This window comes from Lethenteron reissneri, chromosome 45 (genome assembly GCF_015708825.2).
Source record: "Lethenteron reissneri isolate LAM-NWPU_2019-01 chromosome 45, ASM1570882v1, whole genome shotgun sequence".
Lineage (NCBI taxonomy): Eukaryota > Metazoa > Chordata > Hyperoartia > Petromyzontiformes > Petromyzontidae > Lethenteron > Lethenteron reissneri.
Genome location: NC_083823.1, coordinates 1,430,050 through 1,492,874, shown reverse-complemented (window position 1 = coordinate 1,492,874; position 62,825 = coordinate 1,430,050). Strand labels below are relative to the sequence as shown.

The window sequence follows — 62,825 nt, the reverse complement described above, 5'->3', positions numbered from 1 at the left end:
CCCCTATTATTTTATTTATTGCTCCCCCCACGCCCACCCCACGCCCCCCCACGCCCCCCCCCCACACCCCCCATGCCCCCCACATATGCCACCCTCCCACGCCCCCCCACGCCCCCACGCCACCTTCCCGAAGAACATTTTCATTCGCTGTCTACGGACACACGGAGCTGTGGGCAGCAGCAGAAGATTTATGAGCACCGGGTAACTTTGGAATCTTTACCCAGTTTTTTTGTTCTATTTTACAGATTTGTTACATAGTGTGAATATAATGACGAACACATACCCTTGAACCACACAATGGATAACAAATGACAATGGGTGACTGGGTGACTGGGTTATTACCCGATAATTATTTTCAGGGGACGCCAAGTTCTTTGCTCACCCAGGGCATCCTTTCAATTGAAGCCATGACTGCTCCCTTAAAAACTTAAAAATTCAACTGGAAGCTGAATTATCGGTCAATGGGCTTTCTCCAAGAATGGGGAGTCAAAAATATATATTTTAATACTGACCTTTCTCTTGTGCTGATGAAGGTCCATTGCCTGGGACGTCGGCTTGCTATCACGCAGCAATTGTTAGCGCTGATGTACTCCGTGCTGCTGTCTGCTTCACGGTGGGTCAGTTAAAGATCCCACGACGTCATACTCATGAGTAGGCCATTTGTGTACCGGCGTCAGGGTCCAAAGTTTCCAAATTCGAAAAAATTACACCGCAATTTGCTCAATCGGGATTGCCCGCAGCAGCAGCAGCAGCGGCGGCATCATCACCCCCTTACTGGCATACTAATGCCCCCAGGTCACTCGTGCAAATGAGACTCTGTCCTGGTGTATTGAGTTCTCACCTCGTTAAGCAAAATAAACTTGATGACAAAGGTGCTCTCTCTCTCTCTCTCAAAAGCAGGAATTTTGCAACACCGCATTGGCAGTGGTGCACCGTCACTGGTCGGGCGACGTTTCAGGCAGTAGCCCTTCCTCATGGCAGAGACAGCTGGGATGGTGAAGATGGACAATGACCTGAAACGTCACCTGTTTTGGACAGTTGTCCTCTTCAAGGCACCGTCATTGACGGATGTGTGGATTTTATTTTGTAACGCAGTAACAATAGAGGGGTTGAAACAATGCAATAGAGACTTCTCAATCTGCGTGCCTTCATTTCCGCCACTCATTCTAACCAACGGAAATCAGCTGAGGTTTCAAACCCCCCACAAAAAAACCCAGCCTGTTCCGCGATTTCAAAGATGCAATCGGAACATCCCGGAAAAAAACAGAAGTCCTCGCGCTGATAACAAATGAGTGTGGCCACCGCTTTCAGCGTTGTGCGTTCATTAACTTTCATGGCAAACTTGAAGACATTCTCAATAGCTCCATTAGTCTGTGAAGTCGTTTGTTAAGAGTTACGAAATACCACGAGGTCCGATTGTGGACCCCATTAGGCGCGAACACAATTAGTCATTTTCACGGCCACACTTTTAAAGACGACGACGACCTCCAAAGGTCTCGATGATTTTCACAATTCACGCAATAGCCATTGCGGTGCTGAGAGCGACTTTGGGTTTTTGCAGAAAAAAATGTTCTAGTTTCGCATTTAAGTTAATTCTAAATTGTTTTGAAGTCCTACACATCATTGAACTGTACTAGCATAGTGTGAGGTCATGTTTTTGTTTATGTAGAGCTTATTACATTGTGATGTATTCGTTTATGTACGTGTTGTGTGTATAAATATCACTTCTAAGTAATGAGTCAAAGCTTCCGCCGAAAGGGCTTGCCAGAACAGATTTATAATTAGCCTATGTTTAGCTGCCAAAGTTGCGATAACTTATTTAGATATGACGTATTAAATATGAACACATACTCCATTATCTAAAGGAATACTGCAGAGTCCCTTTGAGTGACTTGCCACATGGAGCATACAGATGATTCTAGATTTGAAGCTTTCGTGACTGCAAGGATTCATACTCTTAGTTCTTTCGGTAAAGTCACGTAGGTAAAAAAATTAAATTAAAATTAATACAAATTTTGGCTGTTTTAATTTTTTTTATTAATTTTAATTTCATTTTTTTACATACAGATGATGCCAGATGAGCCTCATCTCAGCGTCACAATTCAGTGGCAGCCAACAATAAGGCGGCAGCCAAAAGAAGGGAACAACTCTGCGTGGAGATGGAGCGATGAAATGAACTCGTGTGTCGGTGGATTGTTAAATCCCAAGGAGTGTGATAGATGACAATGGTTAAGCGAGGCCTTCATCCAGCGGTGGACTGAGCATGACTCATTGTGATTATGGTATTCGCCATTGCTTTGCCTTTGATAACAAATGTGAACGGTTCATATGCGATCGTTGGGCCGGATCGCCGTGTAAATAAAACGTCTCCACCTGACGCAGCCAATTAAATAATAAAGTTGTCGCGTCAACAGACGTGGCCAATGCAGTATTATTGCGTCTGCAGCGCCACCGTGCTGCAGAGGCAATGCGCACGCGTGACTATGGGCTGCGTTGTTTCTGGACGAGGGTTGTGCAACGCACATTGCATTGTCCGCGATCTCACCAAAACATCGATTATGAACCGTAATATTGGTCGCGAGTGGCCCACCTACACGCGTTAAATGCGAACGGATTGGCTGAAGGCACAGCGAATGTAGATTGTGGCTTACGGGTTAGCACGGGTGAGTCTACAAATGAGGTCCGTGTTATGTTACCTGGTGCAGCGCGAATTGAATTAGGTTTGAACAATAAAAAAAACCAGGGGCCGCTACCAAAGAGCTGCATTGACGTTTAACAAATTCACGCGGTTCCAGTGGCAGGTCGGCGGTGGTGGCGAGTGGACAATGGGGCAGCTGTCGCCGTGATTGTGACCGTTTGTCCCGGGGATTCATCGCGTGTTTAAATATTTAAAAAAAAATTGCCAACTTAATACGATTGTAATGATCATTCAAATGCGCAATTCATGAGAAGGAGGAAACAAAAAACGAACCAGGGGCAACCAACCAACCAAACTAACGAGGGAAGGTCACTTTAAAGAGATGGGTTTTCAAATTCCACACCTGTTAAATTAAACACACACTTCAAAGCTAGGGACATTGAAAAGAGACGCGATTTTATATTGGTGTGGATTTTCTTTACCTTCTACTCATATTTAGGTCTCTTTATTACATTTCTTTTCTACATGACCTCATTTGCAATTAATGTTGTTACAGCTCAGACAAGCAATTGCCAAGATAATCACGAAACAATTAAAAGTGTCAATCCGCGGATCACTCCACGTAATTGCGCTAAGAAAAATATCACGTGCACTTGAACGGGATCGTTAAAGAATGATGTGGCCTTCGTGATCTCTTCCATCAAGTGCTAATCCGAAGCAGTACATGTTAAATCGTTTTAAATTAAGCCTATTCTCCAATAATTGTGTGTAATAAATGAAAGAGGACATTATATTCCTTGCAGACATTCGGGCTGATGGAAAGTGGGTTTTCATATTTATATTCTAATGCGGGTGAGGAGTCTCGCGGGACGAGGGGAGCGCACGAGATGCATTGATAGGTGTCCCGGGCAACATAGCCGGTGTCATCTGGTTGAGAAAGAGCTGGGGAGAGATGGGGAGAAAGGGGGGGGGAGAGCTGAATAAAAGAGAGGGCGAGCTGAAGAGAGAGAGAGAGAGAAAGGGAGCGATAATTGGCTTGTGAATTGCACGCATGTTCACGAGACGGATGAAGCCCTGACTATTAAAACCGGCTGTGAGACTCTGCCCTTCCAGCTCAGAGCTAAACGCAGGCGAATGCTGCATGGCCCTAGGCCACATATGAGGCTATGCAATGCAAATGGTGGAGGCCACCAACAGATAATGTAAGCCATGTGTGTGTGTGGCGGTGGGGAGCGAGGGGGGGGCTGTAGTCCCCGTCCCCCCACCTCTGCCGCTATTGTTGGGGGGGAGGGGAGGGTTTGCTCCGTTGCTGGGCAGAGCAGGAGGTGGTGGTGGGGGGAGGGGATGGTGTTTGGGGGGGGTGCAGGGGGATGATGATGATGGGGGAGGAGGTGGAGGGGGAGCACGGATGGAGCGTGAGGAAGTCGAGGAAATTCGCCACGGGGGGGCGAGGGGGGGGCGGGGGGGTGCAAGAGCGAAGGAGGAGGATGGGGGGGGGGATTGAGCGAGCGGCGCGCAGTGGAGAGGGCAGTTCTAGAATGCGTGCTTGTCCGCGCCATCGCGTGCTCACATTCCGCACGTCTCGACTTCAGCGCACGCGTCACGCTTTGTCTGTCTCCGTGTCTCTGTGAGTCGACTCAGCCTGGTGCGCTGTGTCAACATCGCCCCTGGGGAGAGAAAGGCGGCCGGGCGTGGTGCTCGCTAGCCACCCCCTCGTGCGGCGTGCCGCCCTTCAATAGGTGCTCGCTAACAGTACTTGCCCCGGCAGTCTGTGAAGGCCTACGCGGGGGATCTTTGTCTGTGGCTGTGTCATGGGGCGCGATGGCGTGGTGGGTTGGCGCACCGCGCTGCGAGCTCAATAACCCCTCAAGACCAACATCGTTGAATATCTCAACCGAATGTCTGGGCCTCCCCTGGGTCGACTCGGCCTCAAACGAGTCGATGGCTCGGTGTGTAAAACATCGGCGTGGGGGGGGTGGAAACAGAGGCAGCCAAGCGCGGTGCTGGCCACCTCCTCCTCCTCGTGTGCCGTCGCGACTTCAACGGAGCCCCGCCGACCGCACTCACCCCAGCAGCAGTCCGCGCACGGCCATGTGCGGGCATCTTCGTCTCGTGACTGGGCGCGTGCTTCTCTTGGTGCGCCGCGCTCTGTGCGCCAGACGATGGCAGAGAATCATCTCCCCCCCACCCCCGACTAAGCCCCGTCCGTCCGTCTGCGCCTGAGTCAGGGGTGGCCGTGGGCATCGGCCGTCTGGGACAGCCGCTCCTGAACCCCCCCACCCACCCCCCACCACCACCACACTCCCCTCCGCTCCTGAACCCCCCCCCCCACCCACCCCCCACCACCACACTCCCATCCGCTCCTGAACCCCCCCACCCACCCACCCCCCACCACCACACTCCAACCCGCTCCTGAACCCCCCCGCACCCACCCACCCACCACCACCACCACACTCCCCTCCGCTCTCTAAACGACTTAAGGCGACCCTTGTTGAAGTCCCACCGCAGAACGGCAGCGGGCCTGCGATTAGCACGGTTGGCTAGGGTACGGCGCAAAAGAAGTTCTACGCACACACACACGGGGGCTTCGCTGATGTGTGCCACACCGCTCGTTTGCATGCGTGTACGTTGAACTTCTTTCGCACCGTACGTAGCCAGCCGCCCAAATCGCAGGCGCGGGTGAGGGACAACGAACTCAACACGAAAAGCAGTTTCACATAAATGAGTTTCTTTTTTTCAATCGAGATGACGATGATTTAAAAGTGCAGAGCTCCAGCGCCCTCCTTATATCGGAAGGAAGGGCGTTCCAGACGGCCGCAGAAGCGCGCGATGCAGTGCCCGTCTTTGTTCGACGGCTCGCCAACAGCCGTCGAACAAAGACGGGCACCCGCCACGCGAACTCGGAGTCCGCGTGGTGTGTCTCCGTATTTCATTGACCATCGGTGGCCAATTTGATTGCCCCCCACTCCCTAGCCACCATCTGTGCGGTGGACTTCCCTGTCCCTTCTCGAGCTGAGACTCAACACCTTAGTCACTGCCCCTGCCTATGCCTTGACTTGCCTCTTTGTGTCCGGAACAAAAATGAAACAGCGTGCCCAACGGGTTGTGTGTCAGCGTCTGGGAGATGCGGTCGCATTTAGAGAAACTGTGCACCACTGAAGAGCTATTTCCTACGACCCTCTTCTTCTCAGCAGGTGATTGAATATTGTGATTAAATATTGTGATCGAATATTGTGATCGAATATTGTGATCGAATATTGCGATCGAATATTGGCAAAGTGTATCAGCAGAGCGTTCAAAAGAGTGAACACATGTATTGCGATTGATAGGAAACGTGTCGAGAATTTAAAATAAAATGTTTTCTCTTTCCAGTAATTTACCCTTATTATGTTAGTGGGGTATTTATAAATGTCTCGCCCTGCATATATATATATACATGCACATGGCATTGTATCGTACCGGGCGGCAGCGTGGCGCAGTGGTTTCACTCGTGCCTCACAGCAGAAGGCTCCTGGGTTCAACTCCCGACTCGGGTGCCTCTCTGTGTGTCCTCTCTGTGTGTTCTCTCTGTGTGTCCTCTCTGCGTGTCCTCTCTGTGTGTCCTCTCTGTGTGTCCTCTCTGTGTGTCCTCTCTGTGTGTCCTCTCTGTGTGTCCTCTCTGCGTGTCCTCTCTGCGTGTCCTCTCTGCGTGTCCTCTTTGCGTGTCCTCTCTGCGTGTCCTCTCTGCGTGTCCTCTCTGCGTGTCCTCTCTGTGTGTCCTCTCTGTGTGTCCTCTCTGTGTGTCCTCTCTGTGTGTCCTCTCTGTGTGTCCTCTCTGTGTGTCTCTGTCCCCCTGTACTGCACGGGTTCCCTCCGGGTTCTCCAGATTCCTGCCACAGTTAGACATAAACACCCACACAACGTGACCGGTATTGAGCCAAAGATCCCGATGCTCCTGCAGTAATGACTCAATTGGGATTACACACGCGGCACCATCCACCCCTACTCTGAAACACTTGGCAGGACCCTCCTGTAGCAGAGTCTTGAAACTCAGTGAGGCTTTCCTGCGTTAAACAAGCGGAATAATAATTCAACGTTGGAGAATAGTCACAAAGAGCACGACTGGCGCAGCTGAGTGTGCCAGCCCACACAGAGGAGATTGCCAAAACCCACTTCACCTGCACCGTTCGGCGAACCAGCAGCAATGCATCTGCCAGGGATAAGTATCCATAAGCTGGAGTGTGTTTTGCGAACGTTCCCTATAGCAACAAGGATAAACAGCCACAGTGCAACGGAGCGACATGCGTGCATACGGAGGGCTCCACCAGGATGGGTGGCGCTGAGTGGCATTTCTGTGTTGCCATGCAAGGGAAATACAATGAATTGAATGCACGCTTTGTATATGCAGCCGCTGCCTCCATTTGGCATTTTTGGACGGTGGCCACCGTCAATACTGCCAGCGAGATTTATTTTGCTTCTTTTGCAAAACTGATCCCAAACGCTTCAGCCGTTCACATGTGGATATATGCATATTTTGATATATATAATCACGTGTCTTTGCAGGAGACAGGCGGATTGTACAACTGGCCCAATCAATTGCAGCTCGGATAAATGACTGGAGATGGGGTCTCGCGAGGGGGTAGCCGATACATTGTGAGCGCCTTTCTCTAGCGCGATCTCCACTCGAGCTCAGTTGGATGGTCGGTGCACAGAGCCACACGAAAAGCCTGATGTTACCAAATTTACAAAAAGTATATATAAGAGCAAGTTGGCCATTTAATGAGATAAACTGCCTTGCTATAATCACAATAAAAATATAAATCATATTTCGATTTAAAGCTTTCGTGACTGCAGGGATTCGTCTTCTTGGTTCTTTCGTTAAAGTCACGTAGAATGGAAATAATAAAATAATACAAATAAAACATAATAAAATAATTCTCACGACGTTTTCGGCCACAACGCATTCAGACTTTGTCTTCTCGACAGACCTGCTCTCCACCTGAGGACGGCTGCTTGCGTTGTGGCCGAAACGTCGTGAGAATTATTTTATTGTTTTATTTTATTATTTTATTATTTCCATTCTACGTGACTTTACCGAAAGAACCAAGAAGATATAAATCATACTTTACATTCTTTTCTCAATAGATTTGGTCTTGAGGGGTTGATTATCCTACTTCACTGTGAAGATTGGTGTGGGGGAGGAGGGCAACCATCGGTTCAGATACCACTCAAAGGTGATGTTGACCATGATTGGGAATCTAACTCGGGTGTATGGGTGTATAATACAGTTTGCTAACCACTGCGCCACCACTCCACCCCATTACTTTTCTACAAAAACAGATATGAATCAGGTCTTCAGATTCAATTAGCATTCAGAGGATGAAGTTTACACACATAAAGTGTGAGGCCAGTTACAATGTTACTGTTATCAGTTGAGAAATATAGGGATAGATTCAGGGTCATAATTCCATGAAAGAATAGATGTATTTAATTGTTGCCATGGTAAATTGCAGCGCATCCAGTGGCTGGCGGGGTCATGCCTACGGCATACACCAAACGTATAAGAACGACGAAACGGAGATTCGTCGGCACACACGCTATCCATGGCATGGCTTAGAATCGATATGAAATGCCGTACCTTTTCACACGCAGAGGTCACCAATGGCTAGTCACATGGATTGCGACATTTTTCTTTTATAAAATTCTTCAAAGTATATTTCTGTGCACATGTTAACCTTGATTTATTTTTTTACACCAGATATAAACATACTTGAAAAGACACAAAAAAATATGAAATTAATTTACGTTGATGCATGATGTAGCTTATATCAACATGGGGGGGGGGTGACGTTTTTTTTTTGTCCGTTGTAAATTCAGATTTAAAAAATGCAATTGTGCAAAAAAAAATTAAGTTGTATGATTTCCACTTGATTTATCTCGGTGGGAAGTTGCCAAAATCTGTCTTTTGTAGTCTCTCAGTTCGTTTTTCCTTTCCACTAAACCTGTCCGCTCTATTTACCTCTGATAAAGCCATCGATCTCGCAGATCGCGAGCTCAAAACTAATGTTGTTGAAGGGCCAGGAGCGTCGGGGAAATCGGATCTGTTTTGATCTCACAACTTGGCTCCCCTGCTCGATGTGTCTCGCCTCACTCGGACACCACTCTCTCTTTTGACGAACTCAAATTCAGGACATGTTACACAAATTCAAGTATAAGTTCATTGATTAGGTATAGCCAGCTCTTGAATCGGGTGCAACCGCAACAAACAAAAAACAAACACATGAACAAAAACATCTTAAAGTGAATATGTGACTAAGTGCAAACAGAAAATCCAAGAAAAGACAGCAAAAATATTGCAGAAAAAACACCGTACACCAACGCTGTGTGCAAAAATCCCAGTGGGATGCAAGTCAAACAACAACAACAACAACCACAAGACAGCTAGATTAAGGCCATCAGTCTAACTCTGTACTACAACAAACAAACATGGCTACACAAAGAAGATTATCTCAAAAGACTAGAAGAGATGATAACTGTGTCTAAATGTATAGTTCTTGTTGGGGTGCTATACATATTTTGTTTTATTATGCAGCTGACAACAAACCAGAACTTTCAATTTCCTCAAAGATTTCCCAGGACAGCTCGCTCAAAAAGAGGACATCGGGGTAAAATCAGAACCCTCGGCGTGAAGTCTGGCTAACGCATCGATCAATGTCTGTTGGTGGTCTCAGGTTGAGGAAGCTACAAAATCTACAGCCATCTCTTAGACACACTTCAGCGGTTGTGCTTTCGCCACGTTGTCCCCACCTGAAGAAGGACGCTTGCGTTGCGCCCGAAACGTCGTGATTTAATCTAGTTGTTTTCATTCATTGTATTAGATTTTTTTACCTACGTGACTTTAGCGAAAAAAACAAAGAGTACAAAATCCACCTCGGAGGCTGTCGTCTCCGGCGATAACGCTGCGTGCAGATGGATTCACTGAGAAGTTGGAACGTGCGGGCAATGACTTCATCATCGGCGCCCTTTCCTCACCAGACCAGTTCTCTACTCCCCCCGGAGAACAGCACTGGTGGGGAAGCCAGCTGAGTGCGACAAGTCAACTGTGTTGCTCTAACCAGGTGAGAGAAAAGTCGCAGAAACGCATGTTTTCAAACGAAACAAGCATTCAACACGAATCGTTAGTGCTTTGCAGCGAGGATGAGATGCCGCGTAGCCTGTGGCTAGTGACGAGGTGAGTGTTATCGAGTGATTTTTATTGTTGTTGTTGAACGACGGTGGCTGCTCCAGGCTGCGGTGAAGTTGGGCTGGAGACGCGATGACGGCCGAAATCCAGTCACCGAACATCGCGTTCGTTTTAAGGAAACACGGGGGGAGGATCGAGCGCGCAGCGAGCCTCAGGCTACTTGAGGCTACGTATGGACTCATCTGCGAGCCTGACCTCTGCAAGAGTGACAACGCCAACCGCGTTCTGGTCACAGGCCTAGGTGTGCGTGCGCTTGTGCACGTGGTTAAGGAAATGCGGCAGTATCTGAAAGTAAAAGTCTGTTCATTTCTCCGGAAGAGTGTGAAGTTTCAACTTTGGGTTTCCAGATGAGTAATCTGGCCGAATTTATTTCGTGTGTTTTGTATGAAAGGAAACGGGATTGTTCATAGAAAAAAAGAGCCATAACGAGAGGGTACAACGCCGTGTCTCTCGATACATATGTGACGTTTGAACCCAACGAGCTGGGTTCAATTCCTGGCCACGGCTATCACCTGGGCGAGACCCCCACTCCACCAAGCCACGGTGACCAGCGTCATCGATACATTGTCGAACAACCACCATGACCAACAACACAGTGCAGGGTGGGCAGTCATTCGGCAGTGAATCGACGAAGGTGTCTAAATTATATATATGCTGTATGCATTATATTTATATTAATTAAATTAACAATGGAACAGATTAATGGGTTAATAACTCACATGACGTGTGTGTGTCTGTATTTTTAAGGTCACAATTCCAACATCCGACCGCACTCTTGTGAGCAAATGTCACGTGGCAAGGGCAGATCGGACTGCACCTGAATAATGTGGCTTCTGCTGCCGTGGATAAATCATCGCTCAGGGATGATGGCTGCGCTGCGCAGGTACCTCCATCCCCGGCCGTGGCAGTTGCAGTGGAAAATCCCCTGGGAATTTTTGGTGCGCAGAGGCTGCAAACCTACGCTCACGGAGAGCCCTACACCCCCACTGCTAATAGCAGCGTGACACCTAATCGAGCACCGCGTTTGTCTCGCTGCGCCTGAACATCAGCGAGGAGCCATTGCCGAGGCCAGACTTGAAAAGCATTGCTTGAAAATTCCGCTGATAAATGTTACGCCGCTGAGCAAACGTTTTTTTTTTTTTGCCTGGACCGCACCGCTTTTTGAAATTTTGCTGGAATTTTAATTTTCGGCATTGGGTGGGAACAATTTAAATTTCACACCAAAACGTCTCGGTGCGTGTGAAAAGCGCATTTGACCGCGGTGTTTATAAGCAGGCATTGCATGCTCGCTTTAAGCCAACGGTATCGCACCTTGCGAAATTAGCATTCCATTTTTTGACGGGCGAAAAAAATGTAGTCGCGTTATAGTATTTTTTTTTCTTGACGCCCGCATCTGGAACAGCGCTTGCTGAGACAAAACAGCGCGCAATTACATTCTGTTCCTTCACACGTTCCCCAGAAACGCGCATGTGCCCCATCACATTAAACATGAGCTCCTATATCTGTGGTTATAATTTTTTTACTATAAATATAGAAATGCCTGGGGCACACTGGGCCAATCTGCATTGAGAGCATTTGGCTGCTATACATTTCCACGTGATAAGCCACTTCGTTGAGCTATCATTTGTGGCCAGGTCGCTTCTGAAAAAGAGCTACATAGCTCAGTGGGCCTTACCTGGTCAAATAAAAATAAATTTCGATTAAAAGCTTTCCTGACCTCAGGGATTCATATTCTTGGTTCTTTCGGTAATGTCACGTAGAAGGGAAATAATAAAATAATATGTATTACATTTTTTATTTTATAATAGTAAAATAAAAGATATAGTTTTATTATTTTATTATTTCCCTTCTACGTGACTTTACCGAAAGAACCAATAATACAAATAAAAATAGTTTAACCTTAGAATCTAATGAAGAAACTCGACAAGACCATGCTGCAATGAAAATAGCACGAGGCTTTTGCAAACTGGTGAAAATTTTAAACGAGCATTGTTAGTTTTTTTTCTTTGATTCTTAATAGTGCGCCTGTTGTGAGCTCTTGCAGTTACCATTCTTGGACTCGAGCAGTGATGTGCCCGGCCTTCGGCAATAATTACAATGTCGCGTAATGCAAATTTTCCAGATTTTGTACTTAAAAAAGAAATCCATTTGTAGATCAAATGAATCATTTAAACTAAATAGCCCCATTTAAACCTTTAAATTAACTGTAATCATCATAATGAAGCATAAAAAGAATGAGACGTTATGGGTTTGAATAACAAAGAACCCGTTATTCATCCATTAGGAGTGGAGCTGTGACTTTATAATCTCGAGTTAAATTCCTAACGACGCCTCACATCAGTGGCAAGTGATATTTGAACCGATCCTGGGACCCCTTCACCAACCCGCATTGACCAGCGTGTTGAAATATGGCCAAACATTCCCCCATCACTGACATTGGTTCACAGAAGAGGACATTTAGCCATTAAAGCTTCACCAGAAGTTTCTAAATGTATTTAATCAAATATGTACCAAGCCATTCGTTACCATAAATCACACGTCGAATAAGGGTTAAAGATAAACAAACACAGATAGATTTTGATTTAAAGCTTTCGTGACTGCAAGGATTCATAGTCTTGGTTCTTTTGGTAAAGTCACGTAGAAGGGAAATCATTTTGTTATTTTATTATTTCCCTTCTACGTGACTTTACCGAAAGAACCAGCAATATGAAACACAGATATGGTCAATGTCCTACTTTCTGAACTTATTTTTAGAGGCCACTTCTTTCCCAGCGCGACCCACCAACACCTTCTTCAGAGCACTGCATCTGCAAGCATCCGCCACGGCAATACAACTTGCATCTTATCACCATCAGCAGCGGCAGCGGCGGCAGCAGCAACGATAGATCCACTGCCGGATGACGGCCGCCACCAAGTCATCGCGATCCCTCATGGTCTTGTGAGATGCAACAATCCATCTAGCTGCTGCACACAAGCCGATTTCATTGCTCCATCTCCGCAGAGGACGTGCCCTTGTGTGTGTCCACTCGCTTGGCTTCCACTGCGTCGTGAGGCTTGACTCACGGCCATCGCCTCTCTTAGAATTTGATGTGAAGAGTGTATAAGTGAGAGTGTCTGAGTGGATGTGTAGATTGTCTAAGTGGATTTGTGGAATATCTAAATGATCGTCTAAATGCAACCGCATCTCGGGATCCCTGCACACAATCATGGGACGTGTACATCGCAAGGAACACGGGAGTGATATGTATATTTTGTTCATGTGAAGAGGCTCTCAGTCGTAGGTAAAGGAGAAGACAGCTTTCCTTAGAGCCTAGTCTCCATTGGTGTTGGACCAGATGACGCAAAAAGACGTAAGCCTTTTGGCGTCATCTGGTCCAACACCAATGGAGACTAGGCTCTAAGAAAAGCTGTCTCAGGTGTGGACCAATCAACTTCAAGGACAGTGCATATCATTATCAGAGTTGTTTCTTTTTGTTTGCATTTTGACTGCTTGTGTTGTGGTTATTGCAAACATGATGCCTTGTATAAGGGTGTCAGTTTTTGTACCAGTTGAAAGGGTAAAAACCTATTACTATATTTTGCCACTGGTAAAGGAGAGGTCTCATAGTGAGAAGAGGAATGTCTTTAGCTCGGACGACGGGTACAGGGCCAGGATTTGGACCACGTCCACCTCTGAATGATTGAGCAGCGTGTGGCTGCGCCGTCGCTGCTGCTCGCGGCTCGTGGTCGTCACGCGCCCGGTGGGCTGCAGCTGCCGCTTGGGTTCGCCCCGTTTGAGTTACAAAACATGAAAAGACAGAGATTATCTCACACCATCAAAGAAATGGGAGAAATGCATCCAAATGCAATGCCTTCAGTGGTGTATCGTCGTCGTTTTCCCGGCACCCCCAATTAGCACGGCTGTCTACTACGTACGGTCACGAAAGTAAGTTCAATTTGGGTACATTTTTTATATTACGCAACTGACAAAGACCAGTACTTTGATGAATGTCACTTCACAGATTTCCCACGCAAAGCTGCCTCCCCAAACAGAGGATGATCATTGAAACAAAATCATCTCATGACCACACAGGATGAAGTGGAGAACGGGGGGGGGGGCGGATGACCCCCTGGTTTTCCTTATTCCTGCGCCTCGCGGACCGAGTGGTGGGTGACCTCACATAGGGACCCCCCCCCCCCCCACTTCTCGAAGCGATCGTGGGAAAGCATAGCGCCCCCCGCCAAGCTCGCAACTCAAATCGCTTTAAGCGAAGCCGGGTCCGCCTCAGTGAGCGTCCCGGATTGTGGGCCATCCTGCTCCCTGAGTGCGCCACGATGCGCTGGGCAAATGCGATTACAGAGAAATATCGTTATATATTTATTGCCAACACCCCGGTTATTAGTCACGGGGCTTTGGCCGTTGGCGTTGTGTGCGTGGCGCCCCCTTGCCCCGCGAAGCCCTCACTGCCGGTGGGTGGCACTGGCTTGATCAGCGCGACACCCGCAACGCAGCGGGGGGAGACGGAGTTAGAAATCCTGGGAAGTGCTCAACTTGAAGCGTGTGCGCTTTTTGAAAATTTTGTCGGCTGCCCCGCCCCCCCGCCCCCCTGCCAGCTTTTTTTTCTTAAGCGAGTCTCGCAAAATAAGCTGCGCCAAAAATTTTTTTTATTGAATTTTCTTCCGCCGTGTTGCGTGAAACTGCAGCTGAATCTAAGCACGTCGCTCGGAAGCAATGCCAGCGGCCCTCTTATCCGAACGTGTGCGTATGTCGTTTAAGTTTATTATATCGAAGTTGGACGTACGTTGAAGGTCTTTTGCACCGCATGTCGCCAACCCTGCTGATCGGAATGCAGAGTGACACTTTGCATTGCCCCCTGCCAGTGTAACGTTTAAAGTTTAAAATTAAATTTATTTAACCAGTTGAGACCGAGATAGAGTTTCATTCGCAACAGCGACCTGGGGAATCAGTCTTCTAGTAAAGGGGCGGTGATTTCAATACATAATCCCGATTGATTAAATTGCGGTGTCATTTTCGATGTTGGGTAAACTGGACCCCGACGCCGGCACACAAACGGCCTCCTCTTGCGAATGACGCCAGGCGATCTTTAAGCGTCCCCTGTGAAGCAGACGCCATCACGTAGCATTGTTACGGTTTTACACCAGCTACATTAACCAGGGCAGCCGCTGGATTCGAACCGCGAACCTCTGCAACGAGCGGCGAACTGCGCTAGGGCTGGGTCTCGTAACAACCACCACCACCACCACGACCCTTGCGTAAGAATTGTGTTGCTTTTACGAGAACTGTGCGTATATCCAGCTGCCACTGCACAGTGGCATTTATAAACGGTACCAGAGACCAGGAGTCGACTTCACTCGCTTTCTCTATCAGCTTGGGCATCACACTTTGCTACTTGCGCGGGGGGGGCTACATTACTTGATTCACCGCTCTCAGAGATTGCATCTTTTCGCGTTCAGCACGAGGACTTATAGCAATTTACAACTTTCGGCGTGCCGTGCGCCATGAGCAGAACGCAACTCCCGTGTAAGCTTCGGTATTTGATACATTCGTTTTAAGTAGCAGGAGAATATCCCTTAACCGTCACGTGTGTTCTATTTCTCATTCAATCATTGCTGTGAACGTTATTGTTGTTTGGCTCGGTGTGTCCAGCAAAGGCTCGTCGAGTCTCACGACTTTTTTTCAGGAGGGTCCTGCCAAGATTTGACAGTGGGGGGGGAGGAGTGGTTTGTCTCTGTGCAATCCCAGTTGAGTCATTTACCGAGCCATTTTTTTTAACTGCGCAATTTGGACGTGACGTGGATGTCGCTGTCGTTTGTGGTGCCGGGGCTTGCTTGGTGCAACAGGCAAGCCCTGCACGTGGGCGGCCGAGGGCTTGCAGGATCACCAGAGAGATCTGCACGCGAAGAGCTTCGTCGGCCCTGCCCGTGTGGAGCCGTTTCGTGCGTAGAGACGGGAGGGCAGAGCGAACGAAAATCGACTCACAGCTTCCGCCGATTTTCTTTGGTAGTCCACTGTTTTTTGGGTCTGCGCAGTGGACAGGGAGATTAAAGCCCATACGATTGCAAGAAGCGGCTTAGGACAGGGCACATAATGAAGTGTGTTGAGCCCACGGGGGCCGATTGTGCAATGTTATTCTGGAGCACAATCTGTTAGGTAGCTCCATCTATTACCGCGAAGGGAAGCCAGCCAAATGCACACGAGACGTTTTAAAGTTTGATAACAGAAGCTGCGGTGGGCCTTTTTTGTTGTTGTTGTTGTTTGGAACAAGCTGTTTTAATTGCGTGCTTTCCAACTACTGCATTGCTAAGCGCGTGCTCAGTATGGTAGTTTGTATGCACGTCTGTATGTGTCTACACGCAGCCAGCATTACGAAGACTTATAACGTGGGGAGTGGTGGTGTAGTGTTCAGCGCGCTGCGTTATGAACCCAGCGGCCCGTGTTCGATTCCTGGCCACGGCCAAACACCGGTAAAGATTATTTGAAGAGGTCCTGGGCCTCGTCTAGGTCGGCTCAGCCTCAAATGAGTATCTGGTTCGGTGTGTTAACATCATCACCAGGGAGACAAAAGCGGCCGAGCGTGGTGCTGTTGTGCCATGCCGGCCTTAATAGGTGCTCGCTAACAGCACTGACCCCAACAATCTGTTAAATACAACATTGAGGATATTTGTATTTGCATCGAAACGTTGGACATCGTGTCGAACGACGCGCGGTACGACCCGAAACCCCATGGGAGAAGAGGCACAACCACAAACACCTGTGAAAGGCTATTAATAATAATGATGATGATGATGTAATTTGTAAGGTACCCTTCCACGTAGATTTGAGAGCGCAATGCCTGTCGGCGCTGCTACACTAGACATGTAAAGTAGGAAGAAGGGATGAGGAGGGAATCAGCGGGGAGAGAAAGGCTAAAGAGAGAGATGGGAATTCTCGAGAGAGAGGGGAGGCCCTTTTAAATGTGTGGTGGGGTCTTCAGACAGAGACTGAAAGTCCCCGTTGTCTCTAAAGTCCTCGCCTCTAAGGGCAGGGGATTAGAAATTAAATTGTTGATTTGTTTTGGGTTCCACTCTGGCAAATGGTGAACTTTTGAGTCATCTTCTTGGTTCTTTCGGTAAAGTCACGTAGAAGGGAAGTAATAAAATAATAAAATTAAAACATAATAAAATAATTATCACGACGTTTCGGCCACAAGCACAAGCAGCCGTCCTCATGTGAAGACCAGGTCTGTCGAGGAGAGAGCGTCGTGAGAATTATTTTATTATGTTTTATTTTTATTATTTTATTACTTCCCTTCTACGTGACTTTACCGAAAGAACCAAGAAGATGAATCCCTGCAGTCACGAAAGCTTTCAATCGAAATTTAAATTTTGAGTCGTTCAGTGTGGAGATTTGGCATTGGCCAAAACATCCCAATTCCGCAAAAAATACCTGAAATTTTACAACAGCAAAAAGAGCCCCCCATACTGCAACAAGAAAAAAACTTGTCAGAGCCCTCGTTCAGAGACTCAGCGAGGCTTCACCCAGTCAATCGTGAATCGACACACTTTGGCCACGATGATCTCTCGACTTTGAAGCAAAATTCGCGACAGCGCCCGGCAATGCTGTGACGGTTTCCAAACAACGGCATCGCCACAAGTCCGTGGGCGCCATGGGAGACGAGGCGAGAGGACGTCAAAGACAAAGGTAGCCCGTAAATGGAGGTGAAAAACAGCTCAATAGAACGGAAATACCATCCCGCTTATTACAGGCTTTCAAAGCACGCAAATTTCACCCGCCCCCCCTCCTCCCTTTGGCAAATTTGTAAAGGCTGGAGAGACTTGGCAGAATTTCAGAAAGAGTTGTCTTCGAGCCAAGAGGGCACGCAATTCCACGGCGCAGGGGTAAAAGGCTGCATCCATTTGTTGGGTGATCAAAGAAAGGTTTAGGGCCAAAATGTCACTCGCTATTTTCCCTCTACAATGTGACCGCCACAAGCGATAAATCACTTCCAGCACGAAAATTTATCAGATCTGCTTACAAAAATAAGAAAAGAAACTGGAAAAAAGGGAAACGTTAGTTCAGCTGCAAAAAATTCCAATTTATATATTTTTTTTGTTCCATGGGATGGGACGTGTTAGCGTCGTTTCTGTCAGCACAGGACGCGGTCACTTACTCGGTTTTCGGGAAAATTGGTGTGCAGGAGGAAGCTTCATCGATTACGTGCTCTATTGGCGTTAAACTGAGCCCGGCACTCACAAATTGCAGCTGTTAGCATCGCCCTGTTTCCTGCGCCCTTTAATTACGACGCAATGAGCTAATTATAAAGTAAATACATTAAACACAGAAAAATACGCTTCAATGTATGTATGTATTTACAAAGTGTGCCAATCACACGCGGAGCTGTCGAGAGCACGTGTGGAACACGACGCACGCTCGCTCTCTCTGTCGGTCCGAGGCGCGCGCTGACTTGAGAAATGTGTGGCACGCGTGGCCCAGTGTTTCAGAGCAGTTGGTATTTTCATGTTCTTATCGAGGTCACTCCGTAATTCCCTCGAACATGGGCGTATCCTGTCTAATCTGTCTTCTCCCCCACCCCGCCAACCCAACGGCAGACGAAATGACAGGAAGGCTGCCACATGTGTGGGCTATCTGCTTGCATGTTCTGGTAAAAAAAAAATCTTTCAAGAATAATGTTTACCAAGGTCCACACAGAGGGGAATTTCACTCGCTAATGGCCACCGCGTTTAATAATTCATTACCGAAGGAGAGGAGCCTTCGAGCTCTCGAGCATTTTCATGTTACTAATTACACCTATATCACGAGAAAGTGCAAGGCGTAACACAACGCCCCACGTGTGTCATTTTAAGCTTTTCTCGCTATTATCAAACTCGGCGTGCACGTCAATCCCGCCTTTGTAATTGCTCCCAGGAGGTGTCGGCTACACGGGTCTGCAGCAGCCCGATAATGATTTTCCTTAATGCCAAGGAGCTTGGCTTTTTTTTTTTGCAGAGGCTGGCACGCAACAATAGCGAAACATTGAACATCCCAGGATGCTCAACGCTCACAACTCGGCGAGAGCATAAAGATCGTGTTATATCATCAGACACGACATGGATGCCGCTCCTCGCCCATTGGGACAAAAAACTGCCCTCCTTTAAACGTATCCCGAGAGAATGCATTGATTGTTGAACTATGAAACAAATAATTGCGTACGTTTCTGGCATTCAAGTTTTCAGCCCGTTATTATCCAGGAGTAATATTTTTTTAGGGTAGAGCAGTTGAAGGGTTGGTTATGCTGTGAACCTGGTGACCTGAGATTGATTCTTGGCCACAGCTAACGTCATTTCCGAGTGACACCTGAACTAGTACCGCCCCCCCCTCCCCCCCAAGGTCACCAACCCGCACTGACCAGCATGGTGAAGTATGGTCAAACTACTCTCATGACTGACACGCCGTCATTCAGAGTGTCGTCCCCTCCTCGCACGTGTAGGCCATCTCCGTGTGCTCCGGTGTCCTGCCACACATCTGAACACGAATAAATTGGCTGAAAACATCTTAACACAAAAAGGACCGCGTAGCTTGGGAAATTGCTGGTACCGGCTCACAGCCTGGATGCTGCCTGCCCCGCTTGTCTGTGCTTCCTCGCTGAGTCGCTCTTTCACTCACTCTCTCTCGCTCTCTCTCTCTCTCTTCGATGGCGTACGGATACTGTACGGTGCATGACAACTTCAAATTCGTATTCAGCAGTGGATTGACAAAGGGCTGTGCATTGCAATGATGAAATTATATTCTTAGGTTGTTTCGGTAAAGTCACGTAGGTAAAACATTAAAATTAATAAAAGTACTTGATACAGCTGTCGTGGCTGTGACGGTTCCACCTGAAGACGAAAGCTTGTGTTGCCTCCGAAACGTCGTGATTTTTATTTTATTTTACTTTAATAAATTTTAATATTTTACCTACGTGACTTTACCGAAAAAACCTAAGAATATGAATCCTTGCAGTCACGAAAGCTTCAAATCTAGAATGATGAAATTAGCTGCGAGCCTGTAGAGTACCAGTGCCCTTGTGGTGCGAAGGGCCACACCAACTGCCCATCCCAAGTCCCAAGTCGCTCTCGCTGGACCTGCTGATTACTCCACCTGCACGGAATTCTCATCCCAGTTGCATCCATGTTTTTAAATTGCTTACGTAACCTCATTTGCTTTTTTTCCCTGCTTCCCGTGGTACCTATATACTTGTCCCAGTTAAAGCAACATTTATATTCAGTCTCTTGTTTGCTCATTAGCTGTCAAAGAAATCAACATTTCGTTTCTCTAATTCGTATACATTTGTTTGTACCTGCTGTCCGTAATCAATGTATTTTACTCATTTTGTATGTCCATGAAATGTTTAACATCCAATTTTTAAATGACATTTCTCTCGCTTCTAGTTTGCCTTATCGGGTCTTTCTAGTTGTCAATCTTTCACAGACATTCGGGAGAACAGGCTGCGTGTAACCATGCTGCCTTCTCATTTCTGCTCGTCATTAATAATTCGTCATTCATAAATATGCCGCATATCCCATATTCTGATGCAGTATATACAGTATATGTTGCTGATAAGAGGATGGATTTAGCGCATCTGAGTAACTTCTCTCTTTCGTATTTTACTGTACGTATCTATTTTTAAATCCTTTATATTAAGTTCACTTGCTTGCTTGCTTGCGCGCTTACGACCGTGCAAATCTTTCGGTCGTTTTTTAACCCACTTCCCGTGATCCAATCGAGCTGACATTTTGCACACAGACTCGTTGTGCGTGACAATTCATTTTCGTGAAATTTTTTTCCCAAAATTTTCCACTTTTTTGGAAAAAATAAATTATATTTAATTACCAATTGCTTAATGGTGGCAGGCAATCATCTGACCCATAGGTGGCAGCCATCTCAAGCCAGAGGACGAGAGGACTCTAGCCGCCAAGCATATAAAGGATTTATAGTGAAAAACTTTGTTTTTACGGGTACATTTTTTGGAAACTCAGGTAAGTAGTGTGCCCGGCGTTCAGCTCCGTGTCACACCATGTGCTGGCCACTAACTCGAGGCCCAAGAATGGAGTTTAACCACGACCCTATTACTTATTTGAGCTGTGGAGGCAAATCTGAGATTTTGGTAATCCCTTAAGTTGGACACGCAATGAGACAAACAACAGTCTGAATATAAATGGGACTTCGACTGGGATAAATTATAGGTGCCACAAGAAGCTGGGGAAGAGAGCGGATTAAGTTTCACCGTAAGCAATTCGAACGCTTGGACGCAACTGGGAGAGGAATTGGATATTAAGTTCTTGAGTAAATGTCATGGACAGAGCTCAATGGAAGGAAGGTCGTGATCGTCGACATCTTTGAAAATGGACACGGCTCATAGATAGAGATAGACTAACATTGCCCATAGACTAACATTGCCCATAGACTAACATTGCCCATAGACTAACATTGCCCATAGACTAACATTGCCCATAGACTAACATTGCCCATTGACTAACATTACCCATAGACTAACATTGCCCATAGACAAAGGTTGCCCATAGACTAACATTGCCCATAGACTAAGGTTGCCCATAGACTAACATTACCCATAGACTAACGTTGCCCATTGACTAACGTTGCCCATTGACTAACGTTGCCCATTGACTAACGTTGCCCATAGACTAAGGTTGCCCATTGACTAACATTACCCATAGACTAACACTGCCCATAGACTAACATTGCCCATTGACTAACATTGCCCATAGACTAACATTGCCCATAGACTAACATTACCCATAGACTAACATTGCCCATAGACTAACATTACCCATAGACTAACATTGCCTATAGACTAACATTACCCATAGACTAACATTGCCCATAGACTAACATTGCCCATAGACTAACATTGCCTGTATAAGAACAAATTCTAGAGTAAATGTGGACAGAGCTGAATGGAAGGAAGGCCACGATCGCCGACATCTTTGAGAAAGGTCACGGCACACAGAGAGAGAGAGAAAGAATGTCTCATTGGCAGAAGAAACACATTTACAACAACAATAACTAAAAACAACCCCTCGTAACAATCCAACAAAGTTCCAACTTTGTTTAGAATTAAATCTAAAACATATTCAGGTTTCTGGCAAAAGCTTTGCCAGCGGTTATTGCCGCAGCCGCTGTCGCCGTCGTTGCCATCGTCATCATCACCGTCGTCATCGTCATCATCATCATCGTCATCATCATCATCGTCATCATCAGTCATCATCATCATCGTCGTCATCGTCGTCGTCATCGTCGCCGTCGTTGCCATCGTCATCGTCGTCATCGTCGTCGTCATCGTCACCGTCGTCATCGCCGTCGTCATCGTCGTCACCGTCGTCATCGTCACCGTCGTCATCGTCACCGTCGTCATCGTCGTCGTCGTCATCGTCGTCGTCGTCATCATCGTCGTCATCGTCGTCGCCATCGTCGTCATCATCGTCGTCGTCGTCGGCGTCATCGTTGTCATCGTCGTCATCGTCGTCGTCATCATTGTCGTCATCGTTGTCGCCATTGTCGTCATAATCGTCATCGTCGTCGTTTCCGCCGCGGCTCCCCACGTGGCGCGCGAGCTTCCCCGCGAGCGGAGGCGGCGATCTCCCTGGGAGCCACCGACAGCCACCGACAGCCACCGACAGCCACCTACAGCCACCTACAGCCCATACAGCCACCGACAGCCACCTACAGCCATCTACAGCCACCTACAGCCACCTACAGCCACCTACAGCCACCTACAGCCACTTGTGAAACGGGCCACTTTGATCATTGTGCTGTCGTCGAGCCGACGAGAGCCGCGTTTCACGGCAACCTCGCCTTGACCTGCGCAGCCTGCAGTCAATGTGTTTTCCCTGTTGCTTCAAAGGTTTTATTTCATTTAAAGTCTTCGATGTTGAATTATACTATCCTGTTTAATTTCCTCAAATAGACTCCAAATTAGTTTTTTTTTATATTCATAAAAGTCCATGCCGAGCACATATGCGCGCTATAGAAAAACATATAATTACAGCCAACATTGTACATTTTTAATTTGAATTGCTTTCTGCATTTTCAACTGAAATATGAGCACATTCTTTTTGAAGTGAGTAAAGCTGTATTTTTGCCTACTGTGCGTGTGTGTTTATATGTATTTATACACAATAAATAGGGAGCGGTAGTATCGTCGTTAGCGCACCGCACTAAAAACTCGGCGACCCCCGAGTTCAATTAACTGGTCCAGGGCCTCCCTTTGGTCGCTCAGCCTTAAATGAGCACCTTTGTGCAATGTGTAAACATCAGCACTGGGGAGACAAGGTGACTGGGTGTGGTGTTGGCTAACAGCACTTGCCCCAACAGTCTATTAAAGGCTATCCGGGGGATTTTTGTATTTATATACTAGTTCATAAAGCCTGCCCTTTGCCAGGCAAACATTTTCAATGAATATAATAATTCACTTGATGTGATTTTTTTTCATCTACGATCAGACAAAAAAATATTGTTGATGATGTCATTCGACTTCTTACGTACAAAGACGTACCCACTGGAAACCGCTCAATACAAAGATTCAGTTTTTTATTAGAACAAACATTTATTAATATTCTTTGGATCTTTCGGTAAGGTCACTTAGATATGTTTTAAAATATTAAATAAACAAAGAACTACGACGTTTCGATCGCAACACAAGCGACCGTCATCAGGTGGGAAAAATTAACCCGTAAAAACAAAGTTTTTCACTCTAAATCCTTTATATGCGTGGCGGCTAGAGTCCTCTCGTCCTCTGGCTTGAGATGGCTGCCACCTATGGGTCAGATGATTGTCTGCCAGCATTAAGCAATTGGTAATTAAATATTTAATTTATTTTTCTCTAAACAGTCTCAAATTTTGGATAATTTTTTTCACGAAAATTAATTGTCACGCACAACGAGTCTGTGTGGAAAATGTCAGCTCGATTAGATCACGAGAAGTGGGTTAAAAAACGACCGAAAGATTTGCACGGTCGCAAGCAAGCAAGTGAACTTAATATAAAGGATTTTTTAAAAAAGGGGGGGAAGCCACTAAAGGCGAGCTGTTTTAAAGGTTTAAAATGGGCGTAGCCCAAGCGTCCTGGTATCAAGACAAAGTGGGTGGGGCACAAGTGCCCTGTGGCCAGCACAAGCGGAGATGGCGATGTTCATGTGAAATCGGAGACTCAAAAGAGGGGTAGACGCATGAGCCGTGGACAAAACTATAAACTTGTGGTACGCCCAATGCAGGGGGCGACACCGCAGGAACTGGAATTGCTTGTCCCATCTTTAGTCAAATAAAACTAACATTGGAAGGTGACAAGATGGATACATGACAGCCAGTTGTGATTTAAACTGGTTGTTGACGTCCTTCCAATAATTGCTGAGTTTGTACCCATCCTCTTGGTTGAAATTGTGTCTGTATATATGGATGGCTTCATGAACGAATCTTTGTTGATAGCCAGTGGGCTTGCAAAGTACCTTCGTCTTAGAGAAATAACTTTCGCGTGAGCCAGCCGCATTATAACAATGATCAGCCACGGCCGAGGTATTGGTCCTCCCGTGTTTCAAATCTGCCTTATACTCACGAACACGGCCCAAGACATGTCGCTTAGTTTCCCCAATGTAACTACTGCCGCAGATACAGCTTAGTTTGTAGACTCTCACCGACCAGCGTGGTGAAGTATGGTCAAACAAGCTCCACGACCCCACAGATGGATGGGGAGGCCCTTATCTAGCAGTTAGATTGATAAAGGGAATTACAAAATAATATTTACGATTTTTTATTTTACCAGGTAAGGCCCACTGAGCTCTTAGCTCTTTTTTTCAGAAGTCACCTGGCCACAAACGATAGGTCGACGAAGTGGCTTATCACGTGGACATTTACAGCAGCCAAATACTCTAAACGCGTGATGTTGACTCTAAATGTCGAGGGAAAACCCGGAGGACCCAGAGGAGAAATCCACGTGATCACGGAGAGAATATGCAAACTCCAAACATACAGCAGCAGCAGACGTCAGGGTCGGGATCAAACCCACAACCTCCTGTATACCAGGCGAGGTAGTTAACATCTCCCCACCGTGGCATCCATACATTTACCCCGAGGCCATAGCTTTGGACCACAGCAGTAAAACCCTGAAATATCCATAGAAGCCCATAGTGTCCTCATTTGAAATAAAAAAGTTAATTTGGATAAATGGCAGCACTTGTTCCATTAACTTTCTAAGTAAGTCCTCGACACTTGGTGGAGCCAAACTGCTGCGCTGAGGCGAAAATCTCTTTGGACCATAACTATCACAATACAGCATTTAGTATATACACGTGGAAGGTTTCCCTTAAACTATATATACGCATAATGAAAACTGACAAATGTGTAATTCATATATCGTATATGCATAAATCACGACGTTTCGATCGCCACACAAGCAATCGCCTCTCCCACCTGAAGACGATTGCTTGTGTTGTGATCGAAACGTCGTGATCGATTATTCTTTCTACCCACGTGACTTTACCGAAAGAACCAAAGAGTATGGATTCCTGCAGTCGCGAAAGCTTCAAATCAAGATTATTTGCATAAACACAATGTTTTATTTTGTATTCCATCAAACCATCATGCGCGTCCATATTACACTCGTTCATTATAGTCTCATTAACACGTGACATGCGACTGCTGCCTTGACTAATTCATTCTGTGCGTCGGTCGTTGATTGATTACATTTTTTTATTTCAGGGACTCCGTTCGTCTTAAATTTCGATTTAAAGCTTTCGTGACTGCAGGGATTCATCTTCTTGATTCTTTAGGTAAAGTCACGTAGAAGGGAAGTAATAAAATAATAAAATAATTAAACTAAAACATAATAAAATAATAATAATAAATATTTGAATTTATTTTATTATGTTTTATTTTTTTATTTTATTACTTCCCTTCTACGTGACTTTACCGAAAGAATCAAGAAGATTCGTCCGTCTTGTTGGGCCTTTGCTTGCAGCCTGAGTTGGAGTTTTGGCAGTGGTCACGTGGGACCGACCACGCGGTTCTCAGACGGTCTTCTGAGGCCCACGCCTTGAGCCCACTTACTAATGACTGCGCACAAATCCCAAATGGATTCATTCAGATTTTCCACTTAATTCCGTTATGGGTTAATTATAAAACAGCTGCGTATAAATGTTGTTGGCAGGGGGGGGCGGTGGGGGGAGAGCAGTCGTACGTTGGTTAGTGCGCGCACCGCTATGAACGCACGAGTTCGATCCCCAGCCATGGCTAACATCATTTGCGACGAGCAATATCCCAACCGGTCGTGCACTGACTAACGTGGTCCAGTTTGGTGAAACAACACACTTGACCGACATGGCGCGGAGAAGCCTTCATCGATTCGAGTTAGATTCCTGGCCATGGCGGCTAACGCCGGTGGCTCGCGATGTCCGAAGCGGTCCTGGTCCCCCCCCCCTCGCTCTCTCCACCCTGCCCAAAAGTCCAGGATGGTCAAGCAACCACTGTGACGTGGCACTGGGAAGTCTTCATCCAGCAGCGGATTGGCAAAGGGCTGTGCATTCAAACATTAAAGTTTTAACTCGTGTTGACCGGGCTTGTTGGCGTGACTGCGCCGAGACCCATATCTAACAGAGGGTCCATGCATATACAATATCTGGCAGTTCATCTGTCGCCTCGACAGACCTGGTTTTCACCTGAGGAGGGCTGCTTGCGTTGTGGCCGAAACGTCGTGAGAATTGTTGTATTATGTTTTATTTTTATTATTTTATTACTTCCCTTCTACGTGACTTTACCGAAAGAACCAAGAAGATGAATCCCTGCAGTCACGAAAGCTTTAAATCGAAATCTGGCAGTTCACTAAGCACGCATTAAAGCAAGCCTCGCGCTGCTGATGGAGACACGGCAACGTCGAAACCGGGTCAAGAGTTTCCTCGTGTTGAGCCAACGCTGCTGACACGATGTTGAATCGATGCGATCACAGAGGGCGGGCGCGAAGCAACAGCTCCGAGGGGGGGGGCGTCATGTCCCCTGTCTTCTTTGTCGCGACGATTGCTGTGGCGTCCTCTGCTCCGACCAGGCGATGCGTGGCTCAGCTCTCCGTGCTTATTCCCGGAGCGGCGTCTCTCTGTCACCCAAGGCATGGAGGCGGGAAATGGCGTCGTGCTACTGTGAACGGTCAGCGCACGGGCTGCCGATTTCGATCTCCCGGCGTGGCACTTAAAGCAACGGTGCCACTTTCTTAATTTCCCAGCACCGCTGTCCACACAACCGTGGCATGTGTCTACCACGGTCAGTCGATCAGTAGGTCCCGTGCGGTGGGGTAAATCGTGGGTACTCACGTCGCCTCTAACATGGACCACCGGCGTGGCAGACTGGGCCAGAACACCCTCGAGAGGAGCCCTCCGGAGCTCCCCCCACCCCCCACCCCCTTCCCAGCAGAGGCCGCTCCTCCAGCGGTGGCTGAGTCGAGCAATTGCAGGGGCTGCGCTCTTTACCTCCGGGATGTAATTGGGGGGAGGGGGGGGGCGGTGATGAAAATCCCAAATTGGAACACACACCCCCCTCCTCCCGCGCTCTCTCTTCCCTTGCAACAAATGCCGATTGTTCACCTTCACCAGAGCTCCCTTTCCGATTATTCCATCGTGGCACAATTTCGCGCTGCGAGGCATCTCCCGGCTCTCCCCACGGGGGCCGCGACGGCTGACCAGGAGCAAAGGAGGATGCTGCAGCCTCTGCTTCCAATCGTGGCCGAGTAATTTGACAATTTTGTCGTCTCTCTCTCTTTCTCTCTCTCTCTCCTTTTTTTTCAACAACAACAACAATGAGAATCCTAAAGCACTTTCAAGGCTGGCTGCACGCGGGTGGTTTGCGTTAGGCCGGCATCTGATGTGCAGCTGTTTAACGGGACGGGCGCGCGGACGCTGTGTGGTTCACGTCGTCTTTGCTCCGGCGATACATCGGAGGGTTAGGAGGTCTGTCACTTCGTTTAACGAAGCTCGCCATGCTTCTTAGAAGTGGCCGCGGTGAACACCCGCGCCACGAGGTTCCTTTTTGGCGTGAGTCCATCGAATCAGAAGTTTGTCATTTAATTCGCTGATTTGGCGCTTTGAACCGCCAGTCGGAGAGGCCTAAAAATGTTGCCATTGTTCGGTTGTTTACCCGTGCTTATATCAGCCTGTGTTGTGTACAAGTGTCTGTGTGGCTCTTTGTACGTCTGTGTCATCCACCAAATTGGTTTGTGTTGCATGAATCAATTTGCTTGGCTCTCTGCATGTCTGCATCGAATAGCTGCTCTTCATTGAACATGGGAAATCACCATCTAGCCGATGTAGCTTTACAAATGTAATTGTAATCTACCTTAGCCCGTTGTTAGCGACCTGCTGGGTAAAGACTACAGGGGTTAATTGACCATACTTCACCATCAGTGCAAGTTGGTGTAGGAGAGGCCTCGAATAGGTTCTGATACCACTCGCCACTCATGTTAGCCGTGGCCAGGAATTGAACTCAGGTCACCAGGTTTATAGCGCAGTCCACTAACCACTGGATTTCTACTCGACTTGTATACCTACCCCAATCCAGCTATACACTTACCGAATATGCCTAATTGCTAACATATGTCAAGCATTTAGCTATTCGTGACCAAGAGTAGTTTTTTATCTGTTTTCAAACTTGGCAAATTTATGGAAATTGTAAAAGGGCACCATACTAAGAGTATAGTTTTAAACACAGCTTCACACTTCATCAAGTAGGGCGACGATTTGATGTCATCTGTTTTCACCATCTGCCTGTCCATCTATGTGATCATCCATATGACTGTGTGTCTATCTGTTTATCCGTCTGTCTGCCTGTCTATTTATCTGTCAGTCTATCCATCTGACTCTCCGTCTACCTGTACATCTGTCTGCTTGTCTGCGTATCTATCCATGTGTCTGTCAGTCTCTCGACGTGTCTGTCTATCTGTATCTGTCCATATGTCTGTCTATGCATCTGTCTCCCTGAATATCTGTCTGGCTGTCTTTCTATTTGACTGTCTATCAGTCCGACGTCATCTATCTCGCCGTCTATCTGGCTGTCTGCCCATCGATCCTTCCGTTTGCCACTTGCTTATATTGTAATAAACTCTCACAAACTTCGTACGATGAACTAAAAATGAAAATGGCTAGCGAGCTCAAATGTTGCAATTTTTTTCTCCCTCTCAACTTGGCTAGACACACACAATTCCTCTCGTCTAATTTCCTCAATAAAATAAAACCGTGCATAAATCACTGCAACAGTAACAATTGAGCTTACATATCAATGAATTGAAAGCCTTCTATTGTGCTTTAAAAATACATGTTTAAAATAAAATAAAAATACCACTCCCCCGTCTCGTTCGTCTGCGAGTCTTTCGACAGTGCATGAGCTCTCGCCTCGGTGTGTATCAGTGATTTTGCAGGGTTCTATAATTTTAGCTTTATTGAGATTCGGCAGAAAAAGCCGCAGGCTCAGTGGGCCCAAACCGAGACACGGCTGAAGAACAATCGTCTTGTTGACGTGTTGAATTCACGACATCCACACAATGTTGCAATGCCGTATCAGTAAGGGGATATGAACGGCATTTGCTTACGGGAAAGAGTCAGAAAGTCAAAGTAGTTTCCGGTTCAAACGACCGCAGGGAAACTCTTTATCTCCTGTTCACGGCCGTGAGTCAAGGGTTAGAAATCCACATTCCTATAGCTGGAGTGACTCTATCCACAGGACACACAATGGTTGACTTTTCACATAGGTGGTTTTCCATTTGGCGAGCTGACGGCTTCCGAAAAACAATAACATTACTAAATAATTCTAAACATGAGCCCCGGTTAAAACATGAATATTTGTTGTAAGTAACTGAGAAGGGCGGGAAAAAATAATAGTTTGGTAACTTCATAAGTGGGGCGTTTGTGGGAGAATGTGTTCACCCCAACCCCGTTGTTTTTCCGGAGGGCCCACACACACAAAAAAAATTGAATAAATGAAAGGAGACACAAAAGTAAATTCCTGCTGCAATCTAAACATGTGGGACGCGCTGGCCCGGTGCGCTGCAGACAGATGTCCAATCCCCGTGGAAATCTTCCCCGCTCGAGAGGCCAAAGGGTCTTTCGGTGTAGCTCTACGGCTCAGGTGGAAGCCTGGGTTGGGCATTGCTCTGCGGAATCCTGATTCTAGACAACAGAGAGATACATGGCAACAAAGGCGCTCAGACACGAGACACACGTGGCTTTGTCGGGAAGATGATGACAGAGAGCGATTCCCTTATGAACTAATTTTACCCAAGGCGGGCATTTGAAAAAAAATTGCGCTGGAGAAAATCGAGGCCTTGAACTGGAAAATATTGCCTTTCAGTTACGGTCGCTGGAATAGAACAGTACACAGGCATTGCTTGTTAATATTTTTCGGAGCACTTTTGCGAAATATTTATGTAAACAGATCAAGTTACACTGCGTCCGTACTCCTATATGCGGGCGGGGGCAGTAAGTTGCTATTCGGGGGGTGGGGGCTGAGATGGTAGTCTAAGGGGGGCACATTCCATAGGACAGCCTCAGTTGGTCAAGGTGAAGGTGCAGCCCTGCAAGTGCTTGCTCACTGCCGGCGAAAGGCCCTCAACTCGACTGAGCTCTGGAGGATACTGGAGTGGCGTGCGGCTCTTTCAGGGCCCTCTCGTGTTCGCGTTGCATTGCGGCTCTTGAAAAATGTTGGGGTTTTTTTGTTGTCTGCTACCGAATTCGAGAGAATGGCCTCTTCTTGTTGTTGTGTTGGTCACCGACGCCTGGTCGAGAGGGTATTTTTGGCCGACATTTCCACGCTGTCCAGTTGCGTTGGAAGAGGTGGGCGTATCCACTGCTGGACTAAGCTAGTGCGGGGCCTGTAGCATATGTTATAAAGGGGCCCTAAATAAAAAATTATACAAACACACCAATATTAAAACACAAATGTTTTACCTGCAAAGTAAAGTAATTGTATTTTTTAATTTGCTATACTTGCCAGTTAATACTACAAATCGCTAACCTTAAACATCGAGTCGTTAATAAAAATTGAAGGCAGTATAGTACTATAGTAATAGAGCAAGTGCAGAATCACTGAACCAGAATTGATAGCTTGAAAGCAGTTCGCGCGGGGCCCTGCAAAGTGCGGGGCCCGTAGCTACACGTGCAGCTACTTTTGCGACGAGGCTAATCCGGCACTTGACCGCACGCTACACGTCCTGCCTATGGACTGTGGTGGTACCCCTACCTATTAACACTGCTGAGTGGACAGAGGTGGAGGTGTGTGTGTGTGCGGGGAGGGATTTAAAAGACTTGCGTCGTTGTCTCAACGGCCGCGCGTGCAGATGAGATTCTGCGTCAAAGTCTGCCAACCATCGCGCCGCTGGGAGCATCGGACTTTGTTCACGTCCCACAAAACGTAACGCGTCGTGTCGACTCCAGGCGGGCACTTGTGCTTATAAAGTCAAGATGATCCCAGGCGCGTTAACCGACAATGTTTCTGCAGCCCCCGTACGGCGAGAGTGCGAACACAGCGGTGAAAGCGCTTTGCTCGCCGGAGTGGGCAGTGGGCAACGGCAGAGAGATGCCGGCACGGTATCCACCACAACTCCGATCGGCGGCGTGCGGTGCGAAAGAGGTTCAACTCGTCCGGGATTCCAACTGGCCTTAAGATCCGCTGCCCAGAGCGAGGCTTTGCGGTCAACCAACACGCGCAGTTCGCCTCGCGGCCGCTACCTTCTCCCGCCACCTGGCACAGAGGAGATGACGAAGAAGGTCCGCGGAGTGGAAGAGTCAAGACCATAACTGTGCGGACGGCCAGTGTCGGAGAAGCAGTGATATAGGAATATGAATATAGAAATGGTGTGTCTTGTCGCACAAGTCGCCGGTGTATTCCTCCCCGGAGCTTGCGAGCTTTGAGAAGCCCGAGGATGACGAATCTCTGGGGACGGCTTCGCATGAGCACGGCGAGAAGCGGACAGGAAATGAGGACGCGCACCCCACAAAGAAGGGAGTCCGCGGAGCGTGCCGCAGTTCTCTCCGCGGCGTGGGTCACGTCTGCACCTCGTGGGGCCGCTATTGTCCCTGCCTCTCGGTCCGTGGGGCTCCCATGTGTCATAGATTTGTGTGTGCGTCTGTTTTAGTGTTAAAGTCACATGTTTAATGACTTAATCGGCGTCATCGTCTGCAACGCTCTGCGTGCCTTTAATTGCCTGCCCAGTTATTTTTTTTGAGTCGATAACAACGGCACAAACGCTCGGCATCTGTGGGGGGAAATGGGGGTTTGTGGTCCGTGGTGGGGGGCCGAGAAGGGAGGGGGGGCAGGAGGGGGAGGGTGATACGGATGAAAAGATTTGAAACTTATTTCCAAACTTCCACTCCAGTGGTCATTTGTTTCACCTCGTAGCCGCGGAATATGCCGCTGACGATGCCTTTTGCTGATCCCTGCAACAACAACAACAATAGTAAGAGAAATAATATCTGCGTAGTTTTTGTTTAGAAGGTGTTGAAGGTTAGTTCTGTTGGTGAGCACCTATTAAGGCCTGCGTGGCGCACAGGGAGGTGACGTGGCCAGCATCACGCACGGCCGTCGTTGTTGTCTCCCACGTTAACACACTGCTACACCGGGTACAGGGTACGACTCACCAACGATGTTATTCATTGCCAAGATTCGAGTGTGAGGCTGAGTAGAGCGCACTGGTGAGACGTGGCCAGCATGATCCCAGCCACGTTCGTCTCCACAGTGCTGATCTGTCTCGAACAAGAGCCAGCCGAGATTGCGTTCTAGACACCACTTGCCACTGACGTTAGCCGTGCTCGGGAATAGATGTGTTATCACCGGGTTCATAGCTGGTGAATCATAGCACGTGCAGAATGCAGAGCGATCCATTTCTAGACAGCTGATTGAATATTGTGGGCGCGATGGCTCCACGTCCTACAGAGGCACAGGGAAGGAAGGAAATTGGTGGCATGAATCCGTGGAAAAACAAAGAAAGACAAAGATCCCCCGTATAGCCTTAACAGACTGTTTGGGCAAGTGCTGTTAGCGAGCACCTATTAAGGCGGGCATGGCACGCGAGGAGTGGGTGGCCAACACCACGCCCGGCCGCTTTTGTCTCCCTCGTGGCAATGTTTACACATCGCACCGGGTACTCATTTGAGGCTGAGTCGACCTAGGGGAGGCCCAGGACCGGTTCAGATAATCGTCACCGGTGTTGGCCGTGAGCGTGAATAAAACCCGGGTGGCCAGGTTCGTAGCGCAGCGTAGCGCTAACCCAGGGGTCGGGAACCTTTTTGACTGGGAGAGCCATAAAAGCCAAATATTTCTAAATATATTTCATTGAGAGCAATATAGTATTTTTAACGTTTAATAAATTAAATATGTCTTACTTTTAATGCGACTTCTGGTGCTGCATGGTTTTGCTGATGGCCTTGTCTGGTTCATACGTGGTGAGGTTGAGCTTCATGCAGGCGTGACCCGTGAAATTTATCTTCAAAACTAATTTCTGTTTACTTTAAAATGACACATTATTATGAAACAATATCACAAGTATTTTAAAATCAGTTCCAAACTGATTTTTTGTTTTTTCATTATTATTATTTTTTTCAACTCAAAATTGTCTGGGAGCCATATGCCGTCACTGGAAAAGCCATATATGGCTCGCGAGCCATAGGTTCCCGACCGCTGCGCTAACCGCTCCACCACCGCTCCCCCGCAAAGCGCTGGCACGGACCTGTGGGACACGCGCACGAACACACAACTATCCGAGGAGGAAATGACCGCACCTTACGCACCGTTGCACGCCGTCTCGGGAGAACGTGGAAAGATTGAGTAAAGTGTCCCGAGATCGCTGCGAGACGCGTGGAGGATTTGAATGCAAATGTTTTTGTGTTTGCAATAATTTTTCCTCCCTGTTATTTTAGTCGGGGGGGGGGGAGGGTATCTACACGTGGATCACTCGCTTCTAGCGGCACTCACGGCTCGTCTGCGCCGAGTCTTCACGGCCGCCCTCGTCGAGAGGAGGCGTCCCCGTTATTAAAATGTATCACCGCCGCTTTCGATAATATTTGCGTAGCAGTCTTGGCGTGGGCCCATTTCAACAGCACCTGCAATAACAGCGTCCAACGATAGATCAGGCACAGCGCAGGCCGTGCCTATCAATCGGGGGAATACTTTGCATGTACGGTCAACCTTTAATCTCTGTCTGCCCAATTCCTATTCCGCCTTCCAGCCACTCGAACGAGTCTGGCGAGCAATAGCTCTCTTGAAAGGTTCTCAGAGTCATTAAAACGCACGTATTATGGACCAATAACGTTGCCTCAACGTTGACCTTGGGGAGCGCGGTGTTTTGATTTTGGGGGGAAGCGTGCCATGAAAAATAAATGCGCCCGGGCAATAGTCACGGTTCATTTTATAAATCGCTCTGTGCTGTGTGTAATCCCTGGACAGCGTGGACACTCGGACACTAAGGCTCTCCGCATAGCTCTGAGGATATATATATATATATTTTATTTTTAAGAGACGACATCGAGAATAAGACCAGCGAATAGTTTATTCCGTGTACGTCAAAATCAGGAAGGGTGGGAATCGCCCACAATTTTCAAAGAAGAAAATGGAACAAAAAGATGAAAAGTGTTCGAAGGCTCGCACAGGCTTGGGATTCCGCTCGAGGACCGTAAGAGGGACAGCCGTAGATCGGATGACGCAAGTTCGAGACAGCGCAAGAAAAGTAAAAGTGCGATTGGGCAGTGCGCGTCAACAGACGGGACTGATGGTCGGCGGTCGACACCGATGACGGAGTGACGGCCACGCGCGCGACACGCGGCCCTTGACGACGCGCAGTGTGGCGATGGGAGTGGTTGCATCGCGAGATGTTGAGATTGTTTCTGCTCGGGCCGCCATGGCAGGGTGTTTTTGGGGAGGCCTTCATCACGCAGCGGGTAGCTCGTGGCTGCTGCTGCTGATATCGCCTCCTACATCGTTGTCATAAGCAGATCCCGCTTTGGGGAAGGTAACGTGTGGCTTGGCCGGCGGCACGGTATTAAAAATAGTACGGAACGCCTGGCACTTTGACGACGCGTCTCTCTTCTCTCCGACGGACCCTGCACACCGGACTTGCTCTGCCTGGACATCTCGTGGGTAGCGGCGGTGCGCCTCTGACGGATCCCGCACGAGCACCCAGGTCCCTCTGGTAGGGCATCGTGGACGGAGGAGGCGACAGGAATGCTCATGGCCTCCTGGTCACAGCGTCGAGCGCGAGACACGCAAAGGGAGCCTCGCTTTGGGGCGTTGCTCTTGGAGCAATCCTTGAAGCTGGCGCTGGAGCAGCGTTCTTCACTCAATTTCAGATGGGGGGGGGGGGGGGACACTTTCGCTGATAAGACGGAATCAATGTGAGGGCCGCCACACCGCCTCCTGCAAAGGGTGGGTGTTCTCACTCGTCTATTGTCGGAGGGCGCTGCGTTGGAAGGTGGGTGTTGCCACAGTTATTGTTTTAGCGATGAGCTCCCACCAGACATCTCGAAGCAAAGGCTGAATCATTCCGAGCAGCCCCAACCCATGTTGGCGTCTTGCTTTTGTTTTCTTTCTCGTGCCCGCAGATACTTTGTTGGGTTTCCCAATGCAATATGCAATCCGTAAACTCGATGAGACGAGAGGAGTTATCAATTGGGAGCTTTTCAGAGACCGGGCAATGAGACGTCGTGTTCGAGTTTGCATGCCGAGTGACCATCGCTCGGACACAACCTGTGCAACAAGTCTGAACTATTGAACGCAGCAATTGCTCTGGTCAGAGAATGCTGCCACTGTACTGTCAGACACGCGTCTGGTAGAGGTCTGGGGGAAATTCGGAAATTCCACTGGATGTGATGTAATGTTATTCAACAATGAGATTCTGCTGTGTTACGCGTCTGTCTGCATCTACAGTTTCCCATTAAACGCTAATGGGGTAGTTGCATTTTTCGTCAAATACCACGAATTACATATTGGCCACAACAGTAATAAAAAAAAGAAGTAACACGATGCATTGTTTATTTCGCAGGTCTGCCTTGTAAGAGTGATGACTTATTTACTCTCTACAGCTGCTCTGTTATATAGCAGACGCTGCACAATTAAAATCACCCCCCCCCCCTCCCCATTGCAATCCCACCCACGTGGGTGTTTTCGGGTCGGGCCGCCCCAACGTTGTTGTTCCGCACGATGCCCGACGTTTCGCCGTCACTACCCCCGGCAGTTTCTTCACCAACCGCCACGAAGCGTCAGACACCGTGACGGCTCAACACGAACGCACAATCGGAAGAGGGACGGGGGTGCAAGTGGGTGGGTGGGGGGGGTGTGCCTCTAACGCGGCAAATCCACACGGGCTGAATCGCAATCACTCAGGGGCACATGTGCTGTGTGCGGGCGCCCCTCAGTGGACCTTGTGACTTCAGTACCGAGGCAGTCGCCTTGCCAGACATTGCCACTGACGGACAAAACATCGTTGTGCCAAACATCAAATTCAAGCGCCCGTGTGCGTCGCGTGTCCCGGGTCTCTGTTCGCTCCACGTTATTCACTTCCACCACAACGCGCGCCCGTCAGCTGACTCGGATTCATATTGTTTGGGTCTTTCGGTAAAGCCACGTAGATAGGTTAAAAGAAGAAAAAAATACAAAAAATAATTTTAGAACTTTCGTGACTGCAGTAAATGATTATTTGGTTTTTTCGGTTAAGTCACGTCTAAAGATAAAATAATAAATTAAATTAAATAATAGCATACGACGTTTCGATTGCAACACAAGCAATCATCATCAGGTATAATGAAATAGCGACATAGAATATAACCAGAAAACTATAGACAGACATATTAGCAGACAGATATCACCAAGATACATAGAGGGAGCAACACAGGAACCAGAGAGGGGTGATCATCTCTGTGGGGTGGCCTTAAATAGACAGAGGGGGGAGGAGGCAGAGAGAGGGAGGGCCTCAACCTCACCCTGAACCTCTCCCGCATGTTCTCCTGCCACCAGAACTCTGAGTAACAGTCCCACTCTTTATCTGAACCACTGTCATCTGATGTAAACAAAAAAAATGGTATAAACATAATTGCTGCAAAGCGCCTTGGAAGAAGGCGCCATGTAAAACATGTCGATATATAAGAGTGAGCAGGTGCACGTGACACCAACACTGGGGGATGGTGTCACACAGGTCGTCGTTGTTGCTGCTGTCTTCTCCCGCAGTTGTGAAATATAAAAAGATGTATTGTTACTCAACCATAAGGCTGGGTTAGGAGAACAACAGCAAAATCGACGGAACTTCAGATGTTGTGAAACGTGGTGCTTGTGTCCATTATGCATTCTGCAAATTAGTCGACCACCACCTAACTTCTTCACACATATATATATTTATTTTCAAAAACATAATTTTCAGTAATTTTTCAGTCCACTGCTGGATGAAGGCCTGCGCACGCCATGTCGGTCCTATTGGTGCTTCTTTGAGCACACTTCACCACGCTGGTCCATGCACGCGCGCGTGTGTTTGGCGCGATGTCCGGCGTTCTGCACCCTTCTTCAGCACGAGGAAATGCGAGCTGGAAACGCAACGAAGAGCTGTGAATGTGCGGCTGTGGGTGCACCTCGCTCTCATCAACTTTGTTGGATGGGAAAGTACAACGGTGATGGCCGGGGTGGAAGGGTAATACAAGTTCATGGCCCAGATTCACAGTTGAACAAAATGGCATTACATGCACTAGTCTGGCAATTTTGCCAAACCGTTGGTGATGCAAAACATGGGAAGTTGTTGTTGTTGTTGTTTGTTGTTGTTTTTAAACACACAATTACTGGGCGCCCAGGGCCCAAAGGCCCAACACGTCGAGCGGGCAGCAACAAACAGCGCTGTTCAAGTTGTAACATTGAGATTAGTTTAGCACGTGTCTTCCATTTAGCAATGTTATTAATTTTGAGAGTTTGAGGGCAAAAAGAGACGACGGGAAGAATTCTAAAGACTCTCAGTGCGAGGGAAGAAGCAGAAAAAAAGATAAACGTGTTGTGGTCAATGCAGTGTGGTGAGTGGGTGGGTGAGTGCGTGGGTGAGTTTGTGAGTCAGTGGGTTGGGGGAGTGGGTGATTGGTTGGGCGGGCGAGCGAGCGAGTGAGTGGGCGAGTGAGTGAGTTGATGAGTCTGTTGTCGTGATCTACAGTGTAGTGGTGGTGGTTGAACAATCTCGTGGTGGATGAGACGACACAGCCGTTGTCTGGCTGAGACTGAATCCTCAACACGGGTGGAGGAATCAAGCAGTGAAGTTCACGGGACACAGTGACCACGATATCAGTGACACAAGAACTGAGCGCAATATCTATGTAATGTGCTCTTATAGAAACTGTTGCTTTACCAAGATTGTAGACATCACATTCATGCAAGGAGCGTGATGTTATCTTCCTCCTCGCCTGGTATGCAAGGGGACTGGGGGTTCCATCCCGACCCCGACGCCTGCTGTATATATGGAGTTTGCATGCACTCCCCGTGGTCGCGTGGAATTTTCTTTCTCCGGCTCCTCCGGTTTTTCCCTCCACATTTTGAAACGTGCGTTTAATTTATTTTTATTATTTGGCTGCTTTAGATTTTTACACGATAAGCGGCCTATTCGAGCTATCATTTATGGCCAGGTCGCTTCTAAAAAACAAGCCAGGAGCTCAGTGGCCCTTTACCCGGTAAAATATAAATAGTTTATTTTAAAATAAATGAACTAAAATAGTTTTTCATTTTATTTGTGATTTGCTTATCTTTCATATACTTTACACTCCGATCGTGTCTTTGTACTGTTTGTTGATGTAACGTTCTCACTCGCCCCTTACTGGACATCTGTGAAAAATATCTTTATAACCCATCGGATTCCTCCAGTATAAATAAATAGTATGACCTCTGAACTCTACCATCGGGTGACTGTGCCCTCGATTGTGCTTTGCTCAGTGCTGTTCGTGATTCGGAGACAGTGGTGGTGTTTAAACCCCAACTCACACGCACATTCCCTCTTGCTTTCGTTTCTCTGAGTTAGCTTCTCTCTGTTATTCTAGTTTTTCCGCCCCTTGCCCTCTGATATTATTGTTGTGATATTACGGCGCCTTGAGTCCCGAGTAAAAGGCGCCTTATGAACGTAATCTTATTATCATGAGTCACTTTACTCATGATCGAAAACATCCAATCATACATCGGTATCCAATCATGAGCTGGGGATTGAGGCTTATGCGGATCTGTGAAAAGGTGAGATATATGTACATCGATATCGTCAAGTAATACTTACACAAATAGGCTGCTGGTCTAAGATGGAGCGCAAACTGCCGTGCAATGGGAAGATTATTTCCAGTGCTTTACAAGTGAGCGCACTTTTAAAATGTCAAGAATTGCATTGCGATGTTGAAAAAGTAACCAATGCGTTGGCCGTAGTGCTGCACACGCAAGGCCACATTATGTGCTGCTAAGAAGGTTCATTGTCCGAAACGTCAACTATTATATGATACAATTTTTTAAGGCCGCACACAGTGTTATTGATAAATGTGTAGAATAGTTTTTGTTTATATATTAAAATACGGTAAGATGTGTGACCGCCTATAGAAAATTACAGTGAGACTGAGAGAGGGTGGGTGGTTAATTGGTCACGCCGGATATGTGGCGGTCGGATATGCGATGTTGCACTGTCCTACAACAATCACGACGATCTTGTTAAAAAGCTGCTAAATCAAAAATAACGCAACACAATGGACAATGTAAACGTTGGAAGGATTTTATAACAATGGAAATGAAAAATGAGCAACCACTTGAAACGTGTTGCTATTGGAGAGCAAACAAGGCTTTCATACTTTTACCCAGGACCAAAGTTTCTGCTGATGTTCAACTCGCGCAGCTGTTTCATTCAAACTCAAGAGGACGTGAATTTATATAAACAAAATTAAGCGCAATTTTAACCAGATCCGCAATATGCAAAATATAATGTAATAAATCAATACAGTTCGTGCATGATGGCTTGCAGATCTCCGTGCCCAAGGCGCAGCAGTACGAGCACGCCGAACGGTAATTATCAGACTTTGTATACTTTAGACCTTCTGGGCACGCTCCCCTTCGCTGCACATTTTTCCCGGTTTAATCAACGAGGTCACTTTTTTTTCTGGAATTTATTTCCCCCAACCTCCCCCGACCTCCATCCAGCCACAAATGTTTGACCCGTCCGAGAAAAAAGCGCACGCGTCAGCCGTCGGTTGTTCTCCGTGGTCAGATATTTTCGCCGGCTTTGGATCTGACCAGCGTGTGCGTTCAAATCCTGGGCAGCTTCGTCCAGGATTTGTTGTCCTCTAGGGAAACTCCCATCGTGGGTAAGTGGCATTTACACAATCGACTCGGGCCCTCGATGTGTGATATTGCAAGGCGCGTTTGTTGTTTGGCTTAACAAATAAAATTTTTCCACAATAAAAAAAAGTTTGGTGTTTTGTTTTTAATGCCACCGTTAAACGCGTGATAAGTTACCTTACGATTGTCATCGGTTTAAAAAAAAATTTTTACAAATTATATTCGAGGAAGATCGATTTGAATTGCTTGATAACTCCACTCAATTCAAATGGATATCACATAATTCGCCGTTGCCGTCCGGGTAAATAAATTGGCAGCCACTTGAAGTGGTACCCACAAGTAGAACATCTGGTCTGGGTTTTGACCCCGTGAATACGGTGGTCCGAGCCAGCCACCGCCCGCCCACGTGACCACGGCACCGTGCACCATGGTCTCGTGCCAGGCGGTGTTGGCGCACGCCTGGCATCCAGCAGCCGTGGAGGCTAGGGTTGGTGGGACAGATAAAGGTGGTACAGAAAATGTGGACTCCACCTGTTTAATCTGTTGCCATCAGTTCCACCTGTCCCATCAGTTCCACCTGTCCCATCAGTTCCACCTGTCCAATCAGTTCCCCCTGTCCCATCAGTTCCACCTGCCCCATCAGTTCCACCTGTCCCATCAGTTCCACCTGTCCTATCTGTTCCACCTGTATAGAATAACAATGATTTCCCCCTTCGCACGAGGGGTTTGTCTCTAGTGTGGTCTTGGGATTGTTTTGCTACCTTGCCAAAGTTTGCCTTTGGTCTTGCCAAAACTGCAGCAATGTATGTAGGAGTGCAATTTGTGCTTCCATAGTTTATTAATATATTTTTTTATATTTACATGAGTGACTCGCTTAACTTTTCTCTATCTTCGTCTTTTATCCGTCATGTATTCTTGTTGTGACTTGCTGACCCGCCCAAACTGAACATCTGTGGAAAAGAGCTTCAAAGCTCATCAGATTCCTCCGGGATAAATAAAGAGTCTTATTTTGATACGTAAGCACATATTAGTTGGCCCATACCACAGTTGAAATAAAAAAAAATATTATCCCATGTGTACAAATTACCCGTAAATGTATCACAACTGTGGCCAGGGAATTTGACTTCCAATCGGCAGATGTGACTCAGCCCATCATTCCTCCATTGTCAATATAATTAGTACAACTATATGGGCACCAATATGTTTGATGTGCTGATTGCCCCCACCATAGGAATGTGGAAATTCCAATCACTGACTCAGAGCTATTGTGTGTATATATGCCTTTTCCATTTTTGATATTATATTATCTATTTTGAATGTCACAGTTCTCTATGCGTGGGTTCAACAGCTAACAACATAGATACCTGCTACCCATATGCTTATATTGACAAGAAGACACTTCCGTTTTGCACTTAGTATACTATGAATGCGTTTTAAGCGTTACTCGTGATTTGTAAACCATTTATTAATCCACTGCATGATTAAGAATCTCCCCCCCCCACACACTATCGGCCATGGGGGTGTTTTGACCATACTTCACCACACTGCTCTGTGGTGGTTGTTTAAGGGGAGGTCACAGGACCAGTTCAGACACCAATAGCCACTGGCATCACAGCCAGTCCTGGCCGGGAATGGACTGTGGTCTCAAGGCTCATCGCACGGGCGCTAACCACTCTGCAATGTCTGCCCCATTTTATACATTTACATTACGAAATAAAATATAGACTGATAATATCTCATTAAAAGCGAGAAACATGATTGTTCTCAACGTGACATTTCGTCCGCTTCAAGGATACAGAATGTGATTGGAAGCCCTTTTGTAGTAAAATATGTTTTCGGAAGTTGCTAACGCAACGCTTCTGGTGAAGTTGACCACGAAATTGCGACTAGAATCTTCGCAATGCGAGCACAGCATGCAAAAACCAATCATCCCACTTGACGCAAACACTATCTGCAACTTTGCTGCAGCAGTATACGTGGGTGTGTACTGCGTTTTCATGATTGTTGCCTAGCACATTTTTTTGAATGGCATCATTGATAACTGAACGCGCGTGTGTTCCCGTAAATAAATACACACGGGTGCAACGGCTCTATCGGCAAATGGCAAATGACGATGACATGGCGATAATTACGCACGCGTGCATTTAAGAAAAGCAATTCAAACTGGTAGGAACCTCCTGGTTACACCAGCCCACAGGGGATTATTGTGTCCGTCCGTCCGTCGCATCCAAAAATGGGAGGGGTGAGGCTGGGTGGAGAGGAGAGGGTGGGGAGGGTGGGGAGGGGCTGGGTGGAGAGGGTGGGGAGGGGCTGGGTGGGGAGGGGAGGGTGGGGAGGGGCTGGGTGGGGAGGGTGGGGCTGGGTGGGTGGTGAGTGGGGTGGTGAGTGGCTGGTCACCCCGTGGTGCCCTTATAAAACTCAACGTCTAACCTACAAACGCCGGCTTGTGCCCGCCCTCACAGTCGGCCATATTTGCGGAATACACCACGCCGCCGTTGACCCTGGCCATTGACCGAGCAACCCAACGTTCCTACCAGCTCCTTGCGCAGCAATGTGTTTATAGGCTGCACGTAAAGGTATATAATGTATCATCCAATGGCAATATTCCCGTCAACGGTGGAAGGAATTGCAAAAGCTGCACGAACTCTCGCTCCCGAAACCTCTCGCGTCATGGGAGAATCGCCGCACGCGAGCACGAACAGTTTGTTAGAGGCTACACGAGGGATCTTTGTTTTCGTTTTATCAACCGAGGTCAAACTGTTTAAAACTATTTCTTTAATAGCCTTCATACCTACATTATAGACATTCAAGCGTTATAATGATGCACATCGTCAGGCAATGATATGAGGAATTACGTTGTGTTATACAAATATACATACAGTGTATATACTTGCATTCAGGAAAAACATATATAATATGCAAATGTTAATATGGTTTCAATACGCGTTACTTACATTTGTTAAGAAAAAAAAAACGTACCAATGATAGCATGTCAAGAGACAAACTCGCATTAAAAAATAAAATGTATAATGCAAAGGATTATAAATTTCGATTTAAAGCTTTCGTGACTGCAGGGATTCATCTTCTTGGTTCTTTCGGTAAAGTTACGTAGAATGGAAATAATAAAATAATAAAAATAAAACATAATAAAATAATTCTCACGACGTTTCGGCCACAACGCAAGCAGCCGTCCTCAGGTGAAGAACAGGTATGTCGAGAAGACAGAGTCTGAATGACACACCCCAGTCTTGGAGCGTCTATTTAAGCTGGGAGGGAGGAGGAAGAGCGCCTTCATATGCAAATTCTTTTGTCAAGGCGCTCTTCCTCCTCCCTCCCAGCTTAAATAGACGCTCCAAGACTGGGGTGTGTCATTCAGACTCTGAGGACGGCTGCTTGCGTTGTGGCCGAAAACGTCGTGAGAATTATTTTATTATGTTTTATTTTTATTATTTTATTATTTCCATTCTACGTGACTTTATCGAAAGAACCAAGAAGGCAAAGGATTATAATTTAAAGACGTGCGATTTTATAGCAATCCCTGGGTTGATGTATTCCAAGGGGGCTGCAGGAATGGTGTGTGTGTTGACAAAGCCGAACGAATACGTTGTCATAAAGTGGCGCTCGTCACAAAGTGCTCGCCGCCAGTAAACCACACAACACCTTGCTGATCTCTTTCTAGATTTTATATAATATTATTATATTATTTTATTTTACTTTATTAATTTAAATTTTTTACCTACGTGACTTTACCGAAAAAACCTAAGAATGTAACTTGCTGATCGCGTCAAGAGGCATGAACCACCATCACGCCAACTCCGCTCAGCCTCTCGGCAGGCGCCTTGTGGCTCAGACATCGGACAAAGACGGTCAGCAGCATCATCGCACGGCGCTTTCAGATGCACTTCTGCGGCCGTCTGGAACGCTCTTCCTTCCGATATTAGGAAGCCATCGGAACGATGCATTTTTAAATCATCTCGATTGAAAACTGTGTTTAGTTTGTTGTCCGATAAGCGCGGTTGGCGACGTACGGTGCCAAAGAAGTCCAACACACAGACCTGCATAGCAACCATGGGTGGAGAACAATCCTCCCCCTGTCGATGCGATGAACTGCCACGATTCAGGGTCACGATTACGCTTAAGAATCGATTAGTTTTGTGACGTAATGAATGGTAGCGCACCACGTGTGGCTGGAGCGTACAACCAATCACAATCCTCTCTTCAAACACGCACAATTCTACGGATGTATTCGCGATGCTAAGAATCGTTATTGATAGATTACTTCCATGCGAATTATATATTTCCTTCATTGTCATGTTCCGGGTTTTAGCTTTTGCCATTTTGGCAACCCAGGTCACTTATTTACAAATGAAGACGACGCTGCTCCATCTCTTGGCTTTCTCAGCTGGTCACACAAAATAATCTGTACGTCATTCAGTGTGAGTAGTCACAATCACAAACAGCCTATTGGCTCCAGTAGCTGCCACGACATTAATACCACTTGCACGGATACACATGCCCACTGTGTCCGTGCGTGTACAATGCGCACACACACACAGGAGGAGGACTTAAATGCAACCATTGCTTTGGTGTGAAGGCAGAGGCTCCATCATTGGCCTGGTTGTCCCAGCTTGGGCACCTCACTCTCGGGCTCCACCGGGCTGAACTTTATGTCCTGGGTGAAGTCCACCTCTTTGCTCGATACCACGGGGGCTCCAGCCCATCTCTGAACGGCACAATCCCAACAGCGTGCAAGCGGCACACGAGTGGCAACAGCGACGTTGGTATCAGGCGTGCAGGCGGTGCAGCTGCACCGGCTGCAAGCTGCCCAGAGTTTCGAGGAAATTGAACAGCGGGGCCCCATTTCATTTCCTTTTTTTTCCGACACATTTTTCTCGTGTTTTTTTATTTTACCGGGTAAGACTCACTGAGCTACGCAGCTCTTATTCATAAGCGGCCTGGTCATCACAAATGATATCTCAACCAAGTGGCTTATCATCGTGTGGAAATGTATTGCAGCCAAATACCCTAAACGCGTGATGTTGATGCGAGATGTGGAGGGAAAAACCGGAGGACCCGGATAAAAATCCAAGAACATGCAAACTCTAAATATACAGGCGTCAGGGTCGGGAACGAACCACGACCTCCTGTACACCGGGCGAGGTAGTTAACATCTCTCCACTGTGGCGGCTCCGGTTTGCACCGGGGCACATGCTAAACCAATAATTTAAATACTGACGCTGGAATTTATCCAAATTAAATGCAGACTCAAATTGAATGTGATAAATGTTGTTTGTGCGGTTATTGGCAAGCAGGCTACGACCAACAACTCTCTACACCTGAGAAACAGGCTTAATCACAGGAGGCTGCCTGGATTCAAACCCAGGTTCTCAGTTGTGTCAGCTCAGCCCTCTGACCTCTCAACCACCTAGCCACCTCACCACAACTTGAAGCTTACAAAGGCAATGACAGAGTATAGATGTGTCACAATGTGAATTGAATTGTATTTTCATTACCTCAAAGTTTCCTTGGTGCTTTGTGTAAAGTTCCTCGAATATTACGGACGGATCTGATACTTTAGGCCACAACACAGACTTACACCTGAGGAAAGTTTGGAGAAAACAGAGAAAAAAGCATTGGCCTTTTCAATGCACAACACAAGGATTACAATTGCTGATCAGATGTGGGAGCATGTTTCACAAGGACGATGTCCCAATGTTTAGAAATCAAGCAAAATATATTTGGTGGGCACATATTCTCCCAGCAGCGCTTCACACTGCTGGCTGTCACGTTGCTTAGATCATTGACACGCAAAAGGAAATACGTGCGTTCAACTCCCGGTTGGGGGCTGGTAACCCACACATTCATCTTCTTGGTTCTTTCGGTAAAGTCACGTAGAAGGGAAGTAATAAAATAATACCTGAAGACGGCTGCTTGCGTTGTAGCCGAAACATCGTGAGAATTATTTTATTTTATTGTTTTATTTTTATTATTTTATTACTTCCCTTCTACGTGACTTTACCGAAAGAACCAAGAAGATGAATCCCTGCAGTCACGAAAGCTTTAAATCGAAACCCACACATTGTTATAGAAACATGTAATTTTCACAAGGGCTGTAAATTCAAGATGGGCATCGCTCCACACGTGCGTGAATGGAAACTATTCTGTTTTTTTTACTGCTGATAACAATTAGAGGTAGGTGGGTGGATGGTGGCGTGGTGGTTAAGCACCATACCACACTACACTATGAACTCAGGCACCCGAGTTTGATTCCTGACCATGGCTATCTCCCATGACCAAAAGGGATGGAGGGAGGCCCTATTCCAGCACCTCCTCTATGGCGTTTAGATGAATTACATTATTAGTGCATGTATCATAGAGCTTAAGGATTGATATTAATCAAGGAATCGATGCCTCGGTATACATGCCTGCCAAGAAATAATTGTGTTGCTTTTCAAATCCTCACCTTCTCCCAACAACAAGGATCAGTATCACCAGTCCGAGCAGAAGCAGCATTAGTCCCATAAACAGAGCCAGCCACGTGATCCATGCATCTGCTTCCTGGCCAGTCGCTGGCATCGGGTCACGGGGTTCTGCAATCACATTCCACGATGGACACGTGCAAAAGTTCAGGTGACGGCGCCTTGTTAGGTTAACACTCCGGGGTAACACAGGTCTTGAGCCGTTTAACGCGCTCTCTGATTTATGTTTGCTTCGTTGTTATACTTTGGTGTTTATTGTGGCCACGCCCGTCTCTTGAGTTCTCACGCGGCCAAACCAAATCAGACTTGGAACTCGGAACGTGAAACTGTGCACCTTAACACCGGAAGCAATCGCAAAATACCCACTGGCCTGCAGCGGCCGTGTCTACATTTGAAGCCACATGAACGGGCACGTGCTCGCACAGAAACAAACTTAAATGCAACCGTTGCATTGATTTCGATTTAAAGCTTTCGTGACTGCAGGGATTCATCTTCTTGGTTCCTTCGGTAAAGTCACGTAGAAGGGAAATAATAAAATAATAAATATAATTAAATAATTCTCACGACGTTTCGGCCACAACGCAAGCAGCCGTCCTCAGGTGAAGACCAGGTCTGTCGGGAAGACAGCGTCTGAATGAAACACCTTCCCCCTCCAACCCAGCTTAAATATACGCTCCAAGCCTGGGGTGTTTCATTCAGACGCTGTCTTCCCGACAGACCTGTTCTTCACCTGAGGACGGCTGCTTGCGTTGTGGCCGAAACGTCGTGAGAATTATTTTATTATGTTTTATTTTTATTATTTTATTATTTCCTTTCTACGTGACTTTACCGAAATAACCAAGAAGACGTTGCATTGATATTAACGGCAGAGGCTCCATTCCTGATTGCCAGGTTGTCCCTGCTTGGCCACCTTGCTATCGGGCTCCAACAGGCGGAACCCCACGTCGTGGGTGACGTCACCTTTGTTGATGGCGGTAACCACCCATAATAGAGGCGTCTGGGTTAGATCGTGTAAATATGAATGTGTTGTTAAACCCACCACCACCCGACACAGCCAATTCGTAAGGTTTGTCACGTGAACAAAGCGTGCCAATTCGTTACTAGTACAGCACACCGGCGTGTTGGAGAGTAACCCCACAATATTTACAATTCGGGTACGACGTTTCGCCAGTAATTACAACCAGCATCATCAGGCGACAACCAATCAGGTGCGAAGGCCAGATGGGGGGGGGGGGAGAGGGGTTAATGTAGGCACATAAATTACAATGGATATACATTATCGGTTGGGTTATTCATATGGGAATCAACATACATTATGCATGTGCATCCTGCCGTTTCTTGGGTGCAAGAAATTTCAAGTTCAAGTTCATGTATTAGGTATAGCCCTGTGAGCCATTCGGCTCTTGAATCGGGTGCAACCACAACAAACAAAACATGAACAAAAAACATGTTAAAGTGAACATGTGACTAAGTGCAAACAGAAATCCAAGAAAAGACAGCAAAACATTGCAAAAAAAAATCACCATACACCAACGCTGTGTGCAAAAATCCCAGTGGGATGCAAGTCAAACAACCAACAACAACCACAAGACAACTTAGATTAAGGCCATCAGTCTAACCCTGTACTACAACAAACAAACATGGCCAAACCAATACACTTTTCGATATCGCGTCACCTACCTGTTATCTTATCACAGGTAATCACCATCGACGTATGGTGACCTCTATCGGCATGCAGTTAGACTCGGCGGGGGCAGGCGGCGGGCGGGAATTAAAACTTGAAACCCTCTCAATGGAAATATTGCAACCGTTTGTGCACTCGAGTGATGGCGACAGCAGCAGCAACAACAAAGTGAGGGATATGCAGCGCCCACGATTTCCGGAGATTCGCGAGCCGCGGCGGAGACCGCAGAGACAAGACGGAACGGTGGCGGCAGCAGCGGAAGCCTGAAGCAGGCACCAACTCTTGCCCAAGCTCTGTGACCCTACATCTAGACGTTGTGCATTACGTGACCGTGTGGTTTAGTACATTTCGACGAAAAGACCCCGTTTTGCAAGTGGGCCGTGTTTTTCTTTAAACGGCCAAATGGAAATTTCGTTGAAATCTCTTTTCACGTTTAATGGGCGGCGCGGTTTGTATGGTGCGGCCACGGATGACTTCAGTGGTGAGCGATGACAGAGCCGGTGTTGCCAGCCCCAAACCAACCTGCACTGACCGGCATGGAGAAGTATGGCCACAATTACTGGCAGCTGATAAGGATGCCTTCATTCGACAGGTTGGTTGACAACGGGACGACGATTCGTGTTAACCTTAGTGCCTCCGTGAACATCGTCTCTGTCATTTACGAACTATTTGTTCAAAGTATTCATTGCTCATTCGTCACTCTCGTCGTGGTCAGATTCAGCCATCCCCTGTTCACTGTTGGATGAATCGTTCACGTTCGAGGCCACGCACCGCGTCGCAGCTGCATTCTCTCAGCCACCGTTCTCTCGTGATGAGCGTCATCATCATCATCATTGTCATCAAACGGACGCAGCGACTGCAAGTTGTTATGAGACCACGCTGAGAGTGTGCGTGCGTGTTTGTGGCACCTGCCAACGCCGGTGACGATTATATAAATCGGTCCTGGGCCTCCCCTAGGTCGACTCAGCCTCAAATGAGTACCTGGCCCGATGCGTAAACATCGCCACTAGGGAGACAAAGGCGTTCGGGCTTGGTGCTGGCCACCCACCCCTTCGTGCACCGTTCCGGCACTTGCCCCTACAGTCTGTCGAGGCCACACGGGGGACCTTTGTCTGTGTGTACATTCTGAGCCAGTGACGCGGCGCTGTATCGCTCGGTGACCCAAAGGTAAATTCCCACGCACTGATAACGATTCGTGATGCGCGTGTCGGTCCGCGAGCTGATCTCATAGGCGGCCCCCGGCTCCCACGCAGCACCAACAGCTGCTGAGGAGATAGTGGACGGAGGAGGATGGAGGAGGAGGCTCAGTGGCCACGCGAAGCCCTCGTGCGTCATCGCTCGCCAACAGCGCTTTGCCAGAGAACCGGCGGTCTGGGGTCTGATTCCTGGAAGCGGATAACGCCACTGGCGATTGTGCTGTGTGTGAAACTGTGAGAGGCGGGGATGTGTGAAAGAGAAGGCCAAGTTTCCCTATTTAGGAACTCTCCAGAACTCCGTCTAATAGGAGGGCCCCTTCTGGCAGCAGTGACGTGAGTGAGACGTTAAAGAGCTGCACCTTTAACTTGTATCTTCTTCTTTTAGATAATATGTAGGGTTATAAACATCGCACTTGCATGGCATACATATAGTTGGGTGAGTGAACTTTGCTATGCATTACTGGCATAGCTATATTGCATATGCATCACCACCGTGACCTGTTTGTATACTATTTTCACTCCCGCCATTGTATACGCTGCATACAGCACTGCGTGCACGGAGTGTCTTTAAATCAAGACTGTGCATGCTCACACCTTGCGCATGGGGAGTCTTTGCCGTTGAATGGATGTCTGGGTGTGTTGACCTTCTTCACGCACCGTGCAAAGGCAACTTGCACTAATCAGGGGTGCGCTGAAGGACAACTATAAACACACAGAACGAAACATCTCCACTTAAAGCTTTCGTGACTGCAGGAATTCGTTAAAGTCACGTAGATAGGTTCAAAGAAAATAACAAAACAATAGCAGTTTTTTGTTATTATTTTGTTATTATATAACAAAAAAAAATAACACAAAAATAGCAGTTTTTTGTTATTATTTTGTTATTATATAACAAAAGAAAATAGCAAAACAATAGCAGTTTTTTGTTATTATTTTGTTATTATATAACAAAAGAAAATAACACAAAAATAGCAGTTTTTCTGTTATTATTTTGATTTTTTTTTTACTTATCTCCGTGACTTTACCGAAAAACCCAAAGAACACAAGAACGCAGTTCATTGATTGAGTCTGGGTGTGAACCTGGCGACCCAGGTTCGATTCCCGCTCACGGCCAACACCTGTGAGGGTAATCTGAACCTCTGCTGGGCATCCCCTAGGTCGACTCGGCCTAAAATGAGTACCTTGTGCGGTGTGTAGTAAACATCGCCACTGGGGAGACGAAGGCGGTCGGGCGTGGTGCTGGCCACCCACCCCCTCGTCGGCCGTGCCGGCCTTGAAAGGTGCTACTCGCTAACAGCACTTGCCCCTACAGTCTGTTGAGGCTACACGGGAGATAGTTTGCCTTTGTATTGTCTCCAGTGTGTCTTTGTGTTTGCGAACAGCAAAACAAAGGCAGACATGCGGCGCAGCTCTGTGATGTGTCCTCTGGATGCTGCCACGTGTTGCTCGTCGCCGATGTCCGACGTTCAGCTCCACGTGCTGAATAAGCTCCCGGGACATGGAGCCGAAACGTCAGACATCGTGCTGAACAACCCGCAGTGCAGCACAACAGGCGAAAATCTCTCTCGTGATGCGTAGTGGGGGGGAGGGAGGTGCCTTGGTCTGTTACTTCCCGTCCAGCGTGCGTTCCTCTCATTCACTGCGCTTACCCAGGGTGAGAGATTCACTCCACGCGCTCGGCCGGCAGCCGTCCTCGTCGAGGACTTGCAGTGCGCACCTTGATGGAGAGATTCCGCTTCGCGTTGAACGGCAGATCGATCAGCGCATCGGCGCCGTGTTTCACCTCCAGTGTCTGCTCACGCAACGCAAGACAACACGACGCGCGCAGGGTGTCGCATTCGACTTGGGCGGGTTTTTTTCGGCAGTGCTTGCATTTTCAGCCACGTCTAAATAATATTTCTGTAGCAGGTACAGCACATGCAGTGCCGGATTATCCTCGTAGCAGAAGTAGCTACATATCCCTATGGGCCGCGCACTTTCAAGGGCCCCGCGACAAATGCTTTCAATTCTGGTTCGGCGATTCTTCACTTGCTTTATTACTATAGTACTATACCGCCTTCAACTTTGACTGGATGTTTAAGGTTAGCGATTTGTCGTATTATGTCTGTACAGCAAGTGAACTTTACCATGCAAGTTAAACATTTGTGTTTTAATATTTATGTGTGTTTTTATTTATGGCTAGTTTTGCACAGAACTTCAACATTATCAAAATCAATTGAGTGTCCTTGTTCGCACGCGTGCTGTGCTACTGCTGACAATTGCATTTGGGAGAATTTAATATTTCTCTGATGTTCTTTTAGTCTCGTGCTGATCATTCGTCCTGTTTGCCCAACATCACATTTACCACACGTGTAGTTAATCCTGTACACGCCTTCTGTTGATAGCTTCGGTAATACATCTTTCGTACCAGATATTAATTCTGTATTTTATGTACCGTGCCAAATCTGACTCTGTTACGGATGATATTGGTCGCGAAAGCCTCCGTGTTAAACTGGCCATCGTCACCGTCGCCAGAAGCTAGGATTGCAAAAGTAGAATGGGTATTGTGTTCTATTGACAACAGTTCATGTGGACTCTGAGTTTAAAGTACAGTGGTACCTCGGTATACGTCGTTAATTCGTTCCAGAAGGTTAGACTTATACCGAAAATGACGTCTACCAAACGAATTTTTCCCATAAGAAATAAAGGGAAAGGAAATAATCCGTTCCAGAGGAAAATAAATGATATTTTACATGGCATATTATACATTAATGGGGTTGTATAAAATAATTTAGACACTAATTACTAACATGCATACAGAAGCCACGTGACCGCACTACTGCCAGCTGCGCTGGTCACGTGGCGTGCCTCAACCCCGCACGTCGCGCGCGCGCCTCGACCCGGGGCTCACCGCCCGCCGCCCCCCGCCCCTCTCCCCCACGCCCCCCGCCCCCACGTCCCCCACGTCCCCCGCCTCTCTCCCCCACGTCCCCCGCCCCTCTCCCCCTCTCCCCCACGCCCCCCGCCCCTCTCGCTTTGTCTCAGTCGTGAACGGGGCACACGCGGGTCCTGTACGCGACTCATCCCGACCCATACAAGTTCTAGCAAGCGCGTCGTATCCCAAGCAAGACGTCGTATCCCAAGACATTTTCTCTCTCGAAAAAACACGACGTATACCAAATTCGACTTATTCCAAAGTGGTCGTATACCGAGGTTCCACTGTAAACTACAAAACGACCGCTTGTTGCTGGTGCGTTGCGTCTTCCTTAAACACCGGGGCCGGTGGGCAGTCAGCCGACGCTCTGCCCGACGTCGTCGTGCCTCGTGGCCGAGCTGTAGTCCCCCACTGCCGCCCGTACCTCTCTCTTGCCGCTGACGTTGTCCGCGATGGAAACCCACGAGAGGCATTTTTTGGGGCAGTCGCTCGTCCAGGTGATGCTGATGCTCGTGCTATCGTTGCTCGCGGCGTGGAGGTTGGTGGGGGTTTCCGTGAAACCTGGAAAGACAAATGCGGACGATTAATTACGCACGCCAGACGGTCTGTCTTTTGCTGTGAATAGAATTGGGCATCGTCGTCTGTTTAACATTTGTCTGGGACTGGTTCGCGTGATTCTGTCAATTTCAAATTCCGTTTAATCACCACCACCGAAGCGCGATGGGCGAAGCCTGCAATCCAGCAACTCACAGCCAACATCGGTGACAAATATCTGAGTCGGTGCTGGGCCTCCCCTAGGTCCACTCAGCCTTAAACGAGTATTTGGTGCTGTGAATAATCATCAGCACTGGGCAGCCAGATGCAGCTGAGCATGAGCCCCCCCCCCCCCCATACTACGTGTCGGCCGTCATCAGTTCTCGCTTTACATCACTTTCCCCATACGGCAAGTTCGATGCGGGGGTCTTTGTTTCGCGTGTGTGTGTGCTGCCCCGGGGAGTGGTCCGCACAGATGGTTCATCTTATTTACAGCGCTTCCGGCTGGCCGTCGTCTGCATACGCTACAGATCGCAATGCCAATACGCTACAGATCGCAATGCCAGTACATCCGCATTGGCCACTGGCAGCATGTGAGCGCTGCTGGCCCACTCTCGCGTCTGCCGCGCTCCTGCGTTCGGCGTCACGGTGAATAAATGAGACGACGCACGGTGAGCTAACAGGAATACACGAACACAACGGGGAGGGCGTGGGGGGGGGGGGTCATACTCCAACAGCCTTCTTGAGCCAATTCTATTTAGTTTCACCAGATGGAAAGAACGGCAATATCGGAAGAAGCGATGAGATTAATTGTGGACAGGAGGCAGTGGAGGGACGTTGGGTGCTCATTCAGCCCTCGGTGCCATCGCAAAGGGCGGAACGTGGGGGGCAGGTGGTTGGAAGGGGGGGGGGTTGCCCCGGGTGCCCCCTCCATATGGAGGGGGGGGGGTGACGCTGGCTGAACGCGAAGGTGCCGCAGCCAACGTGTCCTGGAAACGGACCGAGCGGGCAGCAGCTGGGGGCTCAATCATTGGTGTGGTCGGTGCCCGGGAGGGCGCTCACAGCAGGGGGAGGAGAGGGGAGCACGAGGGCGCCACCTCGCCCCGCGCACCGCCGGTATCGTCGGCCTCGCGGGGCTCTGCTCGGCCCCGTCGCCCCTGCCGAGGAGGTGGAACGCCACCGCGCCAGCTGCGTGTCCACAGTGGCCCATGGAGGGAGAGGTGCGGCTGTGTGGCATTGAAATGGGCAACTGCGATTGTTTGGCTGGAACGGGTGGGTGATTGGGAAGGCGTGGGGCTCTCTGCAGACTGTGGAGGGTTGGTTATGGGGGGGGTATAAATAGGGAGTGGTGGAGAACGGGAGGGGTGTGGATGCAAGATGGTGAGCAGCGGTTTTACGTAGTAAGCGGTCACATGGTAGATCTACAATAACAAAAAACGATCGCTACCGCGATTAATTTTCGTGTTTTAAAGGACATCGTGGGTTAAGCGTTCACCACAGCTGCCAACCCACGCGGTTAATCCCGTATTCTTGTAGAGGGGCATTGCGTTTTCAGGTCCATACGGCATACAGCCGTTTCAATACGGGCACAAAGAATGTGTTTTGTCTGTTTGTGTTTCTCGCTTGTGATGGGACTTTGTAGGATGAACGCTGAGATTTATAAGGCAACGGGGTGACCAATAAGGTCTGAGTTGGTCTGTAATAAGGTAGGGCACTGACAAGGGGTTGACAGGCATGGTTCCTTTTTGTTTCGTGAGTGGTGCCTAACGCATCAAATAAAGAAATGATCACAAATCTCCGTGGTCACTACCGCAACGTACACAGCGAGGCGGGGAACGCCTTGAGGTAGAATGGTCTGATGGCGACGCTGCTGCTGCTGCCGTTCACGTAGAAGTGGTGCTCCACCGAGCGCGCCCTTTCGTCAGGGGTCAAGTGACAGCCGACTCTCATGCTGGACTTGACAACGTAGGTCGGGCACTCTTGCACCGCGATGTCTTTGTAACTGCAGGCCAGCGAGACGACAGCAAAAGCGACAAACAAACACAACTCTTTAAAGAAGCGTCAAGCCGTGCGTCTTGCAGCGCGATCAGGAGCTCCTGCGTTCTCTCAACCCCTGGCGACCCACAATGTTTGGTGCGAAAGCTTCGGAGCGTTTGTGCGTCGAAGCGATGGTTTGCGCGGCCGCTGTGCTCACTGATAGAACATCCTGTAGACGGTGTCGGCCGGGGCCAGGTAGCCACGCGCCCACGAGCAGTTGACACTCTTCCTGGTGTACTTGCAGTCGAAGCCAACAACATTTGTATTCTCTTCCCCTATATTGGAGGGGTGGGGGGGAGCAATGCGTTGTACACGTCACTGTGTTTTAAGACCTCGGTCATGCTTGTACCCGTGTATCTAATAACATTTGAACACTTACAGACATTTTGTCAAGCCACTGATGGATAAAGGCCTCCCTGTGCTGTGTTGGTCACGATGGACTGTTTGACCATATTTTACTAAAGAGTGTTTGGGTATTACAAATGAAGGCTTAACGAAGTGGTTTATCATCTCGTGGAAATTTATAGCAGCCAAACACTCTAAACGCGTGGTGATGTTGATTCTAAATGTGGAGGGGAAAACCGAAGGACCTGCAGAAAAATCCACGCGACCACGAGGAGAGAGACACGCAAACTCTAAATATACAGCAGCAGGCGTCATGTTAGAGATCGAACCCACGGTCCTCCTGCATACCAGACGAGGGAGTTAACATCTCCTAACCACCGTGGCATCCCGCTGGATCGGTGCAGGTAGGTGGGGGGCCTAAGGATGGTTGAGACACCCCTTGTCATTGGAACCTCATTTGCCAGAAGAAAAAATATGATAATTGTTTTTTTACCCTTTAATCTGGCAACAAAACTGACACCTTTTTTTTGCAAGGAGTCATGTTTGCATTGACCACAATACCTGCAGTCGTAATGCAAACAAAAAAAGACAACTCTGATAATGATGCGCATTTTGGCATCATCTGGTCCAACACCATGTGAGACTAGGCTCTAAGGAAAGCTGTCTCAGGTGTGGACCAATCAACTTCAAGGCACAGTGCATACATTATCAGAGTTATGTTTTTTGTTTGCATTATGACTGCAGGTATTGTGGTCTATGCAAGCATGACTCCTTGTAAAAAAAATTGTTACCAGATAAAAGGGTAAAAAAACAATTATCACACCCCTTGTCATTAATGTTAGAGGTGGTCAGGAATCGAACTCGGGCGACAGGATTCCTCGCACGGTGAGCTAATTTATCTATCTAGCTAATTAATCTAACTCCATCTATGGTTATATGTTTCCAGAAATTATTTTACGTGCATTTCTTACATACTTATAATTTAAAAGTGCAATCTCCTTCTTTATTTAGCCTTTTTCAAATGTATACAAGATCATTGTACATTGTCTAGATTTGTTATATTGAGAATGTTTTAATTATTATGTTGATTCAAAACAACTTAATGTAACCCAGATCGCCCTTGAAAAACAGTCGATGTTGTTTCATGCCTCCCACTCTTCTATCTACATTTTATCTCGTGGTTAAATGTCGGGTGAAATAAAGGAAACTAATACTACAAGGGGCGCCACGGTGGTCAGATGTCATCTTCCTCGCCTGGTATGCAGGAGGTCGGGGGTTCGATCCCGGCCCTGACGCCTGCTGCTCTATATTTGGAGTTTGCGTGTTCTCCCCGTGGTCAAGTGTATTTTTTTATCCCGGTCCTCTGGTTTTTCCCTCCACATTTGTAAATGCCTTTAGATTATTTTGCTGTTTTAAATGTCCAAATGATAAGCCACTTTGTTGAGCTATCATTTGTGGCCAGGTTGCTCTTGCGAAATAAGTTCATACCTCAGTGGGCTTTGCCTGGTAGGGTGCGGGTAGTTTAGTGTTGTTTTTGTACGTGTTTGGGTGGTTTGTTTAAATTTCTTGTACTCTGCACTCCTATCGTATGGTTTGTACGGTTTGTTGTTTTAACATTCTTACCCTCCCCTACAGTATAAATACATATTCGGATGTCCAAGAGGGATGGTGACCATTTGGTGAGATCGGTGATGGAATGACAGCCATAGCAGGTAACGTGACCTATCTACGAAGACTACAGAGGAGATTGAATGATGAAATCAATTCACGTGCAGGATTGAAATATATTCTGGCATCGCGGAAACCGCGAGTGATGGAAACGACATTTGGGGGAGGCTTTCATCCAGCAGTGGAAAGTACAAAGCTTACTGCTGCTGCTGCTGATTATTACACGTAAGAAGTTGTGGCTTTGTTTCGATTTAAAGCTTTCGTGACTGCAGGGATTCATCTTCCTTGGTTCTTTCGGTAAAGTCACGTAGAAGGAAGTAATAAAATAATAAAAATAAAACATAATAAAATAATTCTCACGACGTTTCGGTCACAACACAAGCAGCCGTCCTCAGGATGAAAACCAGGTCTGTCGGGGAGACAGCGTCAGACGGGGAGTCGTGACTTTACCGAAAGAACCAAGAAGTTGTGGCTTTGTTGTTGTTGTTGCTGCACTTCAGCGATAACGTCACGTAGGTAACAGGACACAACCAATGCGGAAAAGGTGGGACCACAGCGCTGACCACCGAATGAATTGAACGTTCATTCACCGCAGGTCATTTCACCCTCGGTTGTGCGCTCATCGCGTCAGATAAATTTGTGTCCACGTGATGATGAGCCCACTTTGTTCGTTGAGCTATCATTTGTGTTGGCCAGTTGGCTTATGAAAAGAGAGCTGCATAGCTCAGTGGGGCCTTACCTCGTAAAATAAAATAGTAGTAACCAGCATTAGCGAAATATCCCAATGTTAAAAGATTACCTGGAATTACTCAAATGAGATCACAGACACAGCGCCAATATAATCACCCCCCCCCCCTTGCAAAAACGTGTCAAGACCCGTTTAAAAAGAGCTTTCAGTCGAGTCTTTCGGAATTGGATAATATGCACCTTTGACCCTGATTTCGAGCGTCTCATTCCACAGCACACTGGAAGCCTGAAAGTCGTAGTCTTCATAATAGTTGAAACATTCCACCGCATCCTTGCAGAGCACGTTGAGGGTCAGGTTTCTGCTCGGGTCATAGTCATGGCGGAAAGGTAGCTGAGTCTGCAACAAAATAAAACACAACATGGTCACGGGCATTGTTAGCCTTTAACACAACAAGTGCATGCGTTTATGATCACATAAGTCCCGTTTTAATTACACAGCTTATATATAGCGTGCCTGTCATATGACCAGGAGAGTGATATTTGTCTTGTCGTTTACATAAAATCAGAAGAAAAAAACATATGAGTCAAAATGAACATGTATTTATACTAAAGTAATACACAGTGTTATCATCACCGCCACCACCACCGCGACCACTACCGCGACCACCACCGCTGCCACTCACATTAGAATCAATTTTGTTGATTCCATCCTGAAATCCCAGGAATGAGAAACACGTGCAGACCAATTCGCTTTGCCCAACATTCTCGTTCTCCGTGACCGTGAACTTGTAGAAGATCGGCATTGTTTGGGCTCGCGTTCTTGGCTCTCGCGACAGAGAAACTGGAACGACGGACACACAATGAAATACAATTACAATCTCACCTTTTTTATGTGCACACCAACACAACAAAAATACGAAAAGACCCCCCCCCCCGCACCAACCCGTAAAGCCACTAACAGACTGTAGGGGCAAGTGCTGTTAGCGAGACCCTATTGAAGGCCGGCACTGGCACACGAGGGGGTGGGTGGCCAGCACCACGCTCGGCCCCCTTTGTCTCCCCCAGTGGCGATGTTTACACATCGCGCCAGGTACTCATTTGAGGCTGAGTCGACCTAGGGGAGGCCCAGGACCGATTCAGATAATCGTCACCGGTAGCGGCCGTGAGCGGGAATCGTAGGGGGTTTTTGCTCCAAATTCTAATCGTTGCATGATTGTACTTTGTTATTGTGCGAGTTCTCCGCTCACCCAATTTAAGACTAAAATAAACTTCAAATTCACCTGGGCCCAAAGGTGAACCACAGCCCTGGCCGTGAGCCGGCAGCTTGTGTAATGTCACGTCGGCACCTTCGTGTGCCCGGTCGTTTTGTCTCATCCCGCACTCTGTTTTGTGCACCCTCTCTCGTCTGTGCTGCATGTTCGTCTGCCACTCATCCTCACTCATCTTCACTCAATTCGTTGTCCCGTTTCGTTTGCCTCGTTCTCTCTCCATCCTCCGTATCCCTGCACCGTATCGGTTATTATATTTATTATTGACCTAATGTTCACAATACCGCCACCAACCGACACAGAAAAACAGTAAGGTCTGTCACTGGTTGGCCGTGTCGGGTGGTGATGGGTTATACGACACATTTATACTCACGCGATCTAACCCAACCACCTTTATTATGAATAATATTGGTCGCGAAAGCCTACGTGCCAACATCACAATATCATTCGCATGCAATTTGCATTAAAACTAAGGGGAGATTATATGTTGGACTTCTTTTGCACCGCACATTATGGGACGATGTGCATCGTTTGGGTCAAGAATCAATATTCGGCGACGCATCAGCCTGGCCCGAGTATGAACGCGTGAATGACAGACAGACAAAGCCACGAGGCACACGGTGATCTCATACAAGAGGAGAAATCTGTCTCCTCATTGTCTCACATGCTGCTAATTTTTAAGTATCAATAATAATCACGTATTTTGCCAGTAAAGTCGAACTATAACCCTTCACTATAAAAATGTCAAAGTTTTTCTTGGTTTTCAACATTCCATTTTTGCTGGGGAAAAACACAAATTGGCATATTGACCCACGTGACAACCTGATTTGATTGGTGCTGTCTGGTGGCAAAGGGGTTATCGTTAAGTAACTGACGTCATACCTAACACGATCTAACCCAAAGTAAACTGTAATTATGAATCACAACACCAGTCACATCTACTTTTTGTGTTTAGTTTGTTGATCTTCCCCCGCACCTTCGATTAGCACGGTTGGCTACGTACGGTGCGAAATAAGTTCAACTACATACTCTGATAGTGCATTGTCTTTGAGTTGTACGCCTTTTGGCGTCATCTGGTCCAACACCAATGGAGACTAGGCTCTAAGAAAAGCTGTCTCGGGTGTGAGCCAATCAACTTCAAGGACAGTGCATATCATTATCATCATCAAAGTTGTTTGTTTTTGTTTGCATTTTGACTGCTTGTGTTGTGGTTATTGCAAACATGATGCCTTGTATTAAGGTGTCAGTTTTTGTACCAGTTGAAAGGTTAAAAACCTATTACTATACTTCAACTACATACATACGTAGTATGATTACCATGGAAAAAATGTTTGCCAGTATCAAAGTGTGAAAAATAAGAATAGGATTTACCCGTTTATGCCATAAAACAAGTGTTAAGATGTTCAAACGCCAGATCGATACCTTTTGAAAGGAATCAAATTTGCATGAATAATTCTCACTTGAGTCAGACGAGGAAGAGGATGAAAATTCTGGTCCTCAACCATCAAGGTCACATGACCCAGATTTCTCCCATCCTCCTCCTCTGAACCACACCTCCTAACACAAGGTGAACTGCAAGACCTTGTCAGGGATTTGGAACTACCCAAGAGCAAGGCAGAGCTGATGGGCTCCAGACTGCCGCAGTGGAATCTGCTGGCAGGTGATGTTAGGGTTTCCATGTTCCGTGACCGTCAAAAGGATCTTGACTTAAAGATTTCGTGACTGCAGGAATTCATATTCTTTGGGTCTTTCGGTAAAGTCACGTAGGTAGGTTCAAAGAAAATAACAAAAAACTACGACGTTTCGATCGCAACACAAGCGGACGTCATCAGGAAAAGAGGGTTAGCTTCTAAAGGCAACCTATTAATAAAGGTTTGAAATGGGCGTAGCCCATGCTGCTGACATTTACTTATATATACATAATAGTTTTTCGCCTTTTGTTTCATAATACATTTTATTTATAGAACCGTTTTGCTGATTTTAAGTGTTACATGAACAGGACATGTGACATGTTACTGTGTAAAGCAACCATAAACACGTGAAAAGACATCGGTTTACAATGTATGAGTAAAACTATATCTGCACAATATACATAGACGTAAAATGTAAAAAAAACTTAAATATCTGGGGAACAGTAGCCAATCAGTTGTTTTAATAGTCATATTTGAATTCAGCACATCAAAATCCACGATAAACAGGACATTTCATCTCTGAAGCAGACAACGATCTACAAAATTGTAGACCAATGTTTTCAGAGCATGTTTGTTTACATATTCATCACAGCTACGCGTGGTTAATGCAGACTTTATTCCTTGCAAAAGGTTTCTATTTAGGTGTTTGAACATCTTAACGCCTGATTTATTACCAGAAGGGCTAAAACCTCTTATTTTTCGTGTGCGTATTTATATTATAATAAAAATAAATACCTATGCGTGGAAACTGTTGAATCCGGATGAAACCTACGCAGAATATGAGGAAGAACATAGAAACTGCACACAGAACGTCGCCGGAGTTGGCAACCCGACCCAGGACGCCTCCTCTTGCTTCAAGGCACAATCATCGCCACCCTGCCGCCCAGATTCACAAACGGTGCACGCGTTCTCGATCCACACGCACCACACGCGCCTACCATCAGCGTGCGTTCCCAACACAGCAAGGTTCAGCAGCAGCAGCAGAAGCAGCCGAAGCAGCGATATCCAGCGCAGGGCCATCGCGTTCCTCTATCACGTACACACACACAGCAGGAATCCATTGAAGCGCAAAACCTGAATCTCCACTTGTTAGTCATCCACGTCGGTGATCCGACACCTCCTCTGGCTTCCTGGACGCCCGGCGCAGATGCACCGCCTGCACACTCGATGTGCTCGCACCGCTGGGAAGAGAGGCGGCGGGAGGGCCTGGCAGAGTCGAACAGTGCGGTGATGGGTGAACACAATCCTGTGATGGGTAAACACAATCCGGTGGACGGGACGACTGCCATGTGCAGCGTGCCCTACCGCATGGGTGTGGAATCCACGAGTGAAGTTCACGGAGTCAGTGATATTAGTGAGTCATCGTTGTTACAGAAGAGCGGTTTAAACATGTGGGTTGACCTACACTATGGTCATTTTTTTCACATAATGAATTTGCACTGTCTGGGTTAAAGGCTGAGACAGGGCGGTAACATATGTGCACGTGGAATGATATCACGTCCGTGAAAACAAAACCCATAGATACGCCGCATCTTGTGATTAGGAATATAAAATAGACAATAGGTGCTCCCAAACGGCGGCAACACAATGTGTTCAGGAATTCAACTTTGGATGGGCAAATGTGACAAGCGACACCAAACACCACGCAGCAATCACCGCTCACAGCCCGGCGGCACGAGTTGGTTCCCAGGCTGACATCGTCGGCGGCGAGTGACATCGTGTTTACGCACTGCTGCTGTGTGTTGTTTTATTTTAAGTTTTGGCAATTATTTTTTTTTATTCACTGGCGTTACAAAAAGCTGTGCTGCTGCTGCTGCTGCTGCTGTATTCAATGTGACCTACAGAAATGTCAGTTGGGTGCATTTTCATTTACATCAAAGAAAATTAACCCTCAACTTTCTAAGTTCCTGAATTTTCACACGCACACAGCGCACAACAATACACACCTCCTTCCCAACAGAATCATTCGATAAAAGCCAAAGTCACATTAAACTATAAACGCACTCCCACACGTACACACAATTAACTCAACACATTCATCAATAACACTTCCATAAGAAGAAGAAAAAATAAAAATAATAACAGGCAACGTTTCGTGCAGTGCCTGGAACAAAAGCGTGCGTCGTGCTTACCACAAAATGAGCTCTTA

At 47.3% G+C, this 62,825-nt stretch overlaps 1 protein-coding gene across 1 annotated transcript; it reads right to left on the bottom strand.

Annotated features, from left to right (window-relative positions):
* Positions 1–44,181: 44,181 nt before the first annotated feature.
* LOC133353963 (interleukin-13 receptor subunit alpha-2-like) lies at positions 44,182–61,696 on the bottom strand. Its single transcript, XM_061570496.1, is given in 11 exon segments — positions 44,182–44,896; positions 45,687–45,771; positions 46,637–46,763; positions 51,182–51,239; positions 51,241–51,324; positions 52,871–53,007; positions 54,801–54,982; positions 55,175–55,292; positions 57,958–58,114; positions 58,401–58,558; positions 61,615–61,696. Coding segments are annotated over 11 exon segments (1,305 nt in total). The 3' UTR covers positions 44,182–44,779.
* Between the last annotated feature and the right edge of the window lie 1,129 nt (positions 61,697–62,825).